Raw genomic sequence first — 72,089 nt, 5'->3', positions numbered from 1 at the left:
TCTGATTGAAACATGTATAATGATTTTTTTTTTTTTTTTTTGCTTTTCAGGTATGATGGCCAAATTGTAACTTTATATATCAGTTTGATATTATTATTTTTTTCTCATAAATTTATGTTTATTGCTAAATTCCTTATTACTCTCACCGAAACGATTACACACACAATTGCAAAAAAAGAGAAGAGAGAATGGAGCAAATTATCGCGATTTTGGTAAGTGCATCGATGGTAAAAATAATAGAGTGCATACGTAAAAGATTGTTTCGACAAGAATTATATTTTAATTATTAATTTATTATTTATGCTTAAGTTAAATAATTGATTAAGAGAATTTAATGAAAACTAAATTAAATAACAAAATAAGAACGCAAAAGATAAGGCTCTGTTTGAATACTGTTTTCAAAAACAGTTTTTTAGTTTTTAGAACAAAAAAACTCGTTTGGTAAGGTCTGTTTTGTAAAACAAGTTTTAAAAACTGTAACTGTTTTTTTTGTTTTTAGAATCAAATTTAGAGAACATGTCTGAGTTATTTTTGTTTTCTGTTTTGATTTTTAACTTTCAAAATAAAAAAAAAACATAGAAAACAACTGTTTCCATAATTATTCTACAAAACAGTTTTAAGAACAAAAAAACCAAAACACAATCAAACAGACCCCAAGTAATTTGATAATCAAGAAACACACTTAGGTGTTCGATTTTTTTCAATCTCTCTTTTATGTTTTGAAGTAGAATTTTAATTAATAGTCTTTTTTATATTACCCAATAATTCTTCAAAATCAGTTAAAATTCAATTTAATTTGAAATTATGCATATAATAAAGTATTGTTAAGGGTGTATAATTGAGGAAGAAAACTGATTTCTTGCACCGTGCAAGCTCGTGCGTGTATCACAAAATTCAAAGGTCATTTCTTATATTGTACTGGCAAAACGACCGTACTACGGTCAATTTTCAAAAGTATCTCCAGTTGATAATACATTTGAAAAATATGACCATTGTAGAGCAGTCAACCGCATAAGTTGACTGACGGATTCAGTCCCGCCATGAACAGTGGCGGCACACTATGCCGCTTAAGCTACGTGCTTCGAACGCTCCTGCTCCCGCCATGAAATCTGACGCATTGCAAACCCGTCAGTCAAGCTAACGCGTTCCAGACGTGTGACTCTGCTGGGTCAGGCCATTCGGGACTGTCTTGTGTCAGAACGACTCCTTCTTCCTTTCTTCTTTCTTCATTTCTGAGTTATCTCTCTATCTCCTTCGCGTCTTCGTTCTCCATTTTTGAGTTTTGTCCATTTGTGCTACGCGTTGCATCTTCGCCCCTTGTCCTCCGTTGTGTTCGTTGCTCATTCTCCCTTGTTTTGATATATTTACGAATCAAGTGGCAAATTTTAATACGCTAAACACTGTTTTAATTATTCTGTAATTAATGACTGCTGATAATAATACATAACAACCTAAGAAAAACCTATTGAGCTAAATAAATAATCATTAATTGTTAATTAAAAAATTAAATAGTAATAAATATTAGTCTTATATGTAAATATTTACTAAGTTAGTAATTTACGGTTTTCATGAGTGGTAACAATTAAAATGGTAATAACTAATTTAATTATGTTGCAATTAGTGATTTAATCATAATAAATAACACAGTAAGAAAACACCTAGTAAGATTTATATAGTAATCAATAGTGTCATAATTCATCATTAATCATGTTATTGAATAACTTTTCAAATTTAATTAAATAATGAACAGAATTTTTTTTTTGCAGTTACTGCATATAAGTTATCTACATTTACTCCCAAAACGACGTCGTTTTGGGATTAAAATATTAAAAACCTATAATTATAAAGACTATAATAACCTTGAAATAAATTAAAATACAAAAGTACCATGATTTTCACCCAAAAACGACGTCGTATTGGACTTAATGCAGATAAGTTATCTGCAGTAACAGCAGAAAAAGCGAACCCAAAAAATATTTTTGGACAAGCCTACGCATAGAATAATTTTGCCTCAATTAATTAATAATCAATTTAATTTGTCTTTTGGTAAACAATATACAATGTAATTATGATGTAGTAATTTAAAATAATGTTTTAATTAATAGTAATTGTATTGTAATTTACAATGCCATAAAACTTAACTGTAAGAAAAATAAGTAATAAATATTGAAAATTGTAAACATTAATCTTTAATCGTAATTTTGATTTATTATATTAGTAATGATTAAACTCATAACAATTGTTTTAAGTATTATGTAGTTACATATGTAAGTTTAGTAATTCAAACCCTAACAATTTGATATTATAAGTTAAATTATTAATTTTTAGTTATAAATTAAATAATTGAATAGTCAGTATAATGAGGTGGTGACTGGTGGCTGACGGTTTTGGTCACGTTGGTTGCTTAACGTGTTCATTTACGTTGCTTAACGCGTTCATTCACGTCATTAGGATTGACGGGTTTGTTGTCGTCTGATTTCTTCACCAGTTCCAAGAACGCAGCTTAGGTGGCATGGTGTGCCGCCAGTGTTCATGGCGGGACTGAATCCGTCACGATTGACTGCTCTACAATAGTCATACTTTTCAAATGTATCATCAACTAGAGATACTTTTAAAAATTGACCGTAATACGGTCGTTTTGCCATATTATACCACCTGCCATATAGTGGGTATTGGACTTATCATCTATGAATTCTTTTGAAAGTATCCAACTTTTGTGCTGGCAAAGAATTGACAGATAACAATTATATTGTGAGTCAAGGCGACATTCTGGATAGGATAAGGCAATTTTTTATCGCTGATTGAAACTAATATCAATAATGTTATTCAAATTGAACCTACCCGGCCGTCCGGATCGGGAATCGAATTTTTAACCAGTTCAGTTTAATTAATTAACTGATTATGCATATAATTCGGTTAAAAATCAATGAATGGGTCAAAATTAAGTTTAATCGGTACCAAAGAAAGGAAAATGACAAGCCAATTAATAAGTCAAATTATTTTGATTGTCGTACTATTTTTACTTATGTATTTTTTTATTTATCATATGGGCAGATCTTTTGATATTGATATTAAATTAAAAAGTTTGACATCAAATCTTAATTATTGATTTCATAAATATAATTATTATAATTTATTAGTTTATACTTATTAATTAATTAATAATTTTGAATAAATTATTAATTAATTATTATTTTCAAATAAATTAAAACAGTTAGATTATAAGAAATAAATAATTAAGATTTGATATTAATTTGTTTTTTATTATTTATCATATGGGCAGATCTTTTGATATTGATATAAAATTTAAAAATTTCACATCAAATCTTAATCATTGATTTCATAAATATAATTATTATAATTTATTGGTTTATACTTATTAATTAAGGATAAAGTATGTGTTATTTTAAAGAATATAAAATTGTATCATTTTAATAGAGAGAAAAAGATAGATAAAGAAAGAAATATAGTTAAAAAAAAATAAAGGTGTGGGTCACACCTCTTTGTGAGAGTGAAAGGATATAAGTTGTGTCATTTAAAATGATAAATATTTTTTTCATTAATTAACTAGTAATTTTGAATAAATTATTAATTTAAAATAAATTATAACAGTTAGATTATAAGAATAAATAATTAAGATTTGATGTTAAATTTTTTAGTATCGGTATTAAATTTTTTTATCCTATTTATTATATAATTTTATATAAATTAAATTTAAGCAGTAGAATCACTAACTATTTACCTGATATAACCCGACTGAGTATATGGTTCGGGTTGATATGAACGGCTTAGTTGTTTGACTCGAGAGACAACTTTGTTTTTCAGTGAGAGATCTAGATATTCTCTCTCTCTCTCTCTATAGCAGTTTCCGTGTTGTTTCTGGCTATCTACAAAGGAAACAGATGGTGTGAATGGTTTGTATTGGTCAATTTATTTTTATCACTGTGTACTACCTTTCTCTTTTTATCACTGTCACTGGTAGAAAAGCACGCAACAATACCTTAGTTTCCCCCTTCAATCCAATACCTTAGTAAACCTAATTAGGAAAGTAGGGACTTGAGCGACGAACCAACTTAGAAAAGAGACACGAATCTTGGACTCTATATAAGTTCACATTGCTGTTTGATATTGGAGACCCAACACTCTATTCATTCTCATACTAAACTTCCTTCTCATGGATGTGTCACTATCATCCTCTTCCTTCAGCTATGAATTCAACTACGATGTGTTCCTCAGCTTCAGAGGCACTGACACACGTTACGGTTTTACTGGCAATCTCTACAAAGCTCTTTGTGATAAGGGAATTCGCACCTTCATTGATGACGAGGAGCTTCAGAGAGGGGATGAAATCACACCATCACTTGTCAAAGCCATTGAAGAGTCCAGGATTGCTATCATTGTGCTCTCTGACAACTATGCATCTTCTTCATTTTGCTTAGACGAACTTTCCAACATCATTCACTCCATTAAGGGAAAGGGTAGGTTGGTTTTGCCGGTTTTTTATGACGTGGATCCTTCAGATGTGAGACATCAGAGAGGGACTTATGGTGAAGCATTGGCTAGCCATGAGGAGAGGTTCAATGAGAACAAGGAGAAGGTGCATCATTGGAGGAAGTCTCTGCATTTAGCAGCTAACTTGTCTGGCTTCCGTTTCAAGCATGGGTACCCTCTCCGTCCTTTTTCCTTAATTTATTTGTTTTTATTAATTTTTCTTTGTCTAATTATTTTAAATGTTTAAATTTTAAAGTGGAAAGACATGCTTGCTTACCTTGAACAACTTACACCATTCTGTATCGAACACCTTAATTGTAACAACCTAAGACATTTATTTTACTTCACACAAACTTTTCCAATTGATCAGGGATGGATACGAATATGAGTTTATTGGGAGGATTGTCAAAGAGGTCTCCAACAAGATTAACCGTGTTCCTTTACATGTTGCTGATTACCCAGTTGGACTAGAGTCACGAGTGCTACATGTAAAGTCGCTTCTGGATGTTGGATCTGATGATGGCGTCCACATGGTAGGGATCTATGGTATAGGTGGTATTGGTAAAACCACACTTGCTCGAGCTGTTTATAATTTGATTGCTGACCAATTTGATGGTTTATGTTTTCTTCGTGATGTGAGAGAAAATTCAGTTAAACATGGCTTAGAACATCTCCAAGAGACGCTCCTTTCTAAAGTAGTTAAATTAAACATTAAGATAGGAGATGTCAATGAAGGAGTTCCAATAATAAGGCAAAGATTGTGCCAAAAGAAGGTTCTTTTGGTTCTTGATGATGTTGATGGATTGAAGCAATTACACGCTATTGTTGGAAGACCTGATTGGTTTGGTCCTGGTAGCAGAGTCATCATCACAACTCGGAACAGCCAGTTACTAGCATGTCTTGACGTTAAAAGGACATATGAGGTGAAGGAGTTGAATCAGAAAGATGCTCTTGAATTGCTTCAATGGAAAGCTTTTAAAATTGACAAGGTTAGTCCAAGTTATGTGGATGTCATAAACCGTGCAGTAACTCATGCTTCTGGCCTTCCACTCGCTTTAGAAGTAATAGGTTCCAACTTGTTTGGAAAAAGTATAGAAGAATGGAAATCTGCATTATGTCTGTATGAAAGAGTTCCTAATGCAGAGATCCAAAAGGTACTTAAAGTAAGCTTTGATGCTTTGGAGGAAGAAGAGAAGAGTGTTTTTCTTGACATTGCTTGTTGCTTCAAAGGGTTTGAATTGGTGGAAGTGGAGAATATACTTCATGCTCACCACGGTCACTGCATGACATATCACCTTGGAGTCTTGGTTGAAAAGTCTCTCATAAACATTATGTGTGGTGTGTTGACACTACATGACTTGATAGAGGACATGGGTAAAGAAATTGTCCGACAGGAGTCGCCTAAAGAGCCTGGGAAACGTAGTAGATTGTGGTTCCATGAAGATATAGTTCAAGTTCTAGAAGACAATATGGTAAGACTGACATGATTTGTTTGGTTTTTCATCTTGAATCTTGATTTGTCTCTTTGACTATTATATGCTAATGACAAGTCATTTATTTTTTTGTTTACAATCTTTTGTTTATGGTATTAGTTCCCAATGTTTTCCCTTTATAACATGTATGTCAATGTCCTAACACGCAATTTGTTTTGTTCAAAAGGGAACTAGTAATATTGAAATCATATATCTATGTTTGCCCAAATTTGAAGATGTAGTCAACTGGGATGGAAAGGCCTTCAAGAAGATGACAAACCTAAAAACACTTATTATTAGAAATGGCCAATTTTCGGAAGGTCCTAAACAATTTCCAAATAGTTTGAGAGTGCTAGAATGGCGGGGGTTTCCTTCACAGTCTTTACCATCTAATCTTCATCCAAAGAGACTTGCCATACTCAGGTTACCTGAGAGTTCCATAATGTCACTCGAGTTGGCCAAGTTACTGAAGGCAAGTATAATAGGTTATTTTCTCTGATTGTATATATCAATAAATTCATGTTATGATTATTCATTTGATTCTTGTTTCATTCTCTTTTTTCTTTTTTCATTTTCAGAAGTTCGTAAATTTAAGAGATTTGAGTTTCGAGGGTTGTAAATTTATAAAAGAGATACCTGATGTCTCTGGTGTCCCAAATTTAGAAGAAATATCAGTTAGACAATGTGACAATTTAATTAAAATTCATGAATCGGTTGGATTCTTGGATAAACTTAGAATCTTGGATGCTTGGGGTTGCGACGAGCTTAGGAGTTTTCCACCTTGCATCAAGTTGACCTCTCTTGAAGTACTAGAACTTTCGCATTGCAAGAGTCTTGAGAGTTTCCCAGAAGTACTAGGAGAGATGGAAAAAATAACAGAGTTTTTTTTATTTGGCACTCCCATAAAAAAATTTCCATTTTCAATTCGAAATCTTACTCGGCTACAAAAGGTGGAACTCTTTCGATGCGGACTGGGTCAGATAGAACTCTCAAGCAGCATTTTCATGTCACCAGAACTTGAGGAGTTGGAAGTTTCGCAATGTGAAAGGTTGCAATTATCTGAACAGGATGTTAGCGAAGAGAAACTCAGCTCAAACGTGAAAATTCTTCGTCTCAATGAATGCATGATGTCTGATGAATCCCTTCAAAGAGGTCTCTCTTGGTTTGCCAACGTGAAAGAGTTAGACCTGTCTCAGAGTAATTTCACAATTCTTCCGGCATGCATCAAAGAATTTCACTTTTTGAGGAAACTCTGCTTGGATGATTGCAATAATCTTGAAGAAATTGGAGGAATTCCACCCAACATGGAAATTCTCTCTGCCAAAAACTGCACATCCTTGACTTCCCAGTGTAGAAGCATGTTAATGAATAAGGTTCCTATTTTATTAAGTTTTTGATTTATATTTGACATTCGCATTGATTTGCTAAACCCTTGAAGTTATATATAACTAACAGGAATTGCACGAGGCTGGAGGCAAGATGTTTTACTTACCTGCAACGAATGTTCCCGAGTGGTTCGAGCATCAGAGGAGGCGACTTCCAATTTCTTTATGGTTTCGCAACAAATTCCCTGCCATATCTCTCTTTCTTAATGCTGAATTAGATCCCCACATCCAATTGATCGTCAACGGAAAGAAATATCGGCCATTTATTAATCATAGTCGTTCTGTCCATTACCCAAATGATCATATAGTAATTTCTGATCTAAAACAGACATTCTTTAATGATTTTCCGTTTGATTTTCTGTTTTTACTACATGAATGGAATCATTTGGTGCTTTCTATTTATATTGATCATGAATTTGGACGGAAGCCCAATCGTTCGTTGATGGAACAGACGTTATTCTACGTATTGGATGGATTAGGTAGCACGGAGGATATCCGATTCAACGACCCTTATATCAGCATGTCCATCAGTCCTTTGTTGAGCTTACATATTGGATTCCACATATTCAAAGAAAAAACAAGCATGAAGGATATCCGATTCAACGACCCTTATATCAGCATGTTGCTAGGAGAGAAGCATAGACTGGACACGCTAGTTGCTCAGATGAAAACAAGTAGCACCAACAGTGTTCGAGGTAAATACTAAACATGCTTGTGCCATTTCTTTCTAACTTAGCATCCATATATATTTTGGTCCATTACATTTTTGGCAATGCAAGTAACCACAAAACGAGTCCTGATGCAGTCATTACTATTTTTTTTTTTTTCTTTTAAAAAATATAAATTATTTCAAATAGGTTTTTAAGTAGTACTATAAGAGAAATTGAATGCTATTAGATTATGAATTAGTAAGAAAATGTTATTCGTAAATTTTGATTTAACGAGTATGTTTGTAAGCTATTTTGACTTAACAATTTGAAATAACTTATTCAACTAAATAATCGAAATTGGATGTGGAATTGCATCAAGAAAGACATAAAGAAGGTCATTAAGATTGGATTTGGAAAATGAAGCCGGTCAGTCTTTTTATCATGCAACTTCAAAAGTGGTTTTCAATAATGTCAAGCTTGGCTAGTCATACCATTAATGTCGGAGGTAAACAATTTGGTCTCATTTATTTCTCCTTATGTTATGATTAACGTAGTAATTTTATGCAGAGATGGAGATTTTGAGAGACTGATTTTTTTTATTTTTTTAATTTACGGTAAGAAACACATTCAGATTCAGATTTTGATATTTTAGTTAAAATTTAAACCAATGAGGTCAATTAAAATGTCAATTCCACCATGGAAGGGTGGTAATCTTTTCTTTCACGTGGATGTTTGATATATTTTAGAGCATTGACACAGGCTTTGTAGTGGTGATTGAACCCAGCTTTCCTTGTTACTAAAAGATCTTTTCCTTGGAGATTTTTTGTAAAGAACCTTGGGATACACCACCCCAAAAGCTAGCTCAAAGGGTGGGAGTGCCCAGGGCCTTATAAACTCCACATTAGTTGCTCATACAACGAATGTGGGACTATATATCTCAACACGCCCCCTCACACGAGAGCCCATTGGGCTTGAAGAGTGGACAATGCAACAGGCCCAGCCTACCTGTGCTAAGAAACGCCACAAGAGAAAGTGGGGGCGGCGAGGCTCTGATACCATGTAAAGAACCTTGGGATACACCACCCCAAAAGCTAGCTAAAAGGGTGGGAGTGCCCAAGGCCTCATAAACTCCACATTAGTTGCTCATACAACCAATGTGGGACTATATATCCCAACATTTTTCAGTGACTAGAGAGTTTGGTTTCCCTGCACTAGCTACTACCCAGTTATTTTGGTAAAAATATTGTAGAATTGATAGAATATCTTCAATCTAGCAAGAGAAAAGGTGATGATGAGTATCTCTATGAATAGTAGTTGGAACTAAACAATGCTATTGACAATCAGGACATAGAAAAGGAATAACATCCACCAATCATCAAAGCAGAGAATAACGAGAAAACAAAAGGTATAGTAAACAACAAACACCATGCGGAAAAACAAAGGAGGGAGCAGCTTGTTAAAGAAGGGAATGTTGTTCATTTTAAATTGCAATGACATAGACCTAGCAATACAAAAATTGGAAGAGAATAATGAAAAGACACGCGTCACCAATAGACACGTTACCTCAATAAACACCAGTTACACCACCAATAACAACTAATAAAGAAACCATCAATGAAGACTCATCACAACACCTATTCAATTTTCTAACTGACACAAGAAAAACAAAAGAAACAAAGAGACTTCTAAACGCTGCTGTCAATCAGTCCATGTAAAACTGATGGCCAGACATGAAATTCTATGATATTAGTGGTTAAAGTAATGTTATTCTATGGTGTTTCTACCTTTATTATCAATTTTAATTGCTTTGGTATTTCTTGTTGAATAAAGGTTAAATGTCAGTTTAATTTTAATGGATTTAATTCAACAATTTTATTTTGGTTTAAATGTTCAGTTTAATATTTTTAAGTTTCTGAAGTTATGTGAGTTTATTGTGGTGTTAAGTGTCTTTATGTTTTTCTTGTGGATTTACAAGTTTTGTAATAATTTTAAAAACTACTGTTTGAATGTGAAAGATACAACTTCTGCCTTAGTGTAAAACATCTCTGTTTCTTTACTCTTCTCCCAACAAATTGGTATCAGAGCCAATGGAGAGCCAATGGAGAGTGTGACCAGTAATGTGCCGCTACTGCGACTAACGAAGGCGAACTACGAGAATTGGAGCATCCAAATGAAAGCTCTTCTCGGGTCTCAAGATGGTTGGGAGGTGGTTCAAGAAGGTTTCGAAGAACCGGCAACTACCGCGGGATATACGACAGCTCAAAATAAGGCGTTGAAAGAGACGCGATCGAAAGATAAGGCGACATTGTACATGTTGTTCCGAGCCGTTGACGAGTCAGGCTTTGAGAAGATTGCAAAAGAAGCGTGGGACATTTTGGCAAAAGGGTACAAAGGAGCTGATCGAGTTAAACAAGTCCGCCTTCAAACTCTTCGCGGCGAGTTGGAAGGCATGAAGATGAAGGAGTCGGAAGGTGTCTCCGACTACATCACGCGTGTTCAAACCGTGGTGAACTAACTCAACCAAAACGGAGAAGCATTAACCGATGCACGAGTTGTGGAGAAGATTTTGAGGTCATTAACCGACAATTTCGAGAATGTCGTATGTGCCATAGAAGAATCAAATGGCCGATATTTCAAATGGATGTCAAGTCGCATTCTTGAATGGTGTGCTCGAAGAAGTCTACATCGAACAACCACCCGAGTACATGAAAATCGGAGAAGAAAATGAGGTGCTGAAATTGAAGAAGGCGCTTTACGGGTTGAAGCAAGCACCACGGGCATGAAATACTCGTATTGATACTTACTTTAAGGAGAATAGGTTCCAGCAATGTCCCTATGAACATGCTCTTTATGTGAAGAAGAGTTGAGCTAATATGTTATTTGTGGCTCTTTATGTTGATGACCTCATCTTTAGGGGGAACAAAGTTGGGGCAACAACTCGGTGCAACTGACGCTCTCGACATGTGAAGTTGAGTATGTGGCAGCCGTCTTGGTGTGTATGTCATGTGATATGGCTCATAAATCTGTTGGGCAAGTTGGGGCAACAACAACTCGTGCAACTGTGATACGAGTTGACAATAAATCAGCAATTGAGTTGGCAAAGAACCCGGTGAATCATGAGAGAAGCAAACATATCGACGTTCGTTTTCACTTCATTCGAGATCATGTGAAGGAAGGAAGTGTGGAATTAGTACACGTGGCAAGTCGGGACCAAGTCGCGGATATCTTCACGAAACTGCTATCGATGGTACTTCTTGATCAGAATGAAGGATGGCAGAAACATTTAAGTTTACGGGAGAGTTTTGTTGAATAAAAGTTAAATGTCAATTTAATTTTTAATGGGTTTAATCCAGCAGTTTTATTTTGGTTTAAATGTTCAGTTTTATGTTTTTAAGTTTCTGAAGTTATGTGAGTTTATTGTGGTGTTAAGTGTCTTTATGTTTTTCTTGTGGAGTTACAAGTTTTGTAATTTTAAAACCTATTGTTTGAATGCGAAAGATACTACTTCTGCCTTAGTGTAAAACATCTCCGTTTCTTACTCTTCTCCCAACATTTCTTGTGTTGCAGATACCGATTCCAGCAGAAAATTTCTATGTCCTCTAATAGAAACACCCCAAGAACCCGTTGTTACAAGTGCCCATGAGGACCATGACCGAGAGCTAATGCTCCTGAAGAAGGGAAAAGGAAAATTAGATGAGAATGGAAATCTTGCGCTGGTATGCCTAAAAGTTTTACTTTTTTGCAACTTAGCCATGTGACCTCGTTAATCTTGTATCTTAGCATTTCAAATTTATGCTCTCAGGAATCAAGTACCATTGCACCAACTGAAGCAGAGACCAGTTTTCTGTCGCATCTGCTAGACACTCGAGAGTTTCTCTTTCGTTGCTGTGATAAAATCCAGGAAGTAAGAATGTTCAAAAAAAATATAAAAATAAAAACCCAGGAAGCATTGCCTCTTCTGTTACAACCCAGACATTCTGCATTGATGAAAGATACTCTAGATTACCTCCTCAGTTTGCCAATGGATGCAGTTTCTCATACAAAAAAAATTGTAATACTGGAACTTTCAGAATTGTTTGCTCAGTTGAGTTTGGATTATAAAAATGCAAGGCTGAAACATGAGTTAACAGCTGCAGTTCTATCCAAAGCTAACAAAGTTAAAAAGGATATTGAAGCTAATGTGAAAGACTTGGGAGAAGTGGAGACATTGGAAAACTATTTCAACAATCAGTTGGCCTGTTTGCAGGAAAAGAATGGAGAACTAGAAGAGCAGATCAAAGACATAAAAGCTGAGATTGTATATTTGACACAAGAGACAGACGCTATTGTTAGCAATAAAAGATTGCCTGAAGCTGAAAGTGATGACTTGAGTGCAGCTGAAAGTGATGACTTGAGTGCAGCTGAAAGTGATGACTTGAGTGAAGCTGAAAGTGATGACTTGAGTGCAGCTGAAAGTGATGACTTGAGTGCAGCTGAAAGTGATGACTTGTGTGAAGCTGAAAGTGATGACTTGTGTGAAGCTGAAAGTGATGACTTGAGTGCAGCTGAAAGTGATGACTTGAGTGAAGCTGAAAGTGATGACTTGAGTAAAGCTGAAAGTGATGACTTGAGGAACCAAGTGACAAGGCTGAAGGTTGAGCTGGTCCGGGCAGAGGAAACACAAGCTAATATTGAAGCAGATTGGTTCCGATTTGGAAAATATTTAATTGACATGATTATGATCGAGTGGGTGTCAAAACCTGTGACGTGTGAGAGAGAGACCTGCGTGCTGGGTGGTGGTTCTGATTGAAACATGTATATACTTTGTTCTTGCATAAAATGTAGAGTTTTTAGATAAGTGAATAACACTTTGGGAGTAACATATTACCTGTAACTCAGATACAATACCTTTGAGCCACGAGGCTTCTTTTACTTCTTCTGTTATTGCCACATATTCTGTTTCCTTGGTTGACAATGCTATTATAAGTTGGAGATTAAACTTCCGACTAACCACATTCCCACCAATAGTGAATATATACCCGATTAGAGACCTTATCTTATCACGGTCAACAGCATAGTCAGAGTCACAAAGCCTTTAACTGCAAAACCATCAGATTCTTTTGCGTCAAAATGTAAACAGAAATTACAAATACCATTCAAATACCTAAACACCCACTTATCAGCATTCCAATGTAGTTTGCAAGGTTTACACTCAAGCCTACTAAGTACATGATAGGATCCAAATAACAGATTTGGGAAAAAAGAAAAAATACAGAAAAGAAACCACTGGTATAATATTGATTGAACAATACAAGATTATATGATGGCATTCATTCTAAGGCAGGTCATAGACATTCTATGTGGAATCACTTGCAGAATGTCTTCCACCACAAAAATAAGCATGGGGTGCTAACAAAACAAAAAGTTGAGAAGACAAGGAGAAGGAGAGGGGCTATTACTAAAGTGTTGGCTTGTTGCCTCACACAAACCAGGTTGGGCAGTTTCACAGACCTGTGGAAGGGCTCCTGAGACACATCCGGCATTCGAAGAAACCAAATCCTTCCAAGCTTGGTGGGGTGAAAGGATCAAGGTATACCCCCACATGGACATAGTCTGAAGAAGCTGCATTGGTGGCAAATCCTTCGCCGACACCGGGGTGTGAAACTGAAAAACAGAGGCCAAGTTAAAATGGGGTTTATAAGCCAAAAATCACTGAGGCAGTTTCCTTACGTTTTATTGCTTACTCGAAACTGATTCTTGTATTTAAATTAAAGGTTTAGGGTACTTTTAGAACTTGGCTTTAGATATTTAACTTTGTGTAGCCTTCAATGAAGATAGATTGAGTATTTGAACTTGTTTATATGTTTCTCTGAACCAGTGTTAACTGTTGCATATTTTACTTATTATCCTAATAAAATCTATCCGTTTAGGTAGCAATCTCAATTTTATCTTTGGTCTAGACCTTTCAGTTTTCGTTCAAAACTGGTGACTGGCCATCTTGATAATTTATCTTCCTCAAGCCATCAATATATTTGAGAATTCTTAAGGTGGAACAAAAGGCTTGTTTAAAGGAAAAAGGTCAACGGCTCAACGCCCTTTTACTTAATATCCTAATTAAAAAGGCCAAGCAAATGAGAAGACAGAAAGTAACTATTCCATCATTCATCATTGTTAGAAACACATGGTATAGGAAGCTCTTACATGTATCAGTCTTTTATGCTTCCAAAGGCCAATAATCTGAACCTGTTGTTAGAATAATATAGCATGTCCTCTTTTAGACAGATAACAAATAGACAAGTTGAGATTTACAGGGAAAAGAATGCATAGGATAACTAAATCCCAATCATAGGGCATCATTTGTGGCGCTAACACAACATGTAATTTTATTTCAAGCAGCAAAAAAAGTAAAATAAAATAACTTGAAGAAACAAGTGCACATTAACTTAACATGTGTGTTGCAGCTTCTTTGATGGGAGAGTGGTGAAAGGGCCTTCATCGTCAACCATGTTAACTGCTTGCCAATTTGTAGGCCTCAGAAGTCAGAATGTGATCCACTTTCTCCCATGTTTGTAGGAACAGAGGAGATTGAACCTGCGTGTTTTGTACCAAGAATTTATACTGTTTGGTTACGTATGCAGCAGTTTGTGTAGTATGAGAACCACAATTATTAACACAGTAATGTGAACCGCATGTCTGTGCAACATGGCTTAAAATTTAATTACATGTTGTATGGTGAAAGCCTAAATGAAAATTCTTTTGATTTATGCGTTCCTGGAGTAGCAACTATAATTATGTATTTGCATACTTATAGCGAAAGCCTAAATGTTAATTATCTTAGGAGGTTGCCCCATTATCAACAAAGGATACACTTTTTTTTTGTTATTGTTACTGCATCTTATTTCTGCTGACTATCTTAGGAGTTCACCCCATCATCAACAAAAGATACACTTTTTTAAGACTTGAAGAAATGGTTGTGTAACACCCCGTTTTAGAACCGGTTTGTTAACATCGCATTATGATATTAAGCGCAGTTACAATCACATTGGTTCAATTAGAAATCCGGATAAATTTTTCTTTTTGAACAAAGCCGAATTTAAAATACCCAATTGCGTGATTATAACCATATTACGTTGCGGAATAAAATAAACTAAGCTTAACATCATATTCTTATTTCATTAGACCACGCGTTGTTAAATATCTTCATCTCTTTTATTATTATATGAATAAAATACTTCCTATATAGTCCTCATAATCTACTATGTTCTAGATCTCTTTGTTAGCTTCGAGTGGGTTCAAACCGCGCTCAAATCGGAGCTCTGTAGCTCGATTCATGCTAGTTTTACTAAACTAAGTTTTTGCTGATTTTTCGAATTGAGCGTTTTGGCGCCCAACTGAGCGTTTAAACGCCCAGAAACAGAAAGATTTGCCTTCTCCAGGTCTCCAGAGCGTTTTGGCGCCCAACTTTCGCGTTAAAACGCCCACTTGAGCGTTTTGGCGCCCATTCTCACGTTAAAACGCCTAAGGGCAGAGACTTTCCTCCATTTTACGAACATAGCGCGTTTTAGCGCCCATTTCAGCGCTAAAACGCTCTCCAGCTGGGCCAAACATGCCTCCCCTGTTTCATATACTCTCTTGAGGAATTTCCTCCCTTTTCACCATTCTCTTAACACCTAATAGGCAATCTTACATCATATCATGCTTCAATAGTTACATCATTTTCATAATTCATTATATAATCCCAAAGGATCAAATATAATTCAACATTCCATTATCTACCTTCAACAATCCTTTTACAATCTAAAGGATAAAGACATGATTCATATTACATCCATATTCAAATATACAATTACATCATTGTTCTTCAAAAGGATTACATACCAAAGACTTAGAAATAACAATTGATCAAAGTCCCAAAATGGTGCACAATGGCTAAACAACATCAATGATCAACTTCTAAGTCCTATATGCATTCATATACAACTAATGCATCAAAATATCCTATACATAGGTTTTCTACATGTAAGGAATCTCAAAATGTCATATGTCAGGTACCATCTACTCATGCTTCTTGCCTCGGTCAACCTCACCTCTATCAGTACCTGAAAGGATGCCCCACAACATGGGGTGATATATACGAATATATCAGAGTAAACCTAGGGTCCTTGGAGATCACTCCACCCTAAGGTTCACTTTCGATGAACATATGATCATAACAGCTTAACACATTCTCATCCATTAACATCACATGGACTTTCAAGAGAGATCCACAAAGGGCTGTTTATCTTAGGCTCTTACCACATGGAGATCCACCTAGGGCTGTTTCCAAGGGAAGTCCCTAACCTCAATCTAGGAACCTCCAAGAGAGATCCACATAGGGCTATTTCTCTTAGGCTCTTACCACATGGAGATCCACATAGGGCTGTTTCCAAGGGAAGTCCCTAACCTCAATCTAGGAACCTCCAAGAGAGATCCACATATGGCTATTTTTCTTAGGCTCTTACCACATGGAGATCCACATAAGGCTGTTTCCAAAGGAAGTTCCTACCAATCATCCTCATCATAAATCTATCAATCATAACCTCAATCATAATCCTCAACCATTACCTCATTCATTATTTTACATCTATCAACCATTCCTTAATTACTCTTAAACAATCAAACATCAATCAATAATCATTAATCAAACATAACATTTATCAATGCATGAATCAATGCATGAGCATACAATTACTATCATCATTACATGTCACGCCTCATAAACCATTCCTCCTCAACGGAGTATGATGGAACATTCAAGGGGATTAACCCCAAGGTTCAAAGGTTTACCTTGCACTTGAACCTTTCTCAAAACTTTCCTTTCCTCAATTGAACACAACCACAAGGGTTGGTCACTCCACTTGGTCCTCTTGCCTCAATCCACAATAGGTCACACAACCAAGAAATAGAGGTCTCCTAAGCTCCCATGGATGAAAATGCCCCTAAACTCCTCAAATCTTCAAGGAACTCAAAATCTTTGGAGGAAGGGATCTCTCTCCACAAAGCTTCCCACTCAAAACTAAGCTAGGATTTGGAATGAGGAGAAGATTCTCTACATTTTTGGCTTTGGAACAGATGAATTTCGTTGAGAGATGAGGGAGCTAGGGTTTGAAGCTCAAATGATCTCTCCCTCTCTTTTCTCTTTGTGAAGCGTCGAAGAAGAAGAAGAAAATGAGGAGTTTTTTGTGTTTTTAACACTTAAGTAAGGTTGAGTAATTTCAACTGGGTAAAAGTTTATCTATCTAATTAACTCCATTCACTTCGAAACTTTACACGAAGTTCTGAAATATTTTTCTAGGAATATTTTTAACTTTACTTTTATATTTTGGGTACTTTTGCCTATACTCATTTATACCCCTTAATTCTCACTGACTGCACTTTTTACCTCCGAATTGCCCTTAATTCCCACTGACTCCATTCAGATTCCTGATAGACTTTCAAAACTGATCATGGCAGCTGTCACTTCTCCAAAAACCAATATTATTTGGAATGGTAAGTTAACAGAGAAATTCCAACCAAGCAGAGGCGTCAGACAAGGAGATCCGATCTCTCCTTACTTGTTTGTCTTGGCAATGGAGAAGCTTTCTCATATCATTGATACAGCAGTGAATGGGAATCTTTGGAAGCCAATAAGAGCTGGTAAGGGTGGACCCAAAACATCTCACCTCCTATTTGCGGATGATTTGATGCTTTTTCTAGAAGCTAATGAGGATCAACTTAATATCCTTTTCAGATGTTTGAATTTGTTTGGAGACATTTCTGGGCAAAAGGTGAATGTCCAAAAATCTTCTATTTATTTCTCAAAGAACACTCCAGATGAGTTAGCTACTAAAATCACAGAACAGAGTGGATTCAAAAGAGTAACAAATATAGGAAGATACTTTAGAACAATGATACATCATGGTAGAGTTACTAAAAATTTATTTGCTGGTATAGTTGAGAGAGTTAAAGAAAGATTATCTAGCTGGCAATCCCAATCTCTCTCTCAGACGGGCAGAGTGATTCTTTCTCAATCTGTGTTTTCTACTATGCTGTATTACTTCATGCAAAGCAATATGATTCCTAAAGCTGTCTGTAATGAATTGGAACAGCTTCAAAGAGAATTTATATGGGGTGATACAGAAAGAAAGAAACATATGCATCTTATTGGTTGGGACACAATTACAAGACCAAAAGCAGATGAAGGGCTGGGATTGAGAAAATTAAAGTCATGAATGAAGCCTTCTTGGGAAAACTAGTTTGGAATTTTGTTAATGATCCTGATCAGCTTTGGGTGAAGGTATTAAAAGCTAAGTACACAAATTCATCCAATACTCAGACTGATTTAACTTGGAAGAATGGAAATTCTCGTCTTTGGAAATTTATGTGTGATGTTTGGAATAAGCTTAAACCCAAGCTGGTTTGGGATGTGGGTGATGGATCTTCTGTTCTTTTTTGGGAAGACCTTTGGGTGAACATTGGGGAAAAATTTGCAAACAAAGCTATTGCTCAAATTTCCCCAACAGAGGCTGTTAAGAGAGTAATTGATTATGTTACTCATGATGGAACTTGGGATTGTGAGATTATATCTAATTTTCTTCCTGATGATTGTGTTCAAATTATTAGAAGCATGCTGCCTCTTCATGAATCTAATGGTATGGACAGAAAATGGTGGAACTTAGTTGGATCAGATGAAGTTTCTGTGAAAATATTTATTTTACACTGCTAAATCAAAATAGTTCTAATGGTACTGAGAGAAAATTCTGGTCAGCCATTTGGAACTTAAAAAGGCCCAATCGGATAAGTTTGTTCCTTTGAAAGACTGCTCATCATCGTCTATTAACTAGGAGCTTTCTGGCAAACTTTAGATTGTGTCCTCCTAACTGCCCTATTTGTAATTTTCATGAGGAATCCATTATTCATATGGCACGTGACTGTCCAAAGATTAAAAAAGTTTGGTCAGATCTTTTGAGGCCAAATTTGATTAATGATTTCTTTGATACTAATTTAGATTCTTGGCTTTCCTTGAATATTCAAAATGTATCTATTTTGTGCTTTGATGCCCCCTGGTCGTTGGTTTTTGCTGTTACTGTTTGGTTAGCTTGGCAATGGAGAAACAATCAGGTGCATGGTGTGGAAAATAACGGGAAAGCATACAAGGTGCAGTCCTTAGAGAGTCTAGTTCGTGAGTATACACAAGCCTGGATAACTTATAAGGGGACAAAGCTGACCAAGAATTACATTTTTGTACCTATTAGATGGTTACCTCCGGACACAGGTTGGGTGAAATTAAACACGGATGGTGCAGCCAGGAGTGATGGCAGGGGTGCTGCTTGTTGTAACATCTTGGGCACTGACGAGGGCGGGGAGTGATCGCCGGTGCGAAAGGGCATGACAAAGAGCGGCTCCTGGCAGGCTTCCAGCGACGGGGATACACGAATGAATCGAATCGACATCCGAAAGAGAGGGATTCCAAAGACTATGCAGACATGAGACTACACAGTTTGGGATAGCTTATAAGAATTAATTGGTACTACCTATACTAACAAGATGCATCTACTTTTCGGTAGCTCGGAATGGAAGAACTCCATAGTTAAGCGTGCTTGATTTGGAGCAATTATGGGATGGGTGACCTCCTGAGAAGTTTTCTCGGGAAGTGTGCGAGTGAGGAAAAAGCACACTGAAAAGTCTCGTGTTAGTGTGTGGAGACAGTCGTTGATTCTTGAAGCGGTCGGGCGTTACACTTGTGGAGGAATTATAAGAGATGGAAATGGTTATTGGATAGAAGGGTTTGCTTACTATATTGGTCATTGTTCAGCTTTTGTTGCAGAATTATGGGGCATCTTCAAGTGTCTTGAATTTGCTTGGGCTAGAGGTTGGAGACGCTGCATCCTAGAAAGTGATTCAAGCTTAGTTATCACTTTGTTCTCCAGCAGTGGAAGAGCATCTCGAGAGTCTCGCTTAGTGACTCAGATTCGAGCATGGTTACAAAAGAATTGGGAAGTTCACCTGATTCATGTTTTTAAAGAAGGAAATAATTGTGTCGATTGGCTTTCTAAATATCCTTTAGACTATCCTGTTGAGAATAATTTTTGTATTTTTTCAAACCTTCCCTGGTATAAAGAAAATGCCCTTAGATTACCAAAAAAAAAAGTAATATAAAGAAGACGCAAGAAAGCGCGTTTCCATCGAAATTTTTTATAAAATTAAAATAATTAAAAAAAAAACAAACAACAGACCCAAAGCACCAGCGATGAGGGAGCAAGGGACGAAGAAGTGAGAATGAGATGGCACGGTCGTTACTGCTCCTCCTGTTCTTCGTCTCCGCCGTTGCTACTACAGGGGCGTGCTTCGACGATTTGGTCTTGGAAGCACAAGTCCTCCAGGTGATTGGTCTCCTTCGCTCGCTCGCTCACAGCTACGGCAAGAGCTACAAGATGGTGGAGGAGATGAAGCACCGATTCCAGATCTTCTCCGATAATCCTAACTCTAGAGTTTTATGCGATTTTCAGAACAAAATATTTAGCAAGATCTGAATGTGGTGGTGTGAATGTTTAGCAACAACCTTTATCGTTTCAGAACAAAATGTTTATCAGAAGGTTAAAACGATAAAGGTTGGTGTGATGGAAAACAAGTCGGTGGGAAGTGGGCTCCAACTTTTAATATTTTATTATTTTGTTATTTTTGACATAAAGGTTGTTTTGGTGTAAAAGAAGATGATTTATACCAACAAAAATAAAATAGTTGCAGAATAAAATACACACCATTTTACTAAATAAATGAAAATATGAAGATTGGATCAAAAATCAAAAAAATAAAAATTATAAGAATATTTGATTGGATATATGATGTTTTATTATTTTCTTTATGAGGAGAGATATTCTTACTACTAAATTTTTTTACTATCAACTCACTACCTATCTAATTACCATTGGATCAACATTTTCTCTTTTTTCAAAAACTTTTTAGCATTTTCTCTCTTTGATTCAATGGTGATTAGATAGGTAGTAAGTTAGTAGTAAAAAATTTTGGTAGTAAGAATATCCTCCCTCTTTCTTTATATTTATGTTATGAATTTTCTTTTGATTAGCTGTATATTTATTATGGACTGTTATATGTATTATATGTAAACTATATTATATATATTTTCACCAAAAAAAATAAATATATTATATATATTAAAAATATTATTTAATATCAAAACGTGTCTTAACGTGTCGAAATATGACATTTTTTAAAATTAACGTGTTGACGTGTCGTGTCGTGTTCCGTATCACGTGTCAGTGAGAAGCATCGTAATTGTACTAGCTGCCATATAGTGGGTATCACACTCATGATCTTTGAATTCTTTTGAAAATATCTAACTTTTGTGCCGGCAAAGAATTGACAGATAACAATTATTTTGAAAATATTTCGGATTGCAATTTCTTAGAAACTAATATCAAAGACTTAGTTGTTTAACTTAAAAAGACAAATATGTTTTTCAGTAAAGAGGTCAAGATTTTTTTATTTTATTTTTCTCAGTCTAGCTCGCTCTTGTTTCTTCCGTGTTGTTTCTGGCTATCTACAAAGGAATCACGGAAGTGTTGAGAAAGCGCGTTTTCATCAAAAAAATGAATAGGAAAGTTCGAGCAGCGGATAAGCGCGTTTCCAATCTAAGGATTCCTTCCACATGTTGAGTTAATTCCATTCGAGTTGAGTTATGAAAAACAAGAGCCACTTATAAACACCACGTCCTCACACATAAAACAATAAATGAAGTTGGGTAGTTTGTGACTGTGTTGCTTATCGTAGCTACAAAGGAAACAAATATTGGTCTGAACACCTTTCTCGTAGCTAGAATTTCTACACATCTCTTTGGGGGCATCTAGGAAGTTTGATTATCATGGCACAACTATCACCATCTTCATCCTTCACTTATGATGTCTTTCTTAGTTTTCGAGGAAAAGATACACGCTTTAGCTTTACTGGTAATCTCTACCGCCAACTCCTTCAGCGGGGAATCCGCACCTTCATTGATGACAAGGAACTTCAAAGAGGAGACTCAATCACACCATCACTTATCACCGCTATTGAAAACTCCATGACTGCCATCATTGTCTTCTCTAAGAACTATGCATCTTCCTCTTTTTGCTTAGATGAACTTGTCAACATCATTGCCTCCATCAAAGATAAGGGTCAGTTAGTTTTGCCTGTTTTTTATGATGCGGATCCTTCGGATGTGCGGCATCAGAGACGTAGCTATCAAGAAGCATTTTCTCTTCATGAGAGGCTGAAGGATGACACTGAGAAGCTCCAAAAATGGAGGATGGCTCTGCGTCAAGCAGCTGACTTGTCCGGCTATCATTTCAAACTTGGGTACCTTCTGTTTTATTTCTTTCATTTTTCATTTTTCTAACTCTAATTATTCAACTTTAAAATTTAAAGAGCAAAGGAATACTTCCTGTTGTTAACCTTGGACAAGTTAATTTATTGTATATAAAACACTTTGAATTGTAATAATAATATTAAGTATCTTCAAGACTTACATCGGATGCATTTGGTATAGTATGATTTTACTCGTATTTCTATGATTGGACAGGGATGAATATGAATTTGTTTATTGATAAAATCATTCAAGAGGTCTCCATCAAGATTAATCATGCTCCGTTACATGTTGCCGATTACCCTGTTGGACTAGAGTCTCGAGTGCAAGATGTGATCAAGCTTTTGGATGTCAGCTCTGAAGGAGTCCACATGGTAGGGATCCATGGAATTGGGGGAATAGGCAAAACAACGCTTGCACGAGCAGTTTATAATTCCATTGCTGACAATTTTGACTGTTTATGTTTTCTTGAGAATGTGAGAGAAAATTCAAATAAACATGGCATAAAATATCTCCAAGAGATGAGCTTTTTCTTTCCTTTTCGTTCTTGTCGCCTTCAATTGAAACAATATTGGTCTCGTCTCTTTTTTTGGATATCCCCTTCCATTGACAATTGTTTTTCCCTTTATTTTCATCACCAATTTTGGCTTAGCTAGAATACATCAATGCCTTGTTTGTGATTTGAAGCATTGCTTGAAAGCTCTCTGAAAATTTCTCTTTCTGTTCATCACCACTTTTTATAGGGACACAGTTTATTTCATCTGGTTCTCGTCCATTCCTTTCTCCTTGCATGGTCGCAATTTCTTCCCTAACATATTTTTGTTGTAGCTCATATTCTAGCTTTTGAGGTTCATCTTCTACCAAATAAATTTCTGGTAGATATTTCTCTAAAATTGCTTTCATAAAGTTCCACCAATTTGCCTTGAAATTTAGCCAAAACCAATATTTATACCAACTGAAAGCACATTCTCTGAGCTTTCTCACTACCTATAGTAACTTCTCATTTTCATGGATACTCTCTACCTAAAAATATTGTTCCATGTAGATTAGCCATCCCAAGCATCATCATCTTCCCCATGGAACTTGGGAATTTCTCTTCTCCATAAATTTTTTTTTAGCTTGGCTATGGTTCAAAGCTACCCGCGTCGGATAACTCTGATACCAATTGATAGGATTCAAATAATCGATTTGGGAAAAAAATAATAAAGAAAATAAACTATCAGTATAATATTGATTGAACTAAGAAAAATTACAACCAAACTTGCAAGAACGACACCTTACACAGAAAATAACAAAAGTGCAAAAAGAAGAAGATAAACCCAGGAGAATTAGAAAGACCTTGGACAAGTCCCAAAATATCCCCAAATACCTTTGAAATAATTTCCCTTCCTATATATAGTCACTTCAACCTCACCTCACAAAACATATGCCTAATAGAAAATGGAATATTATTCCCATAACTAACCATTTACAAACTCAGCTTTTATTATTAGGGATCATAATACAATATTGACATAATATGAAATATCTAGCCTAAATCCAATCATTGCATACATGGAACTTCAAATAGCATTGCTATAAGGTGCCTTTTTCATGTAAATTGATTTTTCCTTAGTTAAATCATCTTTCATTGATTTTAATTGAAAGAGCCCTCCCAAAGGAACATTGACAGGTTCATTTTCATGCATTGAAAATAGTTTGATAATTTTACTAACATAGAGAAATTGCAAAAGAGATAAATGTCTAGTTTTCCTATTTCTAGCAATATCCATTCCAAAAATCCTTTTGTCAAGTTCTAATATCTTCCTATCAAACTCTTTCACAAGTATTTGCTTTAATTTATTAATATAGTTTATGTCTTTGGAGGAAGTTAACATGTCATCTATATAGATAAGGAGGTAAATAGAACAACCATTTCCAACTTCAAAAAATAAACATAGTGGCAATAATTGCACCTAGAAAATCCATGAGACAACACAAAACCATCAAATCTTCTATATCATTGTCTAGGGGATTGTTTTATACTATATCAAAATTTCTTTAGCAACTATACTTTGCTTTTAGAACTTTTTTTTATAAAGCCTTTGGGCTACTCCATAAAGATTTATTCTTCCAATTTACCATGCAAAAAAGCAGTTTTAATGTACAATTGTTCTAATTCTAAATCATGGAAAACAATAGCAGACAAAATTAACCTAATGGAAGTATGCTTCACAATAGGAAAGAATATATCATGGTAGTCTTCACCTTTTACTTGTGAGTCTCCCTTTGCTACTACCCTTGCCTTGTATCTGGCCTCTTCCACACTAGGAACTCTGGGCTTTAACTTGAAAACCTATTTGCATTCAATGATCCTTTTATTTGGTCGGAAAATCCTAGACTTCAATTGTTATCAATGCCAAAAGTACAATTAAATCCCAATGTATATATAAATCTAATAGTGAAATTTCAGTTTTCCCAAGATTTCATAGACAATTCATATTATCGTGGGAAGTCATTGAAGATGTCTGCTTTCTTTTTTGGTTCATGAAGATGTCTACTATATTGATTTGTTAGTAGACCTGTAACCAGGGAGATCTGAATTAGGAGAGAGAAAGAAAGAGATAGAGTTGAAAGAGGAGAGAGGAGGGAAGAGAGAAGATTTCACATAAAACTTGCCTCATTCATTCATTCTACGTGACATATATCCGTCACATGCTGGATGGTACACTTAATGGACCCTTAATAAAAGGAAACATACATTCTTCACTAAAGAAGCTAACGAGCTTAAGGTATCAGTAGCCCACTATGTATTCAGAAAGCTTCTTGGGCCTTAGCAAGGTCTTCCTCTCACTTAGTCCAATACACGTCTCAACATTGGGGCCCATAACAAGTCCCTCATCTGCAAGAGCAGACTCGTCCTCGAGGCTGGAGCGCTGGTGGGCGATGTGGACCACTCCTGAAACAGCAGGTGGATGAGTGGGTGGCTTCATTAATTGGATGTGAGGATGTTGGGATATTTGGAGTGTTGGTGGCCGTTGGATGCACTTGGGAAGTGGGAGTGGGCTGGCGAGCATTAAATGGGTTAGGTGGAAGGTGAGACTCCCTAAGACTCATCCGTTGGGCAGCGTCAGGTAAAAGTGTTCCTCTCCCATTTGGTAGTTCCCTAGTCACAGAACGCAGTTGCTCACCCTTTTCCCTTGTATCATCATGACCACTAACAGAAACCTAGTGGTCGTGGCCGAGTGCTTGAACGTCATCAGCCCAACGAGGATTGCTATGGAGCAAGTCTGATTGGTCCTCCCAGGTGGAGTCCTCCGGCGGTAGTCCTAACCATTGGACAAGGACCTGCGGAATTAAGTGTACCCTACGCCAAATGGACCGTGTCGCTATTACCCCACATGGTGTCAGAACCAGAGGAGATGCCGTTGGTGTTTCTGGAAGTTTGTGGATCTGGTAACGGTGGCCCGATTTAAAGGGGCGGAGCATGGACACATGGAAGACATCATGGATCCTTGCCGAAGGTGGAAGCTTTAGGCAATATGCAACTTCGCCTATCCTGCTCAAGACCTCAAAAGGGCCGTAATAATGAAGGCTCAGCTTTTGGGACGAGCGACGATGAACAGAAACCTGTCGGTATGGTTGCAGGCGGAGCAAGACCAGATCCCTGACGGTAAAGTTTCAAGATTTTCATTTCTTGTCAGCTTGTGTCTTCATTGTCTGTTGAGATTTTCTGAGATTTTCTTTTAATTTTTGCAATATTGTTTGTCGAGATGCGAGGGTGGAATCCATGGCCTCATTTGGGGAGGATCCCAGACAATAGACCGCTAAATCCGGTGGTGGCTGACCATACATGACCTCGTAAGGGGAAAAGCCGGTGGAATGGTGATAACTGGTGTTATAGTGGTATTCGGCCCAGCTGAGGAAATATGACCAAGTTCTGGGCTGTTCATGGGCGAAAGCTCTGAGGTAAGACTCTAAGCACCTGTTTACGCATTCGGTTTGTTCGTCCGTCTGCGGATGGTACGAAGAGCTAAAATTTAGTGTGGTTCCCTGCAGCTTGAAGAGGTTCTTCCAAAAATCACTCAAAAAAATGGGGTCCCGGTCCGAGACAACAGAGTGTGGAAGGCCATGCAACTTACCAACATATTCCCAAAAGACGGATGCAACCTTGGTAGAAGAGTAATGAGCCGGAAGTGGAACGAAGTGGGCTGCCTTCGAAAATCTGTCGACAACTACGAAGATGGAGCTATAACCGGCATACACGGGTAAGTGGGTTATAAAGTCCATGGTAATATCGATCCATAAGGAATTGGGAGTGGGCAATGGTTGTAGAAGTCCAAAAGGGGCATGGGTAGGAGGTTTGAGTTTCTGACATAGTTCACATTGGGATATGTAGTCTTTGATAGTTTTGTGCATTTCTTTCTAGGTAAAGTTGCGGTTAAGGCGATGGACAGTGGCATTCACACCAGAGTGGCCACCCTGCTTGGCATCATGGACTTCGTGAAGGAGATGAGGAATTAAGGTGGAGGCAGATGGCAAAAAAATGCGGTGTCTGTGGAACAACAATTTTTTTTTGTATTGCCGCTCTGGCCATAGACTGGGATCTGTTTGTATTTCTTGTATATTTTTTGTAGTGTAGGGGTCTGTAACTAATTCGGACTGTAAGACTGTAGTAAAATTCAACGTGGGGCCAGTAATGGCTTCTAGCTGAGGGACTTGAGGGTCAAGAGCCCCCTCTGATTGTCTAGACAATTCATCGGCAACTATGTTAGCTTTGCCGGATTTATAGACAATAGTGTAGTTATACCCCAGCAATTTAGAGAGGAACTGCTGTTGCTCTGGGGTTTGTATAACCTGTTTCATCAAATTGTTAAGGCTCTTGTGATCTGTGTGAATCACAAAGGGTGAGTCTAACAAATATTGACTGCCTTGAAACAACCGCAGTAATTGCAAACATCTCACGAACATACGTCGACTTACCTTGCATCATTGGGGCTAGCTTGCGGCTGTAAAAGGTAATAGGCTTATCGTTTTGAAGTAGAACCGCCCCTATGCCCACACCAGAGGCGTCTGTCTCGACTGCAAAAAGGTAAGTAAAATCTGGGAGGCCCAAAATGGGGGCAGATGTTAATAACACCTTTAATTCACTAAAAGCATGATCAGCCTTGGCATTCCAATGCAATCCTGACTTAGAGAGGAGATCAGTTAGAGGGGCAGCAATAGAGGCGTAGTGTTTGATGAACTTTCTATAGTAGCCCAATAAGCCCAAAAATGCTTGTAGTTGTGTAGTTGTGGACGGGGTGGGCCAACCTGAAATCGCTTGCAGTTTCCCAGGGTCTGGTTGGACGCCGGAACCCAAAATGATATGGCCCAGGAAGTTAATAGAGGGTTGAGCAAACAAGAATTTAGAGAGTTTAGCATATAAGGAATGGGCCCTCAAAGTGGCTAATATTGTTGTCAAGTGATCCCAATGGGCTGAAGCAGATGGGCTGTAGACTAGGATATCATCAAAGAACACCACAACGAACTTGCGCAAATAAGCTGCAAAAACCTGATTCATAGTGGCTTGGAATGTTGAAGGCGCATTGCTCAAGCCAAAAGGCATCACTAAGAATTCATAGTGCCCATGGTGTGTGCGAAACGCCGTTTTATGAATGTCAGGAGAATGCATGCCTATCTGGTGAAATCCTGACCTGAGATCAAGTCTGGAAAAAATTGTTTCTCCATGTAGCTCATCGATTAATTCATCAATGGTAGGTATAGGGAATTTGTCTTTAATAGTAATGGCGTTTAAGGCTCGATAGTCTACACAAAATCTCCATGTACCGTCCTTTTACTTCACTAGGAGAACCGGAGAGCTATACTCAAATTGGTTGTGGCGGATTAACCCCACAGTGAGCATTACAGAAATCAATTTTTCAATTTTATTTTCCTGGTAATATGGGTAACGGTATGGTTTGACTTGTACGGGTTTAGTATCTAGAACAAGGGAAATGTGGTGGTTTAGATTGCGATCTGGTGGTAATGTGTTAGGTACAACAAACACATCAGAGAATTCGTGGAGGAGGGTGGATAAAGGAGGTGAGGTGGTGTTTGTGGTAGTGTGGGGTTGGGCTGCAAAGGGTGTGGGAGGTGTGGAGGAGAGGCATATTAGACACGATGATATAGAATCACGGGTGATCTTCTTGTGTAGCTGGGCAGAAGTAATAAGAGTAGGCCCAATAGGCTGATTCCCCTGCAATAATATCTGATTTCCAGAATATGTAAAAGCCATCATTAACGCAACATAATCTATAATAATGGGCCCAAGAGTAGCCAACCACTGGACGCCCAAAACAACATTTGCACCCTTAAGGTCTAAAACAAACAGATCAACTACAAATGTATTCAATTGCATATTTAAAACAATGGCTGAGCAAGATGCTGAATAGGTAAGTGTATCACCGTTACCAACATGCACATTAAAAGGAGAAATGGCATGCATAACAAGATTAAGGTAAGAGGCCATTCTTGGTGTTATGAAATTGTGAGTACTACCTCCATCAATTAAAATTTGAACAACTGTACCAGAAATTGATCCTGGAAGCCGGAAGGAATTAGAGGTTCTATGACCAAATAGTGCATTTAAGCTGATCTCTGGTATTGATTCCTGTTCAGGAGGAGGATCCTCCTCTAGTTGGATATTGCCATCTTCATCCTCAGAGCCATCCAGATATAGAAGGGAGGCTCGCCCTCTACAACGATGCCCAACAGTGAATTTTTTGTCACAATTATAACAAAGATTTTTCTCACGCCTGGCTTGCCGTTCTGCTAGTGATAGGTGGCAGATAGGTAATGAGGACAGAGGGATAGGTGGTTTGGCAGGTGTCAATGAGGTGGGGTGTGGAGTCAGTTGGGGATGCTGAGGGTTAAGTGGTGTGGTGCGTGGGGCCCAAGGTTTGAGCGGCTTCTCATTATTGAGCTTCTCTTCATATACTTTTGCATAAGCCAGAGCATCGTGAGTATCATGAGGTCAGTGAACGAGGACTGAGCAGCGAATTGTGGATTTTAGTCCTGCTAAGAATAGTCCCTTCCTTACTGTGATAGATAACCCAGTAATTTTCCTGGATAATTGCTCGAATGCGGCATAATACTCAGTAACGCTGTCGGTTTGTTGGAGTTTAGTGATTGCTACTGAAGGATCTTCAAATTCCATCGGACCAAAGCGACGATTTAAGGCGGTAACGAAGGAATTCCAATCAGGAAGTAATCCATCCTGATCCAGTGACTGAAACCACGAAGACGCAGGTGGATCCAGGTTGAACGAAACCACCAGAAGACGTTCCTGGTTAGGTACATTGTAGAATCTAAAGTAGCGTTCTACAGCAAATAGCCAATCAGTGGGTTCACCACCAGCAAATCTGGGAAAATCTAACTTCATTTAACGTTGACGGGGAGGCTCTTGTGTGTGGTTAGAGGATGAGCGAGAGGGGCCTGAGCCTAGTACTCCTGTGTTTGGATCTGTGAAGGACGGTGAAGAGTGTAGGATAGTGAGGACTTCCTGCAACTGTTGTTGCAGTGTATCCATACGTTGGCTCTGAACGTCCATACTTTGGTTGTGTGACAGCTCCATGGTGCTAAAACGACGATCCTGAGCGAGTTCCAGGTTAGATATTTGGTTCTGTGTTGCTTGGCGTGATCGCTGGAGATCATGGATCTGTTGTGCGACATCACGGAGACGTGTATTTTCTACCATTGAAGATCAATGAAAGAACCAATGTAACTAGGGAGATCTGAATTAGGAGAGAGAAAGAGAGAGATAGAGTTGAAAGAGGAGAGAGGAGGGAAGAGAGAAGATTTCACATAAAACTTGCCTCGTTCATTCATTCTACGTGACATATATCAGTCACATGATGGACGGTACACTTAACGGACCCTTAATAAAAGGAAACATACATTCTTCACTAAAGAACCTAACGGGCTTAAGGTATCACTAGCCCACTATGTATTCAGAAAGCTTCTTGGGCCTTAGCAAGGTCTTCGTGTCTTAGTCCAATACTTGTCTCAACATTGGGATCCATAACAAGAGCAATGAATAGTTTGTTATGTGTTTGCATCAAACATCAATTGTAGCATCACCTAATACCATGTTAGCCTTGTTGCTTAAATAATTGGACCTTAGATTGTTTCTAGTCCATCTATTGTTATTTGACTAACTATGTAACATAATTTTATACTTTTTAAGGATTGATTTCTTGCATTTCTATTTTTACAGCCAAAAATATCTTATGATCATGAGCAAAGTTTATTTGTGCTCCAAAAGAATGCAGAATGCATGCACATTAATTACTTTATTTTTTCAAATATTATATCTATTAGTGCATTTTCTTTTCATTTTTCTTAATGAATTGGAGGCTAATTATTAGTTTAATGCAATAGCAGAACTCTTGATGAATCTAGTTAGTGTTCTTTCGAATCAAAATCCTCTAACCATTTAGTTGAAAGAAGTTATAATTTGAATAAAGTCCCTTTGGGTCCCTAACAAAAAATACGATCTCCACTTTTGTTCCTTACAAAAAAAGTCAACTTTTGGTCCCTCTACAGTTCTAGTTCTTTGAAAATGTGGTCCCTCAGAAATTCAATGAAGACCCAATTTAGTCCCTAAAAAGGACTAATATGGGATTTTTTTAAGGGACGAAAGTGGAGACCGTGTTTTTTGTTAGGAATTCAAATGAGGCTTTACTCTTATAATTTTCTTTTTGAAATTCTTATAGTTTATAAAACATGAACATTTGCAGCATTGATAAACACATAGTTTATAATGTTTTAAGGACTAAAATCACTCTTATATCTAGTCAAAAGCATGAAAACTTAGAGTTATTTGGCTAAAAAGCATTAACTTTGAATCACTAACTCATATAAATGATTCTTGCTTGTTTTGTAGGATGATCGAGATGAATTGGAGTATTGGAGCAATGGTTAAGCTTGAAGAACTTAAAGTGGCAAATAAGGAGCAACTATTTAGTTAATCTCTCCTTAAAGATGTCTTTCTACCAATTTTTCATATCTAACATGATGGAATTAGATCTTGTGTTCTTTCATAAAAGTTGTAGAGCTTTCTTTTATCTTTCCAACGAGACCAATATCACATCAATCGAACAAGTACAACTTAAGTTATGTCCAAAATATGAAAATATGTTTTAGTTGTCAAACTAGCGCATTTTAATGCAGTCTAGCATGTTTTAACGCCCGTTGCAACCCAATTAAGGCCCATTAGGCGATCTTCACCTAAAAAAAGGATCCATACACCTGTTTAAGCTATTCTTAATGAGTTCTTTATAAGACTTGGCAGCTGAGACCTAGTTTTGATCTTAAAATCGCATTTTTCATGCTTTTGAGAACCAGAGATGAGTTGGATTCAAGATTATGCTGGAAACCTTGAAGATTTACCGTGTCATCACATCAATGGAGTTTGGGGAAGCTTTCTTGTGTTCCTGATTCTAATATGTTAGGCTATTTTTCTTTTGTCATTAGGGATAAATGGAACTCAATCAAATATTTATGTTATGAATAATCTTTATTGTCAATTTTTATTTTTATATTGAATGAATTTATCTTTTCTTCATGCCTTCCATGAGTTTGATCTTGTAAATTGATCTAGGGTGAATATATGACAATATGGATGTTGGTACATGAACCGTGGATGATAAATTCATCGTAATTTTTGTGATTCTATGGATAAACATAGGGTTTATGCAATCTTTATGATTTTTGAACTTAATACTTATTTTCTAGAAGAGTACCGGGGAACTAAAGTTCTTTCAAGATAATAAATAATTGGGTTGTTGTTGCGAAATCGGCAAGTATACCGATTGTTCCAAGTAATAAAGTGATAAAAAAATATCGTTCCCACGAGGATTAATGCAATAATTATTATTCTAACTCGTCCCCTTAATTTGGAAAATTCGATTTAATTGAGACAGTAGATTTTGAATTAAAATTTAAGACAGTAATAATCAAAAGCATTCCAGAATAATCAAGAACGTCAAAGAAGGTATGAGTAAATAAGATAAAGAAACTGCAGCCAGCATGCACTTCACTTCTGATCCTCCCTTATAATTCTAAATTAAATTTTATAACCAATTAATTCATTAGCTCAGACAATTCATCTTTTCCCTATTAAATAGTTGAACCCTAATGCCTTAGCGTATTCAACCTTTTAAACCGATTAGAACCTTAGTGTCCTAGTGATCCCTCTTGAATCAAACATTAAGCGGATGAATGTAAAAGTTTGCAATCTATGTAAGCCTATGTCTAGATCATGCACAAATTGTTATTCTACCATTTTCTGAATTAAAATCCCAATATTCCTATTGTGAGCTCTAACCCTCAAAACCCTATAATAGAGCGATCAATTCTAAAAAGGATATGGAAAAATTCACTCAGGTAGAATAAAACTAATTAAATTAAAACAATTATAAAAACAATTTAGTAAATATAAAGGATTCACATTGGATCCGTGATCCCAACTACAAAGAAAAATTAGCCAGACATATCTAACTTGAACAATTCAAAATAATAAAAGGAATTCATAACAAGAAAAGAAAAGAAGAAAATGAAGAGAAAGAATCAATGGTGCTCAGTCTCCTTCAAGCTCCTCTTTTTCTGAAATCTCCAACTCTGGTATCTGGTGTTCTCCACCTTCCTCTCAATCTGCTTGCCTCTAGCGAATTGTCTTTTGAGTTTCCAAGAGATGCCTTTTTATAGGATGAAACCATATCTTTTAATTTTTTATCATATCTTCAATGAAATCTTCACTAGAATCTCTAATCATATCTTTGATCCAATCCTTCAAATCTTCCCCTTTTATTTAATGGAAAACTTTCCTTAAAATATATTCAAATGAAGATTTGATAAGATCTTGAATGATTCAGAAATCCAAAGCAATCTACTTGATCTCTCCAATTTATCTCTTTATTGAGCTGAAATTTGCTGCAAAATACAAGAAATCTTATGAGAATATTATTGATAATAAAATAACAATTTAATTATGATTCTCGTAACTTTTAATTACTTTTAAATCAATTTCATGCTCATATTAACCCTTAATACATAGTAAATTGGAGAATCGTCAGATGTCAAGGGATTGAGTCCTAATTAATTTAAGGAATTGATTGGTGATATGAAAAAAATGTTTAATTGGGGGTTGTAGTTCAAAACGTAAATGGGAGATTGGGGAAATCAAAATCCTAACTGTGTTTCTTGATTGTCAAGCTACTCATATTTTGCAATTTTGTTTTGTTATTTACTTTATTTTTCATAAAATTCGTTTGATCAATTATCCAACTTAAGCATTAATAGTGAACTAGTGGTTGAAATCTAATTCTCATGGGAATGATCTTGTAGTCATACACTTTATTACATGTACGACCAGTGCATTTGCCTTGTTTGCAATAAGTTTTTGTCGTCGTTGTCTAAGATTAGTTTATTTCAACATTAGTAGTAGCTATAGCCACTTTAGATTAGACCTTTCTTTTTCTATTATTTTTATTTTAGCTATTTTGTTTTAGTTTTTATTTAATTATTCTATTTTCTAGTTTATTCAAGCTATCGTTGACACTGGGTCTTTGCAATTTGATCCAGAGATAGAGAAAATTGTCAAAAAAAAAAGCTTGCAAGGGAAAAAAAAGCAACAAGAAGCGTCAAATTCTATTGTATTGGAGGAAGAGACCATGGCTGGAAGAGAAGATCCACCACCACCTCCAGGAAGACCTAAGAGATTACATGACTTCATCTAGAATTCCACCTATTGCAAGTATTGTGAGGCCCCCTGCTTAGTCGAACCGAGAGCTGCTCAGGGATATTTTTAAGGAGCAATAATACAGAGTGATAATCGAGATTGCAAACAGGAGCAATCTACTCTGACGGAGAGCAGCCCTCTTCAACTATACGCAAGCGTACGTGTCAAGCAATACAGAGTGTTGTTAGCCCCAGATTTATCGTCCTCAGGGAGCAGTTGTGAAGAAGGAATCGTTCAGGGAAACTTAATTCTTAGAAAAATGAAAGGAAAATAGTTATTCTCAACCAAGCTTCACAAGGAGAAATCTCTAGCCAGCTAGTTAAACAGTGTTAACCATTCTGAACTAGATGAGAGCAGTGAATAACTTAGCATAGTCATCGAATATCAAGGCATCAAATTGAAGTAACTCAAAAGAAATTAGGGAAGTGATTATAAAAGCAGCAATAGATAAGCACAATTTGGTTGTCGTGAAGAAAGTTATAACAAAAGTTTGATGTGAGATTGAGTTTAGAAAGAGTTAAGTAGGTGTTTCGGGTTCCATATTTTCATCCTTTTGGTTAACCCTGCTTGGTAGCATATTTTAAAAATGGATTCTGCTCCTTTTGTCGTTTTGCCACAAGTAAGTAAAAGAGCAAGGCCTTACTCTCCACATTACTCCGTAGAACTTAGAGTTAAATGCAAGGAGACCATGCTGCCTTCTCAAAAGAGCCTGGATTCACATGGCAGTGCTCTTCATTCCAGGTGTTCCTCCCTCCTTTCTTCAGGCTGAACTACCCCAAGATCTTGAGACTGCTCTGCACGCCCTTGACAGTGTTTCATCGACAGAGTGGTCCCGGGATGAGGTTGCCAGCCAAAAGGGTTTCACAGAATCAATATATTAAATCAAAGAACAGCTCAAAATTCATTCATAAAATATGTGTTCCTTACAAAGTTATCCTAAGACAAAAAGGGATTACTTCTATGGAACCCTCACCTACTTAGAGGAAGTTAGCTCCTAGCGAGCATTACAAAAGAAAAATATCAGGAAAAATAAAATGGCAAGCCCTCGAATGGTGTCCCAATCCCTTCTCATGAAAGTTGATTCTTCCTTTTATAGAGTTATTCTGTCAGATCCTCATTGTCCCTTTCATCAAGGGCTGTGCCTTCTTCAAATCCTCTCTAATAGTCGGTCTGCTCTCTGCCAGCTCAGCTCTGCATAGCAGTGGTCCCCCTTGCTTTTGGTGCTTTTTCTCGGGTGAAAATTTCGGAATCAGGGAGACCCCTCCACCTTCTCTGTTGTGGCTGACGTGGAGGCTCATGATTGCTGCCTTTTACTGCTTTTGTACTGTAGCAGGCTTTTATGCTCCCTCCTGCGTAGCATTCTTCCTTCTTTTCCTTAATGTGTGGGCCCTTCTGTTAGGTCTCAGGTTTCCTGATCAAAACAAATCAACCCAATAATCATATGTGAAAAAGATAATGTCAATTTGCTCCAGGCCTACTCTAATTCCCATTTCAAGTATTGCTCTGGTCCACTTTTCAAGACAATTGCTCTACATGGAAAAAGAAGGTTAAAGAGAGTGATTTGTGACCAAACCAGGGGTTTTGTGGAGTGATATATACTTAATGGACCTCAACTTTTGAGGACCATCACCGCCAGTGAATGCAAATAACTTTGAGATCAAGCCATCACTACTGCAGTTAATCCAAGGTAAGCAATTTGGTGGAGGAGGCGCAGAAGATCCTCACCTGCATCTGGAGAATTTAGCTTTTATGTTATACCTTGAAGATGAATAGGGTTCCCTGAGATGCTATTTTACTGAGGATGTTTGCATTTTCATTGAAAGACATAGCCAGGAGTTGGTTGCAGGTACTACCTCAAGCAAGCATTACTACTTGGGGTAATTTGTCGACAAAGTTTCTAGCTTGATTCTTCCCTTCGTCCAAGTTAGCTAAGTTGAAGGTTGATATTTCTTGTTAGGCTTAGAAGGATAATGAGTCATTGTATATAGCATGTGAGAAGTTTAAAGGACTACTCAGAAAACGCTCATAGCATGGACTAGAGGCCTGGGAACAGGCTCAAATCTTCCTTACCGGGACGACCCCTACTTCAAAACTTATGGTAAATGCTGCAGTAGGAAGATCGCTCAAATCCAAGACTTCGCAAGAAACGCTTGAGTTGCTTGAGTCATTGGTATTTCAGGAGTTTGATAATGCTTGAGTGCAACCAAGAAAAACAGGAATTATGCAGTTAGATGACTATGATACCTTGTTGGCATGAAATGAACAGATGATGCAAATGCATAAAACTTCAACAACAATTAAAAGCTCTCATAAAGCAATTAGCAACGTTCTAGGTCTTTGCAGTCAACACTTTGCCTGCAGTCTGTGACGTGTATGGAGGTGAGAATGCTAATGGGGATTATGATATTATTGGAACACCAGAGTCAGCTCAGGTCAATTACATGGGTAATGCTCAGAGGAATCAGAATAACCCATATCGCAATACATATAATCCTGGGTGGAAGAATCAGTCCAGCTTTCCCTACAAGCCACAGCCTCTGCAGCAACAACAGCAACAGATGCATCAAGATTCTTCTTATTCTGCCTTAGAAAATGCACTCTTGTAATTGGTGCGGGAGACTAAGAACTTTACGCAAGATACTTGATCTTCATTCTGGAACCAGAAGACATCTATAAGGATTCTTAAGAACCAGATTGGACAATTGGCTAAATAGATATCTGAAAGAGTTCGAGGCACTTTTCTAGGAGACTCAATTATCAATCCGAAAGAGCATTGCAATGCAATCACTACCAAAAGCAGCAAGGTGATAACTCTTTAACCTAGTCATGATGCATAGAACTCAAGTTCTTGCAAAGAGAAATTCAAGAGGAAGGAAAAAGTAGAGGATGATGTTGAAGGAGCTAAAAGAGATAGAGATACTACTAGGAAGAAAAATGCAAAGGGTAAAGTGTTAATGAACACAAACCACAAAAGCCCAATCTATATGCTCAAGCCCCTTACCCGTAGAGGATCAAGCAACAAGAGCAAAGGAAGCAATTTTCTAAGATTTTAGAGATCTTAGAGAAATTATACATTAATATTCCTTTTGCGAAAGCTCTGGAGCAAATGCCTTCTTATGACAAGTTCCTAAAGGAGATTTTATCAAAGAAGTGTAAGCTCACAGAGGATGAATATAATGACAAACTAGTAAATCTTAATTAGAGATTTAATTTAAGGATTTAAATGTCATAAATAGATTTAGAACGTAATTTCGAGTGTTTTAACTGTAATCATGACTAGGTCACGAACAATGCCTTCTGCCGGGTATTCTGCATTGTTGTGTAGCAACCAGTAGAGCTTGTAAATGAGCAAAAAGAGGTTAGAGACCAAATTTGACAATTCTAAGGCCAAATATAAGTTTAGAAAGAAAAATTGTATAGTCTGGCACTTTTTGCGAAAATCTCATGAATAGTATTTTCTACCGGGTATTTTGTATCGCTGTTTAAGCATTCGGTAGAGTCCAAAACTGAATAAATGATGTGATAAGTATGTGAAAGTTCAATATATGCCAAACAAGTCACGATAGACCCCAAAAGTGATAAGTTTAGAAGTTTTACGATTTCATGTGCAAACAATGAACAGTTAGTGATTCACAGTGCATTTTGTAAAAAACGGTGCAGAAACCTAACTGTGAATTGTTAATACTGTTCCTTATGGAATAAAAATTAATATAAATGAGTTCAAAAAAAAAAATTATGTTCGTAGCTTTGAGTTAATGTCGGGTCAAGTTAAGTGAAAGTAAGTGAGAGAAAAATACCTGTTAAAAAACCACATGTGCATATAAGCCTTAAGTGACTTAAAAGACATTGTTCATTGTCTCTCATTTCTCTTCCTCACAGCTGCAAAAACGTGCTCCCCTCCATGGAAAAAGAAAATTTTGAGTGAAATGTTCCAAAGCTTATATCTTTAGCTACATACCTCCAAATCATGTCCTTCCAAAGCCTAACTTGAAGGAAATTTTGAGAGGAATCCATTGGTACTAGTATTTTAGAGTGGGGTTCATTGTAGAGAGATTTATTCTCCTCTTCCATGCGGGTACTGTTCATTGTCCAAGAAAAAGTAAGGTTTTTGGATGATCCAATGCTTGGAGGTTGATCCTTTGGTTGCCTAAAAGTGGTTTAAAGTAAGAAAATCTATTACTGTTGGTTGAATAACTGATTTCTAAGCCTAGGGTTCATGAACATATTTGAGGAAAATATGAAATTTGAAATTTGAATTAGTGATGGATTATTGATGTTTAGATGTGGTAATGTGAGATGAACATGTATATGTATGTAAAGTTGGGAAAAAAATCCTCTTGAATCTCTCCTTAGGGTTCGACCATGATGATCCAAAGGAGGTGTGATGACTCCTTAAACATAGATCTTCCCTCTTGGAACTTTAACAATAATCTTACTTGTCACCCGAGTCACTTATCTTCCTCCAAAAGAATCCAAACTTTCGAAATCCCTAGGCACGCCTAGAGAAAGAATTCAAAACAAAACTCAATAAAATGATACAATGACATGTAATTCTACAAGACACACACTTTGTTGATTACTTTCTTTTTTCTTATCAATTATTATGCCAATATTATAATATTCACACAAGTCATAACCAAATTATTTTTAACTTAACCACATTAGACCCTGGGTGGGTGGTTCTTTGTTCAACAGATTCCCACATAATTCCACATATCTACCTTGTCTTAGGATAGCCCCAAAAGGCCTTTAGAACACTCATTACCCCTTTTAGCACCTTGAAGCCTATTTTTCCTGATTTAAGGCAGAGTACCTATTACAAAGGAGCTATAAGATTTCTCTTTGTCTAGTACCTAAACCCAAGCTTAGCCACCTACATAAATTATTTTACGCATAAAAGTGTGCTCGCTTTGCAAAACAGTAACTCCTAGCACATACCCCCTTTGGAAATAGCCAAATTCACATATAAGGCCCAAAGAAGGAACTTATTCATTTTTCTTTTTAACTAACCCAACCAAAAGTTTAAACATCTAATCATATAGTCTTTAGACCGTATAAATGCTCACTAGCAAAAACAATCACTCTTAAACATACTTCATTTGTAAATGGCCAATAGGCACATGAAGGAAACCATGCCAATTTTATGATTCGAATGCTTTAGTCCATCGAATTCAAGCTTGTCACACACCTCTAATCCAAAATTCATTTATATATTCATGATTTTCCAAGTTTCCACAATTTAAGCACATAGGCCTCAAAGTGGCATTTTCACAACCAAGGAATTCTTTAACCATTTAACTCATATATTCTCTTATACATACATATATTCCAAAGCCTACACACCTGTTCAAACTTTAATTTACATTTCAAACCCCTAATTATACCCTAAAGGCCGAAACCTAATTGGAAAGGTTTACAAGGGATTTCTTTTTTTATACATTCCATTGCTCATTTAATTCACAACAACCACACTCACATATACCTTCACTAAATGTACCATTATATTTTTGCACTTCTCCTACTTGTGTGCTCCACCATGGTTAGTTGACTATGGTTAGATGTATGATTGTATTTGATGCTTTGTATAGATGCATTCATATAGAGTTATATGATAATATGATATGTTTTGTTCTGATGTGATTTCTGTAATGATCTTTGGTCATTGATTCTATGTGCATTGATGTCTGCTTAGGGTTCTTCCTTGGGACTGACTGTGTATACCTTTGATTATGTTTGGTTTCGCTCGGGGTCCTCCTATAAGAACATGTGCGCTGATTTTCGCTTGGGGTCCTCACTTGAGAATGACTGCGTACATATCTGATAAGATATGTGTATATGCTTAGTTTAGTTATGATATTTGTTTATATGATGTCTTGTATACTCTGTATCTGACTCTTATGCAGGAGTGGGCCTAGGGTATGAAGAATTCTATATAAACCTAGAGCTTATTGAGATTTGTTATCTCACCCCATTTGGGGACATCATTTCAGGTGTACAAATTGCCGGCGAGCCTTCACGGGGAAGGGATACAACCAGTGGATAGAGTGCCTTAGTGGACCAAGTTTTGGGTAGTTGCATGCTATTGTATTTTGGAGGATTATTATGTTGCTTGCGTATTCTATTTATTTTGGGGATCATGATGTCTGATCCGTTATTTTGTATATGCCATGTATATGCTTTATACATCCTTTCCATTTTAATGCATGTACAATTGTATATTCAGGCATGTTTATATGATTACTTAGCATTTAGTTATGTATATGTGTTGGTTATGCATATTGTTAAACATAGTGGCACAGAGCCAATTTATGCATGAGCCTATGGATGCGTATTTGATCCTTAATGGATATCTGAGATTTCTGAAATTATGGATTATATGAATTGTTTATCAGGGAACCTTGAGCGTGGGATTTCTAAATCCCCATTGTCCGGGTTACAGTCGTTATGCTATCCGATTTTAATTTTTGTCACATGAAAAATTAATTAGAAGAAAGTTATGAAATGCTATATATCATGTGAAACACATTAAAGAAATAGAAGCAAAAAGTTATCTCGTATTTTTGTAAGCTAATGTAAGTTTGTAAGTTAGTCTTCCGCTGATGTATGTTTTAGTATCTTATGTAAGTTAATTGAACCGGGTTGAGACGGGGATCAAGCAATCCATATTTAAGTCTTCTAGGTGTTAATGAGTACAAACCACCAGAGCCCAATCCATATGCTCAAGCCCCTTACCCGCAGAGGATCAAGCAACAAGAACAAAGGAAGCAATTTTCTAAGATTTTAGATATCTTTGAGAAATTGTAAACTAATATTCCTTTTGCGAAAGCTCTGGAGCAAATGCCTTCTTATGACAAGTTCCTAAAGGAGATTTTATCAAAAAAGTGGAAGCTCATAGAGGATAAACTCAGTGTTTTAACATAGGAGTGTAGTGTAATCATACAAAGGAAGTTTTCTCCAAAATTAAAGGATCCTGGAAGCTTTAGAATTTCTTGCACAATTGGCATAGTGCAGTTGATAAAGTCTTATGTGATCTTGGTGCCAGTATTAATGTAATGCCATTATCCATGATGAAAAAGATAAGAATTATGGAAGTGAAGCCAATTAGGACAATATTGCAATTAGGATAATATTGCAATTGGCTGACCACTCCACAAAGCAAGCTTATGACATTATAGAAGATATACTAGTCAAGGTAGACAAGTTTATCATTCCTGTTAACTTTGTTATCCTTGATATAGAAGAAGATGTCACAGTTCCTAATCTTCGGAAGACCCTTCTTAACAACATCAGGAGCGTTAGTTGATGTACCTAAGGGTGAGTTGATCTTAAGGGTGAAAAGAGAACAAGCGATATTCAAAGTTTTTGAAAAAGAAACCCCACCGCTTACGCCTCAGCCGGAAGGCCAAGTTTGCTTTGTTGGTGAAAAGAAAGGTAGGGAAAATAACAAGAACAAAGGCCATCAACCATGTGAAAATTGTAAGCCAAAGGTTAAGATAGAAAAGCCTAGGAGCAAGAAAAAACATGTAAAAACTAAGTTTAGAGTTCCTTAGATACTCCATCTCATCCGTAAGCACATGATTATTATTATGGAAGGGCATAATTTTTTACCGAGGGGACATGGTCATCATTGAGCTCATGCTTTGAGCCACCATAATCACATGAAGATACGTCAAACTCATGACGTTAAACAAGCACCTATTGGGAGATAACCTGGCAATTTCTTGCTTCTACTATTTCAATTTTAGTTTTCCTTTATTGCTTTTAGTTTATTTTTAATAAGTGGGAGATGTTGAGCTTAAAACCCCGACAATTTTTTTTAGCTAACTTTTTTAACCTATATGACATTCATAATCATGTTCTTCCTAGTGTGTGCAAAAAGTTTTATTTTTGGTAATATTCTAGATTTAATTTGATTGCTAAGAACATCAACATATCAAATCTGGGAACGGAGGAATATGATGCATTGGGTGCTACACTGCGAGGTTGGAGGGGATTTCAAGCATACGTGGAGTTATCCGACTAAAACAGAAAACTATCTTAACTTTTCCATTGATTTTCTATTTCTTCGCTTTTTATTTCTTTATGATTGGGAGCAAAGATAATTGAGTTTGTGATCACTTAATCACTTAAGACTATAATACCATATAAAAAATCAATTCAAGCCAAAAATTTAAGCAATAGGATGAAACTGCATTAATATATTTATATTTCTCCAACATTTATGCGTCTGACGTGAATTTGAACGTGCATCCCCAATATTACTGCATGAATCCAAAAGAATTTCATGTAGTTTACTGTTTCAGCACGTGGTGGGTCTGTTCTTGCTTCATGCACGTCCAATCCAACATTCTTTGGGCCAAAGTGAGGGTCTGGGCTTCTAAAGACTAAGGTCTGCAGTTTATTGACGACATATGACGCACCGTGGCTCTCGGGTATTGGACACATGGCAAGCACCCACCGAACCATTTTTTTTTTTTGGCGGGTGATTCATTCATTGGTGTTCTTCCCCTAAAACGATCGTGACGCAGAGAGTGTTGCTCTCCTATTTTCTCGGAACCCCCCTTTCCATCTATGTCAAGCATTTCAACCAAAATTTCCAAAATCATTAAATAATTAAAATTAAAAAATAAAAATATCTATAGTAGAAAAATCCAATTGATTTTTATTTGAATTTACTCTGACTCTCCCCACAAGAAGGAACATTTGATTCGATGTTACTATCCTCAAGGTTGGATTCACCTGTGTTGATGCTTTTCACATTGTCCATGTTGTTGTTTTGGTAATTTTGATGTTCTTTATAAGTGACAAGGAGCTTGATTAAATTCGGAAGGTTGGTTATAATTTCAGCTAATTGTCCTTGGATAATGTTACAGTATTGCTTTTGAAGTGGCAATGCTATTGTGTTTGCTATGTAATCTTGAAACATCAAACTTGTCATACATATTTTTATGCATGATGGCTCTTTTTTACTTTTTTTTTTTTTTTTTCTTCCCTTGTTCAGAACTTGGGATTTTCTGTGTTTTATGTTTTATAATTCTTTCTGATTGGTTTGGAAGAGTTTGGAATATGCTAAAACTCATTACAAGTGCAAAATTATAGTGCCTTTCACTGCATTGTATTGTATAATAATTCATAGGGTCAACACAATGATTCTTACATTTGCTTTTGTTGGGGTGGATTGGATATTAATTTCAGCTTTCAAGAGTTTCTTGGGTGAGATATGATACAATGGAAATTTCTATGAAACAAATCTCCATGGACGCCTGAAGTTGTGAGTCCCTCCAGGAATTTACCTAGTGATGAATCCAGCATCTAATAACCACATTACAGAACCCAGAGATCTGGGAATTTCAAGTGCCAATTCCAATGGAGTTCATTCAGCACAAAGGAAGGTTTTGTCTGAGTCAAAGTTTCAAAGTGTCTTGCATAGCCCAATTATAACAGGTATGGTGAATTTTAACTCAGCGTCTACCTTCTGTCTGTGTTTTGATGCATATTTATGAGATGTGATTGAACCTGCAATTTCCAAAACATTGTGACATGATTATATTAACAAGAAAATTTATTGATATCCAAGTCTACTACATATGACTTATAGAGAACTATGGTGTTGCAAACTTTTATTGTAATTGTGCATGTTAGAGACATATAATATCAAATCGTTTATGGGCCTTTACTTAATAGCTTAAACTTCTAGGTGAGATGATTAGTCCCTACGATCACGAGATCGTATCCACACTTCAAGGCCAAAAGACTCTTGCATGAGGGGATGTGTTAGAGATATAATAAAAAATCATTGATAGGTCTTTACTCAGTAACTTAAATTTAAAATATATATACTTCATATATATATTTTAAGGGGTATATTATACAATTCATGTATATCCTTCAATTTAAAATATGCCAAGTCTACTAATTTTGCATCTTCTGCAGAACCATCAGCTGCATTAATAGGTCATAAGCTCCCTGAGGTGTTTCAACTGAAACATGGAAGCTACGCTGATCTTCCTGCTGCAAAAATCTCAGAACTGATGACATCATCTTGTTTGGATGTAAGTTCTCTTAGTCTTTTCATCACCTTCGGAGATACATGATGTTTATGTATATTTTTCTAGTTCTATGCATCACTGATTTATTTCAGCATTTATCGTTGCAGAATGCTCCCACTCAATCGCTTCTGAGTGTTGTCAATGGTATCCTGGAAGAAAGTGTTGAGAGAAGAAATGGCGAAATACCCCATGTATGGCCTTGGAGCCTTTGGTGTTACATATGTACATAAATCATTCATGTAGCACATGTATAAGTAAATGGGAATAGATTCTCTCATATTTTGCTTTAACGTGACAATGTGGTGTGGATATATCAATGGTCAGTAATTAAAGTGACAATTTCCACTTTTTCTTTTTATGAACTTTTTCAGTAAAATTGTGACTGTTGATTTATGAATGAATGACTGAGATCTTTCACGTGATATGGTCACGTTAAAAACAAGAAAAAAGAGAATCCATTTGTATAAGTCCATGCAAATGTCTTGCACATACACGTGTAACAAAAAAGGTTTTTGAGTGTAATGTCTTACAATATCTTTGCATCTCAGCGTGTGGCTTGCTTGTTGAGGAAAGTTGTCCAAGAGATTGAGCGGCGTATATCAACTCAAGCAGAACATTTACGAAAAGTATGTCAATTACATTATTTTGTATAAGCTAGTTACCTTTGTTTTTCTCAATTGGTTTTGATATATCATTTTCATTCCCTCTGCCTTCAGCAAAACAATCTTTTTAAGGCTCGTGAAGAAAAATATCAATCAAGAATCAGTGTACTTGAGGCTCTTGCATCTGGAACCGGGGAAGAGAGTGAGGTATCACAAATATTTATAGCTGATTTCATCATGTTAGAAGTGTGAATAAATGGACCCATTTCAAATTCCCTTCAACTTTGCATATTGGTACAATATTTTCTATTTATCATATGGAACTTTTTGTAACAGGTTGATGTTACAAGCCAGCTTCAGCAGCTAAAGGTAATGTTTTCTTACTTTGCAAGTAACATATCAGTGCACTTTTAGAGACAGGTTATGACAGTACTTTTTTTTTTTTTTTTGTGTTTTGATGCTAAATGAATTATTTTCATTTGATCATATTATGGGAAATTTGGCCCCTCATTACAGACTGAGAAGATTAAAAAGGAAGAAAAGAAGGCAGAAGAGTCAATTAAAACTGAGAAGGCAGAAGAGTCAATTAAAACTGAGAAGACTAAAGAAGTGGAAAAGAAGGAAGATGACAAAGATGTTATTAGACTTACTAAAGAGCTGGAAGACAAAAACATGGAAATTTCAACATTGAAGCAAGAACTAGAAACGTTGAAAAAAACATATGAAGTAAAATGCTCACAGTTGGAAGCAGAAGCAAAGGATGCTAAAGGAGAACTGAAACAGAAATCACAAGAAACTGAACAGATATTGGAACAATATAAAAATAAGGTTAAAGAGAAAGAGGCTTTTACTGAGTCAAAATATCAGAAGTGGAAAATGAAAGAGATCCAAATGCAAAAAGCTGTTAATTTCCAGCTTAGTTACCTACAGGTAAACTTATATATAGGTTAATGTCAATCTTATTGTTATGATATCAAATATTACAATTTTCCACTGAATTTGCAAACATCCAGAAATTGAAAATGTCATGGGAATCCATTAAGCAAGACGTTATGAAAGAGAAAACGGTTTATGCTGAGGAATGTAATCGATTAGGTAGGCCTTGTTATACACTTTTTTTATTTTTTTATTTTTTTTTGAGGGGGTAAGCTCTGATCATTGTGTTCGTAACTTGTTCAGGTGTAAATCTTAAATCACTAGTAGATGCAGCTGAGAATTATCAAGCAGTTCTTTCAGAAAATCGAAAAATGTTCAATGAAATTCAAGAATTAAAAGGTAATATTATCTGTGTTTGTCTAATAGGTAATTGATGTAGTTGTATTGTGAATTCACAAAAAAAAAAATTCTCTGATACAGGAAATATTAGAGTATATTGTCGACTCAGACCATTTCTTGCTGGACTAAAGGAAAAACAGTCTATTGTGGAACACATTGGTGAAACAGATTTGGTTGTGGCAAATCCCTCCAAACAAGGGAAAGAAGCCCTTAGAACATTTAAGTTTAACAAGGTCTTTGGTCCAACCTCAACTCAAGGTTTATTTCTATATACTCACCGTTTTATCATTAGGCTTTGAATGGATGAACTTTTTGCATCATAACAATACCTGTTTATTCAGCAACAAGGACCAAATTTAGACCACTTGATCATAGTGATTCTGATATCATGTCATAAACCAACTCTCTGAAAAGCACACATGATTTGTTTTATTATATACTAATTATTACTGATCTTAATTATACAGCTGAGGTGTACTCTGACATACAAGCCTTTATACGATCAGTACTCGATGGGTATAATGTATGTATATTTGCTTATGGCCAGACTGGTTCAGGGAAAACTTACACAATGGTATATAACCCTCTTTACATACTCATTTTTATCTTATACACCATGCTAGTTAATGGAAAATCCTCATTCTATAAGATGTCATTTTTTTCTCAGAGTGGTCCAAATGGTGCAACAAACGAAAGTGTTGGTGTTAACTATCGAGCTCTGAATGAACTCTTCAGCATATCCACAAATAGAAAAAGTTCCATAGTCTATGACATTGGGGTTCAAATAATTGAGATATATAATGAACAAGTGCGGGATTTGTTAACAAGTGATGGTGCTCCAAAAAAATATCCTTTTTTCAATAGCTTTGAACAGTTTATTTTGGTTGTGTTTTTCTTCTTTTTGATTTTTTTGCATGAAGTATGTCATGTTTATTATCTTTGATTTCCTTGATTTGCACACACTTGGGATATTGAACCACTCTCAACCAAATGGTTTAGCAGTGCCTGATGCTAGCATGTATCCTGTCAAATCAACTGCAGATGTCATGAAACTAATGGACATTGGTCTTAAAAATAGAGCCAAGGGTTCCACTGCTATGAATGAAAGAAGTAGCCGTTCTCACAGGTATGCTTTTTCCCTTCCCTATATATTCACTCTTAGAGATATATAAAACCATTAATATAGCCTCACTTAACAGCTTAAGTTTTTGGGTTACATTGGTTCTTTATATGATATCAGAGTCTCGGTGTCATGGGTTCGATCCTCACTGTAACATCCCCGTCTCGAGCCGGTTCAATTAACATACATATGATACAAACAGAAACAGCGGAAGACTTAACTTACGAAATTACGAGCAAACTTTTTCTTTTTCTAGTTTAATTCTTATTTGACGGATACGAAAATCGGACAGAGTAACCTCTGTAAATCGGACAACTGGGAAGAGTTCCTGATAGACAGTTTATACAGCATATACTTTCAGAAGTATCAGACATCCCTATAAAATCATATACCCATCCATGGGCGCATATAACTTGGCTCCGTGCCACTATACCGAACAACATGCAATCTAACACGTAACATAATTAAATACTACATCGTCATATCAACATGCCTGAATACACAAATGTACATGCATCAAACTGAAAGACATGTACAAAACATATACAGGCCATATACAAAGTAAAGGGTCAGACATCATGATCCCCAAAATGCTGAAATACTAAATAACATAAATACACTCCAAAATAGTAGTAGCCTACAGCTACTCAAAATCTGGTCTGTCCAAACGCCTCAACCACGGGTCGCGTCCCTGCCTAGTGAGGGCTGACCGGGAATCTGAGAACCTGAAATGATGTCCCCAAAGAGGGGTGAGATAACAAATCTCAATAAGCTCCAGGTTTATAGAGAATTCTTCATACCCCTGGGCTCACTCCTACATGAAAGTCAGATACAGAGTACACAAGGCAACATATAATAGATATCTTCACTGAACAAAACATATATACATATCTTATCAAAGGCGTACGCCGTCATTCCCAAGGGAGGACCCCAAGCGAAAATCAATGCACGTGTTCCCAAGGGAGGACCCCAAGCGGAACTAGAACATGTCAGAGGCGTACACCGTCAATCTCAGGGGAACCCCAAGAAGACATCAGTGTACCATACAATCAATACAGAAATCATATCAGAACAAGTCATATCATGTTATCAAAAAGCTCTATATGAATGCATCTATACAAATCATCAAAACAATCATACAATCCAACCACAGTTCACTACCTATGGTGGAGAACTCAAGCAGGAAAAGACTCCTAAAACATAGAGCTTACCTCTTGAAGCTTTACTAATTCGCTTACTTGTCGCGCAAGTTACTTATATAGCTCCAACGGACATTCAAACCCTCTCAATCCCTAGGCACACCTAGAGAAGAATTCAAAACAAAAATCAATAAAGTGTTACAATGCCATGAAATTTACACAAGGCATACATCTTATTGTTCACTTTCGTTTCCTCACATTATGCCAATCCTATGTCAATTCACAAGTCAAGACCACGCTTTTATAATTTCCTTTAATTTATCATTTTATAATCGTTAACGTTCCCTAAATTAACTAAGTATTCACTTGAGAATTTTAAACATAATTCATGCCATTTTTCTTCATAAGGCCGTGGGTACACATAAAGGAAACCAATATTTCTTTCAACAATTTTTCAAGTCATTTCACTTCTTCAACTCATCAATTACATGCATTGGAAACTCCACATTTTATTTTAATAAAATGTAACTTAATATATCCCTAAATCACCCTATAGGTCGAAATCTACAAGGGAACTTCAAAGGATTCTTTTCTTTTGCAATTTATTTTCTTCACTTAAATTGCAACTTGCACATACACATGTATATACCCACTATGTCCAATTAAATTTTGAACATCAAACTCCTCTACGGTACATTAGGGCTGAAACATAGAGATATAATAACATAGGATTTTTTCCACTTTGGTACTCTCACTAATTCATTAAATTTCCACTTACTCCAACATATTAACCTTCCCAATACATGAAATAAAATTTTGCACATCATACCCTCATTACTCCATTAAGGCCGAAATATAGTGGAAGAGGAGACATGGGATTTCTTCCAATTTTTATACATGTTAATGTCTAATTCTACATTACAACTCACTACACAATACTAACACATCACAAACTTTCAAATTTCATCACAAGCTTCCCACCAAAACATATTTCAAAATCTCAAACTTAAATCACAAAAATCAAACCATAGAAATAGAGATTTTGTAACATCCCCGTCTCGAGTCGGTTCAATTAACATACATATGATAAAAGCAGAAACAGCGGAAGACTTAACTTACGAAAATACGAGCTAACTTTTTCTTTTTCTTTTTAAATTCTCATTCGATGTAAACGAAAATCGGACAGAGTTTCCTCTATAAATCGGACAACTGGAGATTTTCCAATCCCGCTCAGAAGCATTTCCTGATAAACAGTTTATACAGCACATCAATCCAGAAGTACCAGTCATGCAAATATAATCAGATACCCATCCATGGGCGCATGCATAACTTGGCTCAGTGCCGCTAATCTAACAGCATGCAATCCAATACATAAACATAATTGAATACTACATCATCATATAACGTGCCTGAATACTCAAATGTACATGCATCAAACTGACAGGCATGTACAAAACATATACAGACCATATATACAAAATAAAGGATCTAACATCATGATCCACAAAATACTAAAATACTAAATGAAAGCACTAAACTCCAAAATATAAGTAGCCTACAGCTACTCAAAATCCCATCCGTCCAAAATCCTCAGCCACGGGTCGCGTCCCTGACTAGAGAGGTCTCACCGGGGAACTGGGCACCTGAAAATATGGCCCCAACGAGGGGTGAGATTACAAATCTCAATAAGCTCCAGGTTTATAGAGAATTCTCCATACCCCTGGCTCACTTCTGCATGAAAGTCAGATACAAAGTATACGAATAAAACATATAGCAGATATCATAACAGAACAGAGCATATATCCATATCATATCAGAGATGTGCGCCGTCATTCCCAAGGGAGGACCCCAAGCGGAAATCAACGCACGTGTTCCCGAGGGAAGACCCCAAAGCGGAACCAGACATATCAGAGGCGTACACCATTAGTCCCGAGGGAGGACCCCAAAGCGGACATCAGGGTACTATACAATCAATGGCCAGAGATTATTACAGAAATCATCTTACAGAAGTCATATCAGAACAAAACATATCATGTTATCAAATAGCTCTATATGAATGCATCTATACAAAGCATCAAAACAGTCATACAATCCAACCACAGTTCACTAACTATGGTGGAGCACTCAAGTAGGAAAAGACTCCTTAAACATAGAGCTTACCTCTTCAAGCTTTACCAATACCCTTACTTGTTGCACAAATTATTTATATTGCTTCAATAGAATTCCACTCCTTTTCAATCCCTAGGCACACCTAGAGAAGAATTTACAATAAAATCAATAAAATGATATTATGCCATGATACTTTCACAAAGCATACATTTTATCGCTTATTTTCATTTCTTTGCATTTTTGTCAATCCTATGCCAATACACAAGTCTAGACCTTTTTTGTAGTTGTTGGTGTTCTTTAATTTAATCAACCATTCCCTTAGGAATTTTCAACATAAATCGTGCTATTTTTCTTCAAAACTCATCACTTTTATACAATTTATTACAACACATTTTATTTAAAATAAAATGTACAAAATATATCCCTAAATACCCTATAGGTCGAATCCTATAAGGGGAATTTCCAAAGATCCTTCTCTTTTACAATACATTTTCTTTACTTCCTTACAACTTGCAAACACCTAGGAATGCTTCCACTAGATTCCTATTTTGAGTTTAGACACCAAGTCCTTTTTACTTAGGCATTCTTACTAACTCATCCATTTTCACTCATTTCCAACACATTATACCTTCACAATACATATTTATATCTCTACCAATTACACAAACTAAATTTTTGCACATCATCCCCTCCATACCCTCTCATGGCCGAACATCAAGGGACACAACACAAGGGGATTTTTTTTTTCATTTAACACATGTAAAAATGCTTATTTTTTCACTATGACTTCCTATACACAACAAACCATCATCACTTTCAAGTTTTATACTACTTTATTTCCTACCCATCCATGCTCATGACTTTCAAAACATTATTCACAATAATAAAGCCATAGGGTTAGAGTTTTGTTACCTCCAATGAACTACCCAAAGCCTAGAAGGCCTTCACCAAGCAAAGCTCCCTCCAAAGATCCATTTTTTCTTCTTGATCAATAGTAGCTCGAATTTGGGGGAGAGAAGAACTCTTCACACACTCAACAATAGCTCAAATTGATGGGTGGAATGGGTTCATTGGGTGGTTTACAAGCAATTTCATGTGGTGGGTCTTTGAATTTGGAGTATAGATGATGGAGAAGGAGGAGAAATTCAAAACCCTACCCCCCTTTCTCCAAGGTGCAGCTCGGCTTTTTGGGAAGAAGAAGAGAGAGAAGCTGATTTTTTTAAAAGTGCATCGTTGGCCACTTAGTTTTAAACATATATGAGTTTTTACCCGGTTGTTTTTCTATCGCGTATTTTACTTAAAATGACCCGGAACTTAACGTAAAGCTACGGATATATTTTTATTTTTCTAAAGTCATTTACATTAATTTTTATTTCCTAAGGAACAATATTCATAATTCACAGTATGGTTTTTGCATCGTTTTTGACGAAATGCACTTTGAACCACTAACTGTACTTTATTTATTTTTGAAACTCAACACTTATAAACTTATCATTTTCTTGGGCCTATATTGACTTGCTTGGCATATATTGGACTTTCTTATTCTTATTTCATCAATTATTCATTTCTGGACTCTACCGGTTGCTTAAACAGCAGTACTACTAAATACCCGGTAAAAACACTATTCACGAGATTTTCACGGAAAGTGCCAGACTATACAATTTTTTGTTCTGGACTCATTTTTATCGTCAGAATTGTCAAATTATGCCTCTAAAATCATTTTGCTTATTTAAGCTCTACCGGGTAATTCACAAGACTGCAAATTCTCCGACAGAACGCACTGTTCATAACATAGTCATGATTACAATCAAAATACTCGGAATCACTCACTGAATCTTATTATGGCATTTAAATCCTTGAATTAAACCTCTAATTAAGATTTACCAGTTATGGTCATTATAGATTTATTACCTCTAATCACTTATACAAAGCCTAGAGAACAATCTCCAAGCAAAGCTCCATCAAAACTCCAATTTCTCCTCTTTGATGAATAATGATTCGAATTGGGGGAAGATGATAGCTCTTTCAACAAGAAATTTTAGCCCAAAATAGATGGTGGAATGGATTCACTAGCCTTTTTCCTTAAATTTTCATGTATGGCATCATGACTTTTGGTGGCAAAATGAGTGGAAATGAGAGGAATTAAAAAAACAAACCCTAAGTCCCTTTCTCCATGGCAGCCGCGGGTTGGGAGGGAAGAAGGAGAGAGATATGGTGAGTGAATAGTGATTTTTAAGTCACTTAAAGGTTTATAAGTAGATGTGGCTTTTACCGGTTGTTTTTCCCCCCGCGTATTTTCACTTAAACTGACCCGGAACTAGTTTACAGCTACGGACATATTTTTATTTTTCTGAACTCATTTACATTAATTTTTATTTCCTAAGGAACAATATTCATAATTCACAGTATAGTTTCTGCACCGTTTTTGACGAAATGCACTGTGGTTCACTAATTGTGCACTGTTTGCATACGAAACTTAAACTTATTAATTTATCATTCTTTGGGCCTATTTTGACTTGCTTGGAATATATTGGACTTCATTATTCTTATTTCATCAATTATTTGTTTCTGGACTCTACCGGTTGCTTTGACAGCAGTACGAAATACCCGGTAGAAAATACTATTCACGAGATTTTCACGAAAAGTGCCAGACTATACAATTTTTCGTTCTGAACTCATATTTGGCGTCAGAATTGTCAAATTATGTCTCTAAAATCATTTTTGTAACGCCTGGCCGCTTCAAGAATCAATGACTATCTCCACATACTAACACGAGACTTTTCAGTGTGTTTTTTCCTCACTCGCACACTTCTCGAAAAACTTCCCACGAGGTCACCCATCCCAGAATTGCTCCAAGTCAAGCACGCCTAACTGTGGAGTTCTTCCGTTCCGGGCTACCGAAAAGAATATGCATCTTGTTAGTATAGTTAGTACCAATTAATTCTTATAAGCTATTCCCAACTGTATCGTCCCATACCAGCACAGTCTCTGGAATTCCTCTCTTTCGGGTGTTGATTCAATTCATTCATGGACCTCCGTCGCTGGAAGCCTGCCAGGAGCCGCTCCTTGTCCATGCCCTTTCGCACCGGCGATCACTCCCCGCCCTCGTCAGCGCCCGAGATGTTACAATTTTTCTCATTTAAGCTCTACCGGTTAATTCACAAGAATGCAGATTATTCGGCAGAACGCACTGTTCATGACTTAGTCATGATTACAATCAAAATACTCGAAATCACGCTCTAAATCTAGTTATGGCATTTAAATCCTTAAATTAAACCTCTAATTAAGATTTACCAGTTAGGGTCATTATACTCATCGCCTCCCATTTTATTAATAATTGATAAAGTTTGAGGAGTTTCTTAGCATAAGTATGTGAACCTGTGCATTGTTCATCTTTCAAGTGCAATGGACTTCCGTGTGAGGAGGCGTGTTAGATATATATAAAACCATTAATATAGCCTCATCTAACAGCTTAAATTTTTAGGTTGAATTGGTTATTTACATTCACCATTGAAAGATTTCTAGTATTGTGATGATCAATAAACTTGTGTGCACAGTGTGGTCTCAATTCATGTTCGTGGAGTGGATAAGAAGTCTGGTTCTTCTCTTCAAGGTAATCTTCATTTGGTAGATTTGGCAGGAAGTGAAAGGGTAGACCGCTCTGAAGTAACTGGGGATAGACTTAAGGAAGCACAGCATATTAACAAATCACTATCTGCCCTTGGTGATGTCATTTTTGCACTTTCTCAAAAGAGTGCCCATGTACCATACAGAAACAGCAAGCTTACTCAACTTTTGCAATCATCTCTTGGTAAAATCATTGTTTATCATTTCTTAATGTCAACATGCCTTGCTTTGCTAGGATTGCATTTGAAGCCTGTCATTGATTTTACTGCACAGGTGGTCAAGCAAAGACACTCATGTTAGTCCAAATTAATTCAGACGTAAAGTCATTTTCTGAATCTCTGAGTACTTTGAAGTTTGCTGAGAGGGTTTCTGGAGTTGAGTTAGGAGCTGCACGAAGTACCAAAGAGGGCAGAGATGTCAGAGAATTGATGGAGCAGGTGCTTAACTTGGCTAAAGATGGTTATGTTTCATACCTTACATACCTTCCATCATTTTATGAATGCATCAAATGCCTATAAGTTGATCAACTATCTATCTTCCTTTCTTTTCCTTGTATGCTTTGAAATTAGAAGCTTATAGAAAACTTACTTTGGTTTTGAGAAAAACTGAAGATGACTAGATCCGAGAAGTAAATTCAACTATGGATTAATTTGTTTAAATTTTTTGCTTTCCCTTGCAGGTGGCTTCTCTCAAGGACACTATTTTGACAAAAGATGAGGAGATTGAGAGGCTACAATTACTTAAGAATCTGAAAAATGGTTATCCTGGTGGCAATTCTGAGAAGCTTGAAACTTCCCCCGATTGAGGTAAGTGTCTTCTTTTTCCAATCAAAGATTCATTTGGAAGTACTCTTTATCAGAAATCAAAAACCATAAAGTGGAAAAAATAAGCACCTTGAAGGTGAAATTATGATGTGCAGAAGCAGATTTTGATTGAAGATTAAATGACACTTTTAACCATGGTCTTTCTATGGAACAGATGCTGATGGATCTTCTCAAAATTCCATTCTCATTGAAGGAACACAAAATCATCAAATAACATAGAGAAGTAAGTAGTGCTTATATTATTACATGACCATTTTGCTATAGCTTCAATTATAAAGGGTTGTTCTTGTTAATTTTCTTGCAATAAGTTATTTACACCAATATGAATCTGAGAACTCATATATCATCCTTTCCTTTTAAAAATTCTATTGATGGTGAAACTCCTTAGAATAATTAACTTAAGCTTTTCTAATGATTCTTATATTTGCTATAGGTTTATGAATGATTTCCGACCTTCCCAATATCCACCACATTGGTTACAGTAAAAGACTCCCTGAACATCTTTATGTAAATTCCATAGGTATATAACTATACTAATCCATTGCTTGTTAGAAGCTCTGCTCGTAAATATTTCAACATGCTTCAGAAATGTTCATTTCAGGTATTTAAAGCAACTACAGAATTGGCCAAATCGTAGCTCCAAAAATGTAGCAGTAAAGTAGGAGGCAGTAGTTACAAATTCATTCATGAACTGTTCCCAGTTTTAAACAGAGAAAAAAAAATACACATTCATTTATGTAAATAATCTTCTGATTGTTCTGACCCTTGTACTTTAGTCACGGAGCAATTTTGTGGATATAGTAACCAACTTTGACTTTGTAATATTCATTGATTCTTCTTTGTTCAATATTGACACCCCAGTTTGAAACTATAAATTGCCTAAGGCTTTCACTACTCCCCCAATCCTTGTAACTTAATATTCATTAATTTAATTAAGTTGGAAGTAATTGTGCTATAAAAGAAAAGAAACTTATGTACCAAAAAAAAGGAAACTAATAATAATAATAATAATAATGAATATTCTCACGTCCATTATAATGACCCTAACTGGTAAATCTTAGTTAGAGATTTAATTTAAGGATTTAAATGCCATAATTAGATTCAGTGAGCGATTTCGAGTATTTTGACTGTAATCATGACTATGTTATGAACAGTGCGTTCTGCCGGAGAATTTACAGTTTTGTGAATTAACCGGTAGAGCTTAAAATGAGCAAAATAATTTTAGGAACATAATTTGAAAATTCTGATGACAAATATGAGTTCAGAACGAAAAATTGTATAGTCTGGCACTTTCCGTGAAAATCTCGTGAATAGTGTTTCTACCGGGTATTTTGTACTGCTGTTTAAGCAACCGGTAGAGTCCAGAAATAAATAATTGATGAAATAAGAATAAGAAAGTCCAATATATGCCAAGCAAGTCAATATAGGCCCAAGAAAATGATAAGTTTATAAGTTTTAAGTTTCGTAAGTAAAGGAAGTACAATTAGTGATGCACAGTGCATTTCGTCAAAAACGGTGCAAAAACCATACTGTGAATTATGAATATTGTTACTTAGGAAATAAAAATTAATTTAAATGACTTTAGAAAAATAAAAATATATCTGTAGCTTTAAGTTAAGTTCCGGGTCAATTAAGTAAAAATACGCGATAGAAAAACAACCGGGTAAAAGGGCCACATGTGCTTAAAAGCTTAAGTGACTCAAATGAGCACTATTCAAAATCAGCTCTCTCTCCTCTCTTCCTCAAAGAAGCCGAGCTGCACTTGGTGAAAAGGGGGGGTAGGGTTTGGTTCTTCATTTCTTTGATTCTCACTCCAAAGTTAACCAAATCACAAGTCCCACTACTTGAAATCGATGGGAAACCACCCAATGAGTCCATCCCACCCATTTATTTGAGCTATCATTGGTTGTGTGAGGAGATATTTCCTTCCCCAATTTCGTGTACTATTCATCAAGAGGGCAAAATGAAGTTTTTGATGGAGATTCTCTTGGTGTAGGTCTTCTAGGCTTTGGGTAGTTGATTTGAGGTAACAAACCTCTATTTCCATGATGTTGTTTTGATTATTTAAGTTATAAAATTGTGTATATGCCTTGGGTGGAAAAGCATGATGTGTTAAAATATGTATTGATGAGGAATAATTGATATTTTGATGTATAAAATGAAAATAAGCATTTGTATGTATGTAAAAAAATTAGAAAAAAATCCTATGATTTCCTCTACATGTTCGGCCATCATAGATGAAGAGTAGGTTGTTGTGCAAAAATTTTATCTTAAGTATTAGGAAGGTTTAAGGTGTAGGAATTAAGTGGAAATTTGATAAATTAGTGAGAATGCCAAAGTGGGAAAAATTATATGAAATATGCCCTTAGGTTTAGGCCTTGTGGGGCTTTGGAGGGACTTTATGCTCCAAAAATTAAGTTGGAACCTTATGAAAACATGTATTTGTATGTGTAAGTTACGTGTAAGTGAAGAAAAAGAACCTTTGTCTATGTCCTTGTAGTGTTCGACCTAGAGGGTGGTATAGGAGTATATTTTGTTACATTTTATTGTAAATAAAATGTGTTCTAATTCATTGTATAAAATTGATGAGTTAAGAAGTGAAATGACTCGAAAAATGGTTGAAAAATACCTTGATTTCCTAAGGGTATGTCCGCGGCGTTTGAAGTAAAATGGCATGAATGATATTGAAAATTCTCAAGTGAATACTTGATTAAAATTAAAGAATGCTAACGAGTATAAGGTGGTCTAGACTTGTGTATTGGCATAACATTGGCAAAAGTATAAAGAAAGGAAAATAAGCGATAAAATGTATGCTTATGAAATAATCATGGCATAGTATCATCTTATTGATGCATTGTAAAGTATTCTCTAGGTGTGCCTAGGGATTGAGAAGGATCGGAAATCTCTTGAAGCGATAAAAGTAACTTGGTCCACAAGTAAGCGTATTGGTAAAGCTTCAAGAGGTAAGCTCTATGTTTAAGGAGTCTTTTCCTGCTTGAGTGCTCCACCATGGTTAGTGAACTATGGTTGGACTGTATGATTGTGATTTAGATGCTTTGTATAGATGCATTCATATAGAGTTATTTGATAACATGATATGTTTTGCTCTGATATGACTTCTGTAATTTGATTTCTGTAACAATCTCTGGCCATTGATTGTATAGTACCCGGACGTCCGCTTTGGGGTCCTCCCTCGGGACTGATGGTGTACTCCTCTGATATGTCTGGTTCCGCTTTGGGGTCCTCCCTCGGGAACACGTGCGTTGATTTCTGCTTGGGGTCCTCCCTTGGGAATGACGGCGCACATCTCTGATATGATATGGATATATGCTCTGTTCTGTTATGATATCTGTTATATGTTGTATTTGTATACTCTGTATCTGACTTTCATGCAGGAGTGAGCCAGGGGTATGGAGAATTCTCTATAAACCTGGAGCTTATTGAGATTTGTAATCTCACCCCTCTTTGGGGACACATTTTCAGGTGCCCAGATTTCCGGTGAGTCCTCACTAGGCAGGGACACGACACGTGGCTGAGGCAGTTGACAGACCGGATTTTGAGTGGCTGTAGGCTGCTACCTTTTTGGAGTGTTTGATGTATTTTAGTATTTTCGCATTTGATGGATCATGATATTGATCCTTTATTTTGTATATGGCCTGTATATGTTTTGTACATGTCTGTCAGTTTGATGCATGTACATTTGAGTATTCAGGAACGTTATATGATGATGTAGTATTCAGATAGGTTTATGTTTTGATGGCATGCTGTTAGATTTAGCGGCACGGAGCCATGTTATGCATGCGCCCATGTATGGGTATTCGATTATATTTGGATATCTGGTATTTCCGAATTGATATGTTGTATAAACTGTTTATCAGGAAATGCTTCTGAGTGGGATTGGAAAATCCCCAGTTGTCCGATTTATAGAGGAAACTCTGCCCGATTTTCGTTTACGCCGAGAAAGAATTAAGTTAGAAAAAGAAAAAGTTAGCTCATATTTTCGTAAGTTAAGTCTTCCGCTGTTTTCTGTTTTATCATATGTATGTTAATTGAACCGGCTCGAGACGGGGATGTTACATTTATGGTATCAGAGCAGTTTCTCTAGAAGAGCCTGTGAAATATTGCATGAACTGTTCGGGTTGTTATATTCTTGAGTTTTTCTTGGAATACTATGATATGCATGTCTGATCACCGAGTGTGAGCGTAGCTAACTCATTCCTTTGTGTGAAATATGCAGAATTATGGTTCGCCCAAGAAGGACTTCTGATCCTCCTATTGACCCGACCGATCCAATATTGGCAGATTTGGCAAGACCCCGACTTAACCCGCGGGGAAATACTTCACAGCCAGATCCAATGATAATGGCCTTAACTGAGATGCAACAAAATATGGCTGCAGCTAGGCAGCGAGAGCTAGAAGTGATGATGAAAGCAAATCAAGATCTGTTAGAGGCTAATAGGTTGGCCAATCAAGAAATGATGGCAGCAAGCAGAATGGCGAATATTGAAATGATGAGATTACTCTTGGTTGAGGTGAGGGCGGGTGGGCAAGGTCCACAGCCACAGCCTTTGCAACAGCCACAGCCTGAGCCACAACCACAACAGCCTGTTCCTCCTCCTCATAATCCCATTGTTGTGGAGGGTGAAGGAAATAATGATGTGAATGAAGAATCTAGTCACAGGGGTGGTGTGGCACAGCCAGCCACTAATAGAGAGCAAAGAGAAAGAATGCTAAATGCCTTCCGAAAACATGCACCACCAAATTATAAAGGAGGCATTGATCCTATTGCTGCAATTCAGTGGTTAGAAGAATTGGATCGCATTTTTACTGTCATGGAGTGTGATGATCAGCAGAAATTGTTGTATGCTTCTTATATGTTGCAGAATGATGCAGCTGATTGGTGGAGAAATACCCGTCTGCCCTTGGAATGTCAGGGTTATGCTATTACCTGGCCTTTATTTGAAAGGCAATTCTTGCTGAAATACTTTCCGGCTGAAGCCCGGATAAGGAAGAAGGGTGAATTTGAAGAACTAAAGCAGGGTCAGATGTCTATTGATGAATACTTGAATAAGTTCAATAAGCTGGCCAAATACTCTCATTTCCAGAGAGCTCCACCTACAGAGGATGACTTGATTTTTAAATTTCATAGAGGATTACATGATAACATCTCTGAAAAACTTGCAGGTGACTCATTTGATACTTTTGCTGCACTTGTTAAAAAGTGTAAAAATATTCAAGAATATTACAGAAGGAAGCATAAGGACCAATCTGCTCCTAATTCTGGTCCTAAAAACACTTCTGGGAATTCTAAAGGAAAAGGGTTGCAGGTTAGACAGTCTGATGGTAAGTTCAAAAAGGCGGGAAATTCTAAGCCTGGAAATATTAAGCCTGCTTCTCTATGTGCTACATGTGGTAAAGTTCATGCTGGGGTTTGCAGAAAAGAGCAAAGATTGTGTTACAAATGTGGCCAACCTGGGCATTTTATTAGGGACTGCCCCTTTAATGGGGGACAGGTTTCTACTATTCAGGCCACTCCGGCTCCTATTGTGGTTGAGGAACCATCTCTACCTCTCCCACCTCCAGTTGCCCGAGTATATGCAGTGACTCAGCAAGAGGCTGAGAGGTCAGCTAGTTTGGTGCGAGGTATGATTTCTATTCATGATGAAATGCTTAGTGTTTTGTTTGATTCTGGTGCCACGCATTCTTTTATTGCTGATTATGTAGCTGAAGCATTTGGTCTGCATGTGATAAAAATGAAAACTCCTATGCGTATTGTTACGGCTGTGGGAAGAGTTTTTAATGAAGACTATGTTTGTGAAAATGTGAAATTCAAGTATGAAGGCAGGGAATATTCTGCCGACTTTATTGTCTTGCACCTTGCTTCTGTGAATTTAATTCTGGGGATGGATTGGTTGTCCAAGTACTGTGTGAAGATTGACTGCTGCAGTAAAACCATTTCTGTCTCATCTCATGATGAAGAAAGGGAGTCTCCTTATTTGTCTGTACTTCAGGTGGTAAAGGCCTTGAAGGAAGGAGATTCCGGGTATGTTTTATTGGGAGGTTTGGTTGGCGTCAACAAGGAGCCAGTTTCTGTTATTCCGATTGTCTCTGAATTTGAGGATGTCTTTCCGGATGAAATTCCGCACTTCCCTCCAGAGAGGGAAATTGAATTTGCAATTGACTTATTGCCTGGTGTGGGACCTATCTCTCTTGCCCCATACCGGATGTCACCTCTGGAATTATCCGAATTGAAGAAGCAGATTGAAGACTTATCCGGAAAAAATTTTATTAGGCCGAGTGTGTCTCCTTGGGGAGCCCCGGTGATCTTTGTTAAGAAGAAGGATGGGTCTATGAGATTATGTACAGACTACCGGCAGTTGAATAAGGTTACTGTTAAGAATAAGTATCCTTTGCCGCGTATAGATGATTTGTTGGATCAGTTGCGTGGTGCGACTGTATTTTCTAAGATTGATCTCCGGTCCGGGTATCATCAGATCCGGGTAAAGCCGGATGACGTTCCGAAGACAGCTTTCAGGTCCCGTTATGGGCACTATGAGTATCTGGTTATTCCTTTTGGGCTTACAAATGCACCAGCCGTTTTCATGGGTTATATGAATCGGATCTTTAAAGCCTATCTGGATCAGTTTGTGGTGGTCTTTATAGATGACATACTGATATATTCAAAGAGTAAAGAAGAGCATTCTGAGCATCTAAAGGTTGTTTTGCAGATTCTGAGAGAGCATCAGTTGTATGCTAAACCATCAAAATGTGAATTCTGGCTTTCCGAGATACAATTTCTGGGCCATGTCATCTCATCTGAAGGAGTGGCAGTGGACCCGAGCAAGATTGAAGCAGTGGTAGAATGGGAACGTCCTAAAAATGTTACAGAGATCAGGAGTTTTCTTGGTTTGGCTGGATATTATAGGCGTTTTATTGAGGGATTCTCACGGATGGTTTTACCTTTGACACGGTTAACCCGTAAAGGGAACCCATTTGTGTGGACCCAAGAATGTGAAGTAAGCTTTCAAGAGTTAAAAAGGAAGTTGACTACAGCTCCGGTATTAATATTGCCGGATCCTACAAGTAAGTTTGTGGTGTATTGTGATGCTTCTAAGTTTGGGTTAGGTTGTGTGTTAATGCAGTTCCGTCAGGTGGTCGCTTATGCTTCTCGGCAGTTGAAACCGCATGAGGAGAATTATCCGACACATGATCTTGAGTTGGCAGCCGTAGTGTTCGCATTGAAAATTTGGCGACACTTTCTATACGGGGCCGATTTTATTGTCTACAGTGACCACAAAAGTCTAAAGTATCTGTTTGATCAGAAGGAGCTAAATATGAGGCAACGCCGATGGGTGGAATTTCTGAAGGATTATGATTTTGAATTGCAATATCACCCTGGTAAAGCCAATGTAGTAGCTGATGCTTTAAGCAGAAAGACGCTTGGTATGGCCAATTTGATGATTTCCGAGTATAATTTGATTGAGAAATTCAGGGATCTCCACATTCCTGTGAATACAGAAGATAGTCCGCATTTATTGACTACTACGGTAGTCCTGAATTCATTAGTTGAGCGGATTAAAGAAGCTCAATTGCTTGATGAAGAGATTCAGTCTATGAAAGAGCAGGACTTTGTGTCCACTGATAGGTTCGGTCTTAAGTTTTACAAGGATCGAATCATTGTTCCAAAAGGTCAGATGGTAGATGAGGTATTAACTGAGGGTCACATGGGTAAGTACACTATCCATCCTGGTGCTACCAAGATGTACCAAGACTTGAAACGGAATTTCTGGTGGTCGGGAATGAAGAAAGACATTGCTCTATTTGTGAGTAAGTGTTTGACATGTCAGAAAGTTAAGATTGAGCATCAGAGACCTTCTGGATTACTGCAGCCCTTGGATATTCCGGAATGGAAATGGGTCAGTATTTCTATGGATTTTGTAGTAGCATTACCGAGAACTCAGGCTGGTTTTGATTCCATCTGGGTAGTTGTTGACAGATTGACAAAGTCTGCACATTTCATACCAGTTAAAACGAGTTTCTCCACAGAGCAGTTGGCTCGGATATATGTAAGAGAGATTGTGAAACTTCATGGTGTTCCTGAAAGTATCATTAGTGATCGGGACCCTAAATTTACTTCTAGACTCTGGGATGCAGTGCAACAGGCCTTCGGTACACAGTTGAGGCTGAGCACGGCTTATCATCCCCAGACTGATGGTCAGACTGAGAGGACTATTCAGACCCTGGAGGACATGTTGAGGGCTTGTGCCTTAGAGCAGGGAAATGCATGGGATAAATATCTTCCTCTAGTGGAATTTTCCTACAATAATAGTTATCATGCCAGTTTGGGCATGGCTCCGTATGAAGCTTTGTATGGCCGTAGGTGCAGGGCGCCTACTTGTTGGTCAGAAATTGGAGAGAGGCAGTTATTTGGGCCTGATATGGTCCAAGAGACTACCGATCAAATTATGATGATTAAGGATCGATTGAAGAAAGCACAGAGTCGCCAAAAGAGTTATTATGATGCAAAGCATAGACCCCTTGAATTTTCAGAAGGGGATCATGTATTTATCCGTTTGTCTCCGACTACGGGTGTTGGGCGTGCTCTAGGAGTGAGGAAGTTGAGTCCTAGGTTCATTGGGCCCTACCAGATTATGAAAAGGGTTGGACCTGTGGCTTATCAGCTTGCCTTACCTCCACATCTGTCAAATTTGCATAGTGTTTTTCACATCAGTCAACTTCGAAAATACGTGCCGGATGAATCCCACATTGTACAGCCGGACAATATCGAAGTAAGAAAAGACTTGAAGTTTGTTGTGAGAACCGTTTAAGGTTCTAGCACGTGATGAAAAAGTGTTGAGAAACAGGACTATTCCCATGATCAAGGTACAATGGGAAGGATTGACTCCTGAGGACGCCACTTGGGAGCGGGAGAATGAAATTCTCCAGCGATATCCTGAGTTTGATGTCAGGTATATGTATATTTGATATTTGATTTTGTGGGCAAAATCCTTAAAAGGTGGGGTGAATATAATGACCCTAACTGGTAAATCTTAGTTAGAGATTTAATTTAAGGATTTAAATGCCATAATTAGATTCAGTGAGCGATTTCGAGTATTTTGACTGTAATCATGACTATGTTATGAACAGTGCGTTCTGCCGGAGAATTTACAGTTTTGTGAATTAACCGGTAGAGCTTAAAATGAGCAAAATAATTTTAGGAACATAATTTGAAAATTCTGATGACAAATATGAGTTCAGAACGAAAAATTGTATAGTCTGGCACTTTCCGTGAAAATCTCGTGAATAGTGTTTCTACCGGGTATTTTGTACTGCTGTTTAAGCAACCGGTAGAGTCCAGAAATAAATAATTGATGAAATAAGAATAAGAAAGTCCAATATATGCCAAGCAAGTCAATATAGGCCCAAGAAAATGATAAGTTTATAAGTTTTAAGTTTCGTAAGTAAAGGAAGTACAATTAGTGATGCACAGTGCATTTCGTCAAAAACGGTGCAAAAACCATACTGTGAATTATGAATATTGTTACTTAGGAAATAAAAATTAATTTAAATGACTTTAGAAAAATAAAAATATATCTGTAGCTTTAAGTTAAGTTCCGGGTCAATTAAGTAAAAATACGCGATAGAAAAACAACCGGGTAAAAGGGCCACATGTGCTTAAAAGCTTAAGTGACTCAAATGAGCACTATTCAAAATCAGCTCTCTCTCCTCTCTTCCTCAAAGAAGCCGAGCTGCACTTGGTGAAAAGGGAATCACAAGTCCCACTACTTGAAATCGATGGGAAACCACCCAATGAGTCCATCCCACCCATTTATTTGAGCTATCATTGGTTGTGTGAGGAGATATTTCCTTCCCCAAATTCGTGTACTATTCATCAAGAGGGCAAAATGAAGTTTTTGATGGAGATTCTCTTGGTGTAGGTCTTCTAGGCTTTGGGTAGTTGATTTGAGGTAACAAACCTTATTTCCATGATGTTGTTTTGATTATTTAAGTTATATAAGTTACAAAGTATAAATATATATATATTTTCTATGTCCTATAGTGTACTATATATAATATGATATAATGATATCAAAAAAATTGCCAACATATATTAAATATCAAACAAGAATTTTTATATATATATATATATATAATACAGATATATAAACATACATACATATATATGTTCCAATATATATATATATATAATAATATAACACATATATATATTATATGATAATATATAATATATATATATATATATTTTTATCTATTTATATATAAGAGAACTCATAATAAACTATTTTTATTTATATACATATCATCCTATAACAATATATATATATATTCACATATTGTTTTCACATAAACATTATCAAAGTCATGTGAAAAACATTTGGTGGGAAATTGGGACAGATGAGAATGGAGGTAAGGCAATTTGAAATGGCAAAAACCAAACCCTAATCAATTATTTGTTCACCAAGTGCAGTGTAGTTGCTTTTGAAAAGGAGAGAAAAATGTCAAGTCTTAAGCTTTTAAGCACACAGGTAAAAAAATCGCGTATTTTTACTTAATCCCAACTTAACTTAAAGCTACAATATATTTTTATTTTTCTAAAATCATTTACAATTTCTTAAGTAAATATTCATAATTCACAGATGGTTTTTGCAATTTTTGACGAAATGCACTGTGCATTGGTAATTGCTTCCTTTACATTTAAACTTAAAACTTAAAACTTATCATTTTCTTGGGCCTATATTCACTTTTGGATATTTGCCCACAAAATCTTATTCTTACACACTGAACTCTACCGGTTGCTTAATCAAAAATCTTGTCATCACAAAATTATTTTTCTTAAGCTTTTCTACCGGTTAATTCACAAAACCTGTAATTCATCCGTCAACAAGTTCTATCTTTAAATCAAATTAAATCTCTAATTAAGATTTAACAGTTAGGCCTGAAATAAACCTGGTCCCACTCTATGGTATCCAATAACTCTTTGCCCTGTTGCAATGGACATCAAATTTGATCGGTAGTCTGAAGGCAAGTAGGCCCTGCACCTACGGCCATACAAAGCTTCATAGGAGCCATGCCCAAACTGGCATGATAACTATTATTGTAGGAAAATTCCACCAGAGGAAGATATTTATCCCATGCATTTCCCTGCTCTAAGGCACAAGCCCTCAACATGTCCTCCAGGGTCTGAATAGTCCTCTCAGTCTGACCATCAGTCTGGGGATGATAAGCCGTGCTCAGCCTCAACTGTGTACCGAAGGCCTGTTGCACTGCATCCCAAAGTCTAAAGTAAATTTAGGGTCCCGATCACTAATGATACTTTCAGGAACACCATGAAGTTTCACAATCTCTCTTACATATATCCGAGCCAACTGCTCTGTGGAGAAACTCGTTTTAACTGGTATGAAATGTGCAGACTTTGTCAATCTGTCAACAACTACCCAGATGGAATCAAAACCAGCCTGAGTTCTCGGTAATGCTACTACAAAATCCATAGAAATACTGACCCATTTCCATTCCGGAATATCCAAGGGCTGCAGTAATCCAAAAGGTCTCTGATGCTCAATCTTAACTTTCTGACATGTCAAACACTTACTCACAAATAGAGCAATGTCTTTCTTCATTCCCGACCACCAGAAATTCCGTTTCAAGTCTTGGTACATCTTGGTAGCACCAGGATGGATAGTGTACTTACCCATGTGACCCTCAGTTAATACCTCATCTACCATCTGACCTTTTGGAACAATGATCCGATCCTTGTAAAACTTAAGACCGAACCTATCAGTGGACACAAAGTCCTGCTCTTTCATAGACTGAATCTCTTCATCAAGCTTGAGCTTCTTTAATCCGCTCAACTAATGAATTCAGGACTACCGTAGTAGTCAATATATGCGGACTATCTTCTGTATTCACAGGAATGTGGAGATCCCTGAATTTCTCAATCAAATTATACTCGGAAATCATCAAATTGGCCATACCAAGCGTCTTTCTGCTTAAAGCATCAGCTACTACATTGGCTTTACCAGGGTGATATTGCAATTCAAAATCATAATCCTTCAGAAATTCCACCCATCGGCGTTGCCTCATGTTTAGCTCCTTCTGATCAAACAGATACTTTAGACTTTTGTGGTCACTGTAGACAATAAAATCGGCCCCGTATAGAAAGTGTCGCCAAATTTTCAATGCGAACACTACGGCTGCCAACTCAAGATCATGTGTCGGATAATTCTCCTCATGCGGTTTCAACTGCCGAGAAGCATAAGCGACCACCTGACGGAACTGCATTAACACACAGCCTAACCCAAACTTAGAAGCATCACAATACACCACAAACTTACTTGTAGGATCCGGCAATATTAATACCGGAGCTGTAGTCAACTTCCTTTTTAACTCTTGAAAGCTCACTTCACATTCTTGGGTCCACACAAATGGGTTCCCTTTACGGGTTAACCGTGTCAAAGGTAAAACCATCCGTGAGAATCCCTCAATAAAACGCCTATAATATCCAGCCAAACCAAGAAAACTCCTGATCTCTGTAACATTTTTAGGACGTTCCCATTCTACCACTGCTTCAATCTTGCTCGGGTCCACTGCCACTCCTTCAGATGAGATGACATGGCCCAGAAATTGTATCTCAGAAAGCCAGAATTCACATTTTGATGGTTTAGCATACAACTGATGCTCTCTCAGAATCTGCAAAACAACCTTTAGATGCTCAGAATGCTCTTCTTTACTCTTTGAATATATCAGTATGTCATCTATAAAGACCACCACAAACTGATCCAGATAGGCTTTAAAGATCCGATTCATATAACCCATGAAAACGGCTGGTGCATTTGTAAGCCCAAAAGGAATAACCAGATACTCATAGTGCCCATAACGGGACCTGAAAGCTGTCTTCGGAACGTCATCCGGCTTTACCCGGATTTGATGATACCCGGACCGGAGATCAATCTTAGAAAATACAGTCGCACCCCGCAACTGATCCAACAAATCATCTATCCGCGGCAAAGGATACTTATTCTTAACAGTAACCTTGTTCAACTGCCGGTAGTCTGTACATAATCTCATAGACCCATCCTTCTTCTTAACAAAGATCACCGGTGCTCCCCACGGAGACACACTCGGTCTGATAAAATTCTTACTGGACAAGTCTTCAATCTGCTTCTTCAATTCAGATAATTCTAGAGGTGACATCCGGTATGGGGCAAGAGAGATAGGTCCCACACCAGGCAATAAGTCAATTGCAAATTCAATTTCCCTCTCTGGAGGAAAGTGCGGAATTTCATCCGGAAAGACATCCTCAAACTCAGAGACAATCGGAATAACAGAAATTGGCTCCTTGTTGACGCCAACCAGACCTCCCAATAAAACATACCCGGAATCTCCTTCCTTCAAGGCCTTTACCACCTGAAGTACAGACAAATAAGGAGACTCCATTTCTTCATCATGAGATGAGACATAAATGGTTTTACTGCAGCAGTCAATCTTCACACAGTACTTGGACAACCAATCCATCCCCAGAATTAAATTCACAGAAGCAAGGTGCAAGACAATAAAGTCGGCAGAATATTCCCTGCCTTCATACTTGAATTTCACATTTTCACAAACATAGTCTTCATTAAAAACTCTTCCCACAGCCGTAACAATACGCATAGGAGTTTTCATTTTTATCACATGCAGACCAAATGCTTCAGCTACATAATCAGCAATAAAAGAATGCGTGGCACCAGAATCAAACAAAACACTAAGCATTTCATCATGAATAGAAATCATACCTCGCACCAAACTAGCTGACCTCTCAGCCTCTTGCTGAGTCACTGCATATACTCGGGCAACTGGAGGTGGGAGAGGTAGAGATGGTTCCTCAACCACAATAGGAGCCGGAGTGGCCTGAATAGTAGAAACCTGTCCCCCATTAAAGGGGCAGTCCCTAATAAAATGCCCAGGTTGGCCACATTTGTAACACAATCTTTGCTCTTTTCTGCAAACCCCAGCATGAACTTTACCACATGTAGCACATAGAGAAGCAGGCTTAATATTTCCAGGCTTAGAATTTCCCGCCTTTTTGAACTTACCATCAGACTGTCTAACCTGCAACCCTTTTCCTTTAGAATTCCCAGAAGTGTTTTTAGGACCAGAATTAGGAGCAGATTGGTCCTTATGCTTCCTTCTGTAATATTCTTGAATATTTTTACACTTTTTAACAAGTGCAGCAAAAGTATCAAATGAGTCACCTGCAAGTTTTTCAGAGATGTTATCATGTAATCCTCTATGAAATTTAAAAATCAAGTCATCCTCTGTAGGTGGAGCTCTCTGGAAATGAGAGTATTTGGCCAGCTTATTGAACTTATTCAAGTATTCATCAATAGACATCTGACCCTGCTTTAGTTCTTCAAATTCACCCTTCTTCCTTATCCGGGCTTCAGCCGGAAAGTATTTCAGCAAGAATTGCCTTTCAAATAAAGGCCAGGTAATAGCATAACCCTGACATTCCAAGGGCAGACGGGTATTTCTCCACCAATCAGCTGCATCATTCTGCAACATATAAGAAGCATACAACAATTTCTGCTGATCATCACACTCCATGACAGTAAAAATGCGATCCAATTCTTCTAACCACTGAATTGCAGCAATAGGATCAATGCCTCCTTTATAATTTGGTGGTGCATGTTTTCGGAAGGCATTTAGCATTCTTTCTCTTTGCTCTCTATTAGTGGCTGGCTGTGCCACACCACCCCTGTGACTAGATTCTTCATTCACATCATTATTTCCTTCACCCTCCACAACAATGTGGCTCAGGCTGTGGCTGTTGCAAAGGCTGTGGCTGTGGACCTTGCCCACCCGCCCTCACCTCAACCAAGAGTAATCTCATCATTTCAATATTCGCCATTCTGCTTGCTGCCATCATTTCTTGATTGGCCAACCTATTAGCCTCTAACAGATCTTGATTTGCTTTCATCATCACTTCAAGCTCTCGCTGCCTAGCTGCAGCCATATTTTGTTGCATCTCAGTTAAGGCCATTATCATTGGATCTGGCTGTGAAGTATTTCCCCGCTGGTTTAGTCGGGGTCTTGCCAAATCTGCTAATATTGGATCGGTCGGGTCAATAGGAGGATCAGAAGTCCTTCTTGGGCGAACCATAATTCTGCATATTTCACACAAAGGAATGAGTTAGCTACGCTCACACTCGGTGATCAGACATGCATATCATAGTATTCCAAGAAAACTCAAGAATATAACAACCCGAACAGTTCATGCAATATTTCACAGGCTCTTCTAGAGAAACTGCTCTGATACCATAAATGTAACATCCCCGTCTCGAGCCGGTTCAATTAACATACATATGATAAAACAGAAAACAGCGGAAGACTTAACTTATGAAAATATGAGCTAACTTTTTCTTTTTCTTTTTAAATTCTCTTTCGTCGTAAACGAAAATCGGGCAGAGTTTCCTCTATAAATCGGACAACTGGGGATTTTCCAATCCCACACAGAAGCATTTCCTGATAAACAGTTTATACAAATATAATCAAATGCCCATCCATGGGCGCATGCATAACTTGGCTCAGTGCCACTATATCTAACAGCATGCAATCCAACACGTAAACATATCTGAATACTACATCATCATATAACGTGCCTGAATACCCAAATGTACATGCATGAAAGCGACAGACATGTACAAAACATATACAGGCCATATACAAAATAAAGGATCAATATCATGATCCATCAAATGCGAAAATACTAAAATACATCAAACACTCCAAAAAGGTAGTAGCCTACAGCCACTCAAAATCCGATCTGTCAACTGCCTCAGCCACGTGTCGTGTCCCTGCCTAGTGAGGACTCACCGGGAATCTGGGCACCTGAAAATATGTCCCCAAAGGGGGGTGAGATTACAAATCTCAATAAGCTCCAGGTTTATAGAGAATTCTCCTTACCCCTGGCTCACTCCTGCATGAAAGTCAGATACAGAGTATACAAATACAACATATAACAGATATCATAACAGAACAGAGCATATATCCATATCATATCAGAGATGTGCGCCGTCATTCCCAAGGGAGGACCCCAAGCGGAAATCAACGCACGTGTTCCCGAGGGAGGACCCCAAAGCGGAACCAGACATATCAGAGGCGTACACCATCAGTCCCGAGGGAGGACCCCAAAGCGGACGTCCGGGTACTATACAATCAATGGCCAGAGATTGTTACAGAAATCATATTACAGAAGTCATATCAGAGCAAAACATATCATGTTATCAAATAACTCTATATGAATGCATCTATACAAAGCATCTAAATCACAGTCATACAGTCCAACCATAGTTCACTAACCATGGTGGAGCACTCAAGCAGGAAAAGACTCCTTAAACATAGAGCTTACCTCTTGAAGCTTTACCAATACGCTTACTTGTGGAACAAGTTACTTTTATCACTTCAAGAGATTTCCGATCCTTTCAATCCCTAGGCACACCTAGAGAATAATTTACAATGCATCAATAAAATGATGCAATACCATAATTATTTCATAAGCATACATTTTATCGCTTATTTTCCTTTCTTTGCATTTTTGCCAATCCTATGCCAATACACAAGTCTAGACCTCTTTATAACCGTTGGTGTTCTTTAATTTAATCAACCATTCCCTTAGGAATTTTCAACATAAATGCATAAAGTCCATCTCCAAAGCCCCACAAGGCCTAAACCTAATGCATATTTCATATAATTTCCTTCCCACATCAAGGCAAACATCACTAATTTATCAAATTTCCACTTAATTCCTACACATTAAACCTTCCTAATACTTAAGATAAAATTCTTAAAGCATCAACTAAATTGGCACAATAAATCCTATTAACTCTATCAAAGGCCGAACATAGAGAGGAAATACATGATTTTTTCTCTAATTTTTTTACATACTTACAAAGCTTCTTTTCATTTCATACATCAAAATATCAACTATTCCTCATCAATGCATATTCTAACTCATCATGCTTTCCCACCCAAGGCATATACACAATTTTATAACTTAAATTATCAAAACAACATCATGTAAATAGAGGTTTGTTACCTCAAATCAACTACCCAAAGCCTAGAAGACCTACACCAAGAGAATCTCCATCAAAAACTTCATTTTGCCCTCTTGATGAATAGTGCACGAATTTGGGGAAGGAAATATCTCCTCACACAACCAATGATAGC

General features: G+C 37.0%; 2 protein-coding genes and 1 pseudogene across 2 annotated transcripts in view; all 3 read left to right on the top strand.

Annotated features, from left to right (window-relative positions):
* LOC133313561 (uncharacterized) overlaps window positions 1–13,665 on the top strand; it is a 20,009-nt gene extending 6,344 nt beyond the window's left edge. The window contains exons 8-14 of the mRNA XM_061514951.1: window positions 51–66; window positions 4,129–4,695; window positions 4,862–5,963; window positions 6,542–7,336; window positions 7,419–8,043; window positions 11,566–11,714; window positions 11,801–13,665. Coding sequence (XP_061370935.1) covers window positions 51–66; window positions 4,129–4,695; window positions 4,862–5,963; window positions 6,542–7,336; window positions 7,419–8,043; window positions 11,566–11,714; window positions 11,801–12,787 — 4,241 coding nt within the window. The 3' untranslated portion in view covers window positions 12,788–13,665. The remainder of the gene's footprint in view (window positions 1–50; window positions 67–4,128; window positions 4,696–4,861; window positions 5,964–6,541; window positions 7,337–7,418; window positions 8,044–11,565; window positions 11,715–11,800) is intronic.
* An 8,212-nt stretch (window positions 13,666–21,877) lies between these two features.
* LOC133313560 (disease resistance protein RPV1-like) lies at window positions 21,878–25,812 on the top strand (annotated as a pseudogene).
* A 17,605-nt stretch (window positions 25,813–43,417) lies between these two features.
* LOC133313582 (kinesin-like protein KIN-14K) lies at window positions 43,418–54,844 on the top strand. The gene is made up of 17 exons (XM_061514977.1): window positions 43,418–43,562; window positions 44,052–44,170; window positions 44,275–44,358; window positions 44,716–44,793; window positions 44,884–44,976; window positions 45,106–45,138; window positions 45,286–45,315; window positions 45,388–45,699; window positions 45,783–45,864; window positions 45,949–46,044; window positions 46,126–46,302; window positions 46,512–46,618; window positions 46,712–46,890; window positions 47,006–47,170; window positions 53,970–54,223; window positions 54,313–54,476; window positions 54,719–54,844. The coding sequence occupies exons 1-17, from the start codon at window positions 43,418–43,420 to the stop codon at window positions 54,842–54,844; spliced, it is 2,244 nt and encodes a 747-aa protein (XP_061370961.1).
* Window positions 54,845–72,089: the final 17,245 nt, after the last annotated feature.

Source organism: Gastrolobium bilobum, unplaced genomic scaffold, assembly GCF_033153095.1.
Source record: "Gastrolobium bilobum isolate Gb01-03AN ecotype WA unplaced genomic scaffold, APGP_CSIRO_Gbil_v1 utg1760, whole genome shotgun sequence".
Classification (NCBI taxonomy): domain Eukaryota; kingdom Viridiplantae; phylum Streptophyta; class Magnoliopsida; order Fabales; family Fabaceae; genus Gastrolobium; species Gastrolobium bilobum.
The sequence above is the reverse complement of the archived record's forward strand: the minus strand, read 5'-3'. Positions and strand labels throughout refer to the sequence as shown.

What these genes read in the sequence shown, in the direction of transcription:
- LOC133313582 (XM_061514977.1), top strand. Translation starts at nt 43,418, where the DNA reads ATGAATCCAGCATCTAATAACCACATTACAGAACCCAGAGATCTGGGA. An exon ending in AGAAGTAGCCGTTCTCACAG is followed by an intron (nt 47,171 to 53,969) that starts GTATGCTTTTTC and finishes TTGTGTGCACAG; the next exon opens with TGTGGTCTCAATTCATGTTC. An exon ending in ACTTTTGCAATCATCTCTTG is followed by an intron (nt 54,224 to 54,312) that starts GTAAAATCATTG and finishes TTTACTGCACAG; the next exon opens with GTGGTCAAGCAAAGACACTC.